Source organism: Henckelia pumila, chromosome 3 (assembly GCF_033568475.1).
Source record: "Henckelia pumila isolate YLH828 chromosome 3, ASM3356847v2, whole genome shotgun sequence".
Lineage (NCBI taxonomy): Eukaryota > Viridiplantae > Streptophyta > Magnoliopsida > Lamiales > Gesneriaceae > Henckelia > Henckelia pumila.
This window is the reverse complement of record NC_133122.1, coordinates 35,680,913-35,753,001: the sequence shown is the minus strand read 5'-3', so window position 1 is coordinate 35,753,001 and position 72,089 is coordinate 35,680,913. Positions and strand designations below refer to the sequence as shown.

At 33.0% G+C, this 72,089-nt stretch overlaps 5 protein-coding genes across 5 annotated transcripts in view; 2 read left to right on the top strand and 3 right to left on the bottom strand.

Moving 5' to 3' along the window:
- Positions 1-3,652, bottom strand: part of LOC140892747 (gibberellin 2-beta-dioxygenase 6-like) — a 7,480-nt gene extending 3,828 nt beyond the window's left edge. The window contains exon 1 of the mRNA XM_073301723.1: positions 3,042-3,652. Coding sequence (XP_073157824.1) covers positions 3,042-3,511 — 470 coding nt within the window. The 5' untranslated portion in view covers positions 3,512-3,652. The remainder of the gene's footprint in view (positions 1-3,041) is intronic.
- A 28,270-nt stretch (positions 3,653-31,922) lies between these two features.
- LOC140888458 (uncharacterized) lies at positions 31,923-33,291 on the bottom strand. Its single transcript, XM_073296143.1, has 2 exons — positions 33,178-33,291; positions 31,923-32,492 (listed from the first exon to the last, which is right to left on the bottom strand). Exons 1-2 carry the CDS (start codon positions 33,289-33,291, stop codon positions 31,923-31,925), a joined length of 684 nt encoding a protein of 227 aa, XP_073152244.1.
- A 6,999-nt stretch (positions 33,292-40,290) lies between these two features.
- On the top strand, positions 40,291-45,999 carry LOC140886635 (NADPH--cytochrome P450 reductase-like). Its single transcript, XM_073293327.1, has 18 exons — positions 40,291-40,923; positions 41,137-41,196; positions 41,294-41,370; positions 41,466-41,523; positions 41,907-41,990; positions 42,100-42,136; positions 42,361-42,430; positions 42,515-42,700; positions 42,813-42,905; positions 43,058-43,283; positions 43,362-43,445; positions 43,544-43,691; positions 43,905-44,005; positions 44,255-44,404; positions 44,505-44,582; positions 44,671-44,793; positions 44,919-45,032; positions 45,525-45,999. The coding sequence occupies exons 1-18, from the start codon at positions 40,585-40,587 to the stop codon at positions 45,603-45,605; spliced, it is 2,109 nt and encodes a 702-aa protein (XP_073149428.1). The 5' UTR covers positions 40,291-40,584; the 3' UTR covers positions 45,606-45,999.
- Positions 46,000-49,161: 3,162 nt separating this feature from the next.
- On the bottom strand, positions 49,162-52,807 carry LOC140891137 ((DL)-glycerol-3-phosphatase 2-like). Its single transcript, XM_073299459.1, has 6 exons — positions 52,660-52,807; positions 51,377-51,601; positions 50,669-50,729; positions 50,421-50,568; positions 49,735-49,814; positions 49,162-49,397 (listed from the first exon to the last, which is right to left on the bottom strand). The coding sequence occupies exons 1-6, from the start codon at positions 52,745-52,747 to the stop codon at positions 49,265-49,267; spliced, it is 735 nt and encodes a 244-aa protein (XP_073155560.1). The 5' UTR covers positions 52,748-52,807; the 3' UTR covers positions 49,162-49,264.
- Positions 52,808-61,586: 8,779 nt separating this feature from the next.
- On the top strand, positions 61,587-63,140 carry LOC140888457 (uncharacterized). Its single transcript, XM_073296142.1, has one exon. It carries the CDS (start codon positions 61,587-61,589, stop codon positions 63,138-63,140), a length of 1,554 nt encoding a protein of 517 aa, XP_073152243.1.
- The last annotated feature ends 8,949 nt before the right edge of the window (positions 63,141-72,089 follow it).

Here is a 72,089-nt window from a genome sequence, read left to right as displayed (position 1 = left end):
TCGAATGTTACTGTGATTGTGCAAGAATTTAAAAATAAATTGGATCAACATAGTTAAGTTTGGTATCATTGAGCATTGTGTCTCTTAGTCCCTTTTTTTAATTTAGAATGTGTATTCAATCCAGAGTTTTAATGACTTTCAGTAACTTTTTAAAATGATAGACTTTTATGGAGTTAATGGATTTTTATTGACTTTTATAGAATCTCACGGATTTACAAACAGATTTCCGTGGATTCTTTGTAGACTTTTGCATGATTTTTATATAGATTTGTAAACTTTTTCATACAATTACATGAATTTGTATCTTTAATATATCTTATTATTTTTATTTTTTTTCTTTGAAATAATAATTATTTGACATAAATAATAAATTTATTTGAAATATTTTTTTAATTTATTGATGAAATGGATTTCATTTATTTTAAATATATATATATATATATATATATATATATTAATGTTACAAAATTATAAACTAAAAACTTTGCGATTTTGTAAACTCATTTTTTTAAAAAAAACATATGGTAACTTATAAATTATTTTATCAATTATATCATAAAAATTTATTTGTCAATTTTTATTTTTTTATCATGTTTGTTATCCGCTAATCATATTATAATTTTTTGAATCATATATTATTATCATTAAATATTAAAATTATTGGTATAAATCATAAGTTAAAAAGCACAAAATATTTAGAAAATTTCAAATTTTTAAATAATATTTTTTATTTTGATTTTAGGAAAAAACGAATATATATATATATATATATTAATTCATTTTGAATATGAGAGAAAGTGAGATAGAGATGAGTGAGATAGTGAGGAGTGAGGAAATGTGAAAAAAAGATGTAAATTATAAAAGTTTAGAAATCCATCCAAATATTTGTGTTAGACCAAAGAATTTTTTTTACAAAATTTAGTTGTATCTTAAGTATTAATGTTTGTATGTCATGATTTTCATAGAGTTATTAAAAGTTTATTGACATTTTGAATAACACTAGACTTTTGTAGAGTTTTTAAAAGTCAAGGTTGAATACCACTAGACTTTTAAAACTCTAAAAAAGTCAATTTTGAATACCACTAGACTTTTATAGAGTATATAAAAGTCATGATTGAATACCACTATACTTCTAAAATCCATAAAAATCATTATTTTTTCAGATTGAATACAATCGTCATTAATTGAGTATGGAATACCGTTGGATTTAATTAAAAATTGTTCTATTTATTTAATTTAGATTCACTTGATAATTTTTCCCAACCGAAAGATCGGTGAGGCCGTTTAATAATATTCATGTTATATATTCTCTTCATGAAATTAATTCAAGTAGGTGTTTTGTGTGTTTTTTCGGTGAATATATATGGAAAAATTGTTTTTTTTAGTTCTGTATGTTTATCACTTTGCGATTTTGGCCTTTTATATTTTCAGATTTCAGTTTTAGTCCACTATCTTTATTTTTTGACAATTTTTTCTGATGTGGCGCTGATGTAGAGCTGACGTGTATAGTGCCACGTAATTATTTTCGAATAAAAAAAAACTAAAATTGCCAAAAATCGAAACATACAGGACTAAAACTGAAATGTGAAAACATAGAGGACCGAAATCGCAAAGTAATAAACATAAATGACCAAAATTGCAATTTTTCCAATATATATTGTACTTGTACGTCACTATTCTTATTGTGGAAACCTTAAAACGACTTACAATAAGCACATACAATATTCATTCAAACTTTTTCAAGACAAAATTGTTTATTCTATGATCCGTTCGATTTTATATGCTATAAAATAACAAATATGTGATTTGTATTCAAAATTAGGTTAAGTTGATGAATTTTGATTATAATTTTATTGTTTAGAATTAAACAATGCATTAAATATTAAATTCACGTCCTATTTATTTACGCATTAGTAATTAAGTAAAACGAATTTTAAATCACACCATATTGTTAGATTAATTTCATATTTGTCTTATCTAACATAAAATGATGTATATATTATTAAACAATGCATTAAATATTAAATTCACCTCCTATTTATTTACGCATTAGTAATGAAGTAAAACGAATTTTAAATCACATCATATTATTAGATTAATTTCATATTTGTCTTAATTTCATATTTTCCTTAACTAATAAAAATATATTTGAAATTTATTGATTTAAAGTTCCTCAATTCAAACACAACCTTCCGATTTTATATATAATTTCAACGCTACATGCATACTTGTTTTTAAATCGAAAAAAAATATTATTACAATTAAATCTCGAACACGATCACGATACCTGGACCAAACATGGTTTTGCGCTGTCTAACAAGGGACAAAAAATTACGCGCATAAAGGCCTTTGTGCTTATTCCAACAATCTTTTATGGCCTCTGACTCACTAAAATGCATAAAGCGAATCAAGACGATTTAACTAACTGTCATTCCACTACAGAAAATTGGCCCCTCTTGCTTTTGGAGCTGTACTTAATTGGACCGCAAATCATTATTATTTTTTTTTAAATTAATGTGTTCACCTAATTAATTATTAAATGTATTCTCAGTTAATTTAATGGGTTAGTTAGAAATTTATAATGTTTTATATTAAATTATCACATTAATATGAGAGCACATTGCAAACCTGCATCGGGACAAGAAAGTGACTCAAAAAACCCTTTTTTCAATACACATGCATATTTCAGTTCATTTTCATTGAAAGCACCAGCTAATGATTTATTGTCCACACAATAATTTTTATATTCCAATGCTAAAATCAAAACAAAAACAAAAAACATTTTAAAAATATAATGAATTAACGAGTAAAATTGAGATCAAGAACCTAAAAAATTTGACTTGTAGAGGTACTGAGGTAGCTAGCTAGACGAAAAACAATTTATAATTTTAGGCGTCGCTTGATGCTACTACTGTAGATCATACGATATTCATCGTCGTATATGATTACTTACGATTTAATTTCTTTCATCATCTCATCTCACGACGTTTTAACACGTGATGTTATGATGAAGTGCATAAATGCGAATAATTAAGACTTACCTGAAAGACTCGAGCAATGGATCCTCATACTTGAACCGAGTGATCTTCTCCATAGGAGCATTGAAACCCTCCAACCAGTGGAGGTTTTGAGCGCGAGGGCTCGCTTGCGTAGCGTTTCCGGCCAAGCTTATGGCGGGGCTGCCCCAGAAGTACTGTATCGGGCCTACGAATTCGGCTTGTTTGGACTCGAAACTGAGTGAGAAAAACTTAGTAGCACACTCGAGAATCTTGCTCAACAACTTGGACTCCACTCCATGGTTGACCAGCCGGAACATGCCCCATTCCCTGGAAGATTCGGCGATTCTTTCGGGCTTACTGATCAGCAAATCCACGAAAGGCAGTGATTCTGAGCTCGGTTCATGTTCAGAATCTGGTTCAGGCTGGGTTTTGGCGTGGTTCGCGCGATGGTCGACTTCGTGGCTCTCCACGACAAAAGGCGGGTAGGAGTCGAGGCTCCGCGGATTGGTCATATCGATCGTGTTGAGATTCTTTGATCTTGTGTGTTTGGAGGAGGTGCATGTTCCTATTTATTTATTGTGTCCCATATTTGAGGAGACTTTTGCTTACCCTTGCTAGTGTTGGTTTTATGAACCATGTTTTTTACATGGGAATATTAGTGCAAATTTGGCCCCCTTACTTCGCCGAATTTCAGTTTTGGTCCTTTAACAAATCAAATTTGAAAGTTAAAGTTATAATTATTTTACATCTGATCATTTTGTTGTATCAACGATGATACGATATATATCGAATTATTTCATCGACGTCTCCATATCTTGTCGATGATACGATATATATACCGGATTATTTTATGGACGACGTCGCCATATCTCTTCTTGCTAATGTGGTTAATGCATGCTTGGACAAGGAATGGACTAAAATGGAAAAAAGCAAAGTTCTTACGCCAATACTCAAATTCATAATTCAGAACTCAAGAGGACCAAAATCCACATTAGGTCGATTTATAGGACAATTATGTTGTTTTTGCTTCATAAATCGTAGACAGCGATGGAAACACTTAAGGATTGGTCGTGGTCATTGTCCTCGTTTTATATTCAATTTTTTTTAATGATTTTTTTTTTTGGTTTCATGTTTGAAAATATAATTTTGTTCTCATAAAATTTTTGAATTTTTTTATATTTGTGTATACGTGTCCACCGACAGAAATTTTCTATTTGTTTTCTCTTGTTAGTACATGTGTTTTAATTGTGCAACCACCATTCTATTTCAATTTTAAGTTGATCGATGGGTTGGAGCTACCATTTTATTTTTATTTATAATTTAAAATATAAGAATTATTGAATATTATGGATAAATTAAAATAAAATCGACAATAACAAAAAATACAGATCTATATGATTATATACGTGAGACAAATTATCTCAACTCATATATACAATTAAAAATAATATTTTAACATAAAAACGATATTTTTTATATCTCGAGTCTACTAAAAGATACATAACCTAAAATTAGCTTGTGATATCCTCTTACCAATAAAATTAAACTCCTTTTTAATTGGTATCTTGGAAAAGTTGTGTTGTTATGAACTTATGATGCGATCTCTCTTGGATTTTTTTCACGGCTCAAATTAAATGTTGTGGTTAAGGAATTCCTAGTCACATCAAAGAAATTTATGTAGTGAAGCAATTTGGTGTTTCCACTTTCTTTTGTTTCGGTTAGATGCGCCCGCAAGCAAAGTGCTTGCTCAAATACTCTATACACACACACACACATGCTAATTCATTTATAGTGTATAGAAAATCTCTTTTATGTGATGTCTGTTTTCCATGTAATTTAAATATATATATTTATGTTGCTTCAATAAAAAAAATATATGTATGTAAGAAATATTAGAGAACATTCTAAAAGCAAGAAATTTAATGATGGTTTGCATATAATTTTTGATAATGAACTAATTAAGATCATTATTAAGTGAAATAGTTTTGTTGGTATTTTTAGTAGAATAATTCCTACGAAACAGTTTCATGGATTTATATTCGTGAGTGAAAAGTGTTCATATTTAGAGTGAAAAATAATATAATTTAATATAAAAAATAATATTTTTTATGGATCGATGGAGTAGATAATTCATCTAACAAAATTGATCAATAAAATTAACGGTCGTCTCACAGGAAATTTTATGTTTCAAAATATATTATATTTGTTATGCTTCAGGCGTTCAACAAGATAATCGAGAAATACAATTCAAGAAGAATCGATCGATTGCCGATCAAAACGGATCAAAGAATTCAATAAGAACACAAACGATATATAGTGGTTCGGATTAAAATCCTACATCCACTTTCCAAGGCTCAATCACTATATTGAAAGGTGTATGAGAAATCGTTTGGGTTACAATCTTCAAACACTCGATCACATATGATCTAAACAAGCACACCCTCACATGCATAAACAAAGATACAGGACTCAGAAACTCTCCTAACTTACAAGCAATTTCACAGTCTCTCAAACAAGGAATGGATCGAAGTAACTTCTGCATGGACTTGCATCCCTTTTTATTGCTGCTTCTCAACTACTTATTGGTTAGTTAGGAGGTTGGTGGAGCTGTTATCTGATGCATGACCACCCTAACTGATAATGGTGTACTGCCAATCACCAACCAACCGAGTCTTGAACCATCATATGCAATCCAACTTAACAAATCTCCACCTTGGATTCATATGAGCCTTGGACCACACACCAGCGACTAAGGAACCACATCAAGTTTTCCAACACTAATTGTGTCCAGGCAGTGTTGGAATTTCACATTAGGCACGGACTTTGTAAGCATGTCAGCATGATTATCTTCAGTTGCAATTTTCTCTATCTGGACCTTTCCATGCTCCACCAGATCTCTGATAAAATGTAATCTGACATCTATATGTTTGGTCCTCTCATGATGTGCAGCATTCTTGGCCAAATGTAGGGCACTTTGGCTGTCCGTATAAATCTTGACTTCAACTATCTTCCCAAGTAATTCTGACAAAATTCCTTTGAGCCAAATCCCTTCCTTAGCTGCATCAGTAATAGCCACATACTCTGCCTCCGTGGTGGACAAAGCTACTATAGCTTGTAATGTAGCTTTCCAGCTGATTACACATCCATTGAAAGTGAAAGTATATCCACTTATTGATCTTCTTCTGTCGATATCACCTACATAATATGCATCGACATATCCAATCAAACCTTCCCGGTTATCCTTGGCTTTTCCATATACCAATCCAGTAGATAAACTTCCCTTCACATATCTCAATATCCACTTAACGGCATACCAATGTGCTTTTCCTGGTTTACTCATAAATCTACTCACCAAACTGGTAGCATATGCAAGATCTGGTCTAGTACAGACCATAGCATACATTAAACTCCCTGTGGCATTTGAGTAAGGTATATGATCCATATATGACTGTTCTTCAGGTTCCTTCGGACATTGATCATTTGACAACTTGAAATGAGCAGCTAGAGGAGTCATAACTCCTTTTGATTCCATCATATCAAATTTAGTTACAACCCTTTTAAGGTAATCAGTTTGTGAGAGATATAACATCCTTCTGTTTCTGTTCCTCACAATTTGCATCCCAAGTATCTTTTGCGCTGGACCTAGATCCTTTGAGTTTATCTATTTCACTCATATTCTTGCATGCTATGAGCATGTCATCGACATAGAGAAGGAGGTAGATTGTACAAGTATCTGAATTCATCTTATAGTAGACGCAGCTATCATACTCACTCCTCTTGAATGAATTGCATATCATGAAGCTGTCAAAATGCTTATACCATTGTCTTGATGATTGCTTCAATTGCAGCAGAAATACCTTATTCTCCTGACCCTTTATCTCAAAACCTTCGGGCTGCTTCATGAATATGATTTCATCTAAATTTCCATGTAAGAATGCTGTTCTTACATCCATTTGTTCTAGTTCCAGATCCATACTTGCTGCTAATGCCAGGAGAATTCTGATAGACGTGTGTTTGACAACAGGTGAGAAGACCTCATTGAAGTCTATACCTTCCTTTTGTGTAAAGTCTTTGGCTACTAGCCTTGCTTTAAATCTTGTGCCTTCAATGCCTGATATACCTTCTTTAATCTTGAATATCCATCTGCTACCTATCAACTTTCTGTCCTTAGGTAGCTCCACCAGCTTCCAAGTATCATTCTTGTGCAATGAGTTTATTTCTTCAAGCATAGCTTCTTTCCATTTTTCCCTATGCTCACAACTCACTACTTCCTTGTAAGAGTTTGGTTCATTGTTACACAAGGTTTCTGACACATTAAATGCATATGAAAACAAGTCTCCATATCCATATCTTTCTGGTGGTTTGATTTGTCTTATCACTCTATATTTTGCAAGATTGTATTCTCTCAATCCAGAATCATCATGTGAAGGATGAGTTACTTCATCCTCTGAATTCCCATATTGTTCAGAAGACTTTCCTTCATGGGGCTCCACCACAATGTGATCATTATTGTTATTTTGTTCATCTGAGCTTGTCTTGGCTTCAAAAAATGTTTCCTTCAGCATTTCATCTTCATTGAAGGTAATATCTCTACCGATAACAGCCTTTCATCGCCCATTGTCTGAGATCCACAATCGATAGCCTTTGGTACCTTCTGGATATCCAAGAAATATTGACTTCTTGGCTCTTGGTGCAAGCTTCCCTTCTGTCACATGAATATAAGTTGTGCATCCAAAAGTTCTAAGTGTGTTATAGTCTGCTGGTTTCCCTGACCATGCTTCAATGGGTGTTTTAAAGTTCAAAGCTGCTGATGGACATCTATTTACCAGATAACATGCTGTTGTAGCTGCTTCTCCCCAAAAACTTGCATTCAGTTTTGCATTTTGATAGCATACACCTCACCTTTTCTAACAATGTCCTATTCATTCTCTCAGCAAGACCATTTTGTTGAGGAGTGTGTCTCACAGTTAAGTGTCTTGTTATTCCTGCCTTTTTACAAAAATCAGTAAAATCTTGACTGAGATACTCCAAACCATTATCAGTCCTTAGGCTTTTTATCTTCTTGCATGTCTAATTTGAAAGAGTGGGTGCCCGGTTAGCCAACTTGTGGCTAAGGGCTTTTATGACTCTATGTAAAACAATCTTTTGTTTAATATAATTTACACTTTTATAATGGCATTGACTTTATCTTTCTTCATAATGTTATATTATTGTTGTTTTGATAAAGACCTTGAATATACTATAGTGTATGCAAGATGTGGTAGCACATGGGGATGGCTATCATGAAACACATCTTATAGTCACTGTATATTCTAAACTGTTCCTAGTCAATTGAGCCGTCCGCAAATAAGGATAAGGATCGCTCGAGATTGAGACTAGCATTTGCGATGCCGAGTACCACGTTTCATTGGTATGGAACATAGAGATGTTCAAAGCATGCAAATGGATATTCATATGATGAATGATCGAACTACCCTATCCGGAATTTCCAAGTGGTTATCATTTATCGAGTGGATAAAGTCCGCGGTTTTGGTTGTACATGATTAGTCCTTATTACTTGAAACATCATTGAGGCTCTATATGCTAGTACTGTACTTTGACTCGTTTACCGACTCTATTGAGGTCATCAGGTGTCGGGATTGGATACAGTTACGACACATATAGGAGTCGATGCTTTGTTGTCAAGGATTCACCACATACTTGCGAGTGTGGATATCCTATGCGATCTGAGGAGATATTAGTGTGACGAATCTCTGGCCAGAGTACATGATGTGTTTTAGGTTACTTGGTGTTCCTTGTAACACATGCGATGTCACTAATAGATCTCCAAGATGTTATGCATAGTTATCGAATCTCGAACGACTCTCGATGCACCAATGGTTGTTGATTAGATCGGGATATTTGGTTGAAGGGACCGTACTGTACGCTAACCAAAATCTACTGGTTCTTGCAGGCACTATCAGTAATACCTAGGGAATCATGGGGCGATGTTGCTAGGCGCTCTTACCATGATTCGATGGGTAAGTCGGAAATTGTTGTTCGAGTCACAAGGAGTTGTGAGCCCACGGCTAGCTGTATTCCTGAACCATTGAGGGTTACACAAGTAATGGATTACTAAAACCCCGTAGAGATAGTTAAATTTAAAGAGTTAAATTTAATGAAAGAGAAGTTGGACTTCTTAATTAAAAGGGAGTGGGATTTCCTAAAATGATATAGGGATGAACATTTTTGGAAATCACTGAATTCGGATTCAGAAAAATTATCTTGACTTTAAAAGATGCAGAAATGGTTTCTGTGCACATTGGTAAAATCAGTTTATCAATCAGAGTCACGATGAATTTTATATTAATTTCTATAACAACGGGCTTGGCTTGTTGGGCTTAAGTTATGGATTGTGGGCCCTAAGGGGTTAGAGTCCTAATACAATTATAACTTAATCTAGTCTAGAAATTATCTATAAATATGTAAGCAGTGTTCAAAATTTATAGAGATTCAGTCTTGCAAATTTCGAACACTACATATATTTTCTAAGGGATTTTCGAAAATTCCCTATCTCCTTTTGAGAAAATTCGGACTGTGATTTTTGTGAAAAATTACAATCCGAATTAACAGATCAAATCTGTTTATTCTCTACGTAAAACTTCTGATTGATTTCTAGTGCAGTCAATCATAGGGTTTCTGTTTTTCGTTCGTGGACCTAATTCCGGAGATAGATCGTGACAGTCATCGGTTCCCGGGATTTACAAGAAGAGCAGATTAAATTCTGTTGGAGTCCACAATCAAGCCTTTGCTTGACGAGGTAAAAATTTAACTGTGTTTTTATTTTTACTTGAACAAATTTAATCGTAAAAGTTTTGATACCCATATATGTAATCGTTCCATATAATAAAATAAAAATTTTAAACTTCCGCTGCACCGGGTATCAATTCTTGATTGATCTGAACACGTTTTCCAACAGTGGTATCAGAGACAGGTTGCTCAGATCAAACGATTAAATTAATCGATTGTACAAAATTTTTAAGCCTCGGTTTTTGAAACAAAACGAAAATTTTAAAATTGAATTTTAATGGGCAAATCGGGCAGCGAGCGTCGCTGCCCAAGGGCAGCGATTGGATCACTGCCCATGGGCAGCGACGGGCTGCCTTGCCCGGGCCCCTCTTTGGGAGCGGGTTGCCCGGGATTGTCCCGGGCAGCTCGGAAAAATTATTTTTAATTTTTAATTAATTTTTTTTTGAAATTCTAGTTTTTGATCCGATCGAAAATTGTTTTTGATTGGTTCACGAGGCATCGGATCGAATTGTTCGAGTCCGAAAATTTTAAAATTGATTTTTGGATAAATTTGAATTTTTGGAAAATTTATAAATTTTATCCGTTAAATTAAATTTTATAAAATTAATTATTTTGGTACAATTGATGATAAGATATGATCTTATGGTTGGATAAGATAAAATATGATTTTATCTTTTAAATTATGATGCCTTTGCATGTTTATCCAATTATTTAATTATTGAATTAATTATTGGATAAAGAATGATCGATTGCCATGACCAATGTTTTAGGTGTATGTTAGATAATTTACATTTGTCTTATTGTTGTTGAATTTTATTAATGAGCTTGGTTTATAGCCCAATATGATTTTCATATGTAATAAAAGTGGGCCTGGTTTATGGCCCGTTCCCACCCCTAAAAATATATCCCATATTTGTCATCGAAATTTATTAGACTTAGTGGGAGACAAAGATTTGAAGAAATGGTGGGCCCAGCAGACAATGAAGACCGAAGAAATGTAAATTGGAAGCTCAATGTAATAGGATTGCATTGCATACTTGCATATCACCTAGGATTGGACTTAGACTCGTGATTGGCAATCACGGGTCGATTAGTTAATGAGATCGATCATCCTTAAATAATATATGATATTATTGATGTATGCATGTTTAGACTAAATTTTATGAATCCCGCAAGCATACATAAATTGCATGATGAGACAAATTTTCAAAATTAAAAATCCCTCATTTTAAATATGATTTAAAATTGATATCAAGATTAATAAAAAGGGAATTTAAATATTGTTTAAATATTCCTACCTTCCATCAACGATCAATGTATGAGATGCTACCCGCGGATACGGTCCGGCTCATATTATTTGGGGGCCCGTTCGTCGGAAAGCTGTACATTGGATCGACACATGTTGTAAGTTGGGTGGAACTCCCATGGGATTGGCTCATATTATTGGGGATCCACATGGCGACCGTCCATCATAACTTAATATTGATGGGTTATCTTGACATGTCACAATAAACGGCGTCATATTATTGGGCCCTTATTGGACATGAGGTAAAAACATGGGGGTTACTTTGGAAGTAATTGAGCTCTACCTTTTGAAAATTATGGTTGACTGATATTATTCGGGATCATGATTTGTCAATTGGACTCCATGTTCTCACTAAGGAAAACAGTTTCCCGTTTTCACTATAGGGTAGTGAAATCGTTAAAATAGTGGGAGTGTAATTCATAAAATTAAAATTCGCCATATTTTATGTCTTAGTAAATTAATTAAACAATCACTGATTATTGTCTGTTTTCTTTTCAGTATACTATTACAATGACTTCTCGCAATCCATTATTTTCAATTCTCGAACAAAACAAATTGACTGGCGCAAACTATACGGAATGGTTCCGTAAGTTGAAAATTATTCTTACTTCGGAAAAAGCTTTCTACGTGTTAGAGAAGCCGCCTCCAAAGGAAGCCCCGGCTAATACAAGTCCGGAAGAGTTGGCCAAACTTGATTTATGGTGGGACCATGATATCAAGGCCAAATGCTACATGCAGGCTTCGATGTCTGATGAGCTTAAAGGAGATTCGAGGATGCCGTGAATGCTACTGACATTCACAAGAACCTCAAGGAACTCTTTGGAGCTCAGTCAAGGTCGGAGAGGTATGCCACCGTCAGAGAGCTCAAGACGAGCCGCATGCGAGATGGGACTTTGGTCCGTGAGCATGGGGTGCGCATGATTGGGCTCATTGAAAAATTGGTAACACTCAACTTGACTTTGGAGCATGAACTTAGCGCGGACTTGTTGCTTCTATCACTTCCTTCATCGTTTGATGGTTTTGTGATGAACTTCAATATGAACAAGATAGAGGCCACCCTTGAAGAGATGGTCAATATGCTTGTCACATATGAAGCCACACTAAAGAAGGATAAACCGGTACTCTTGGTTGGCTCTTCTTCTAACTCTAAGAAAGGACCAAGTGGAAAGGGTAAGAACCGTTCTGCCCCGCCCAAGAAGATTGTACCAAATAAGAAGGGAAAGGCCAAGGCTTCAATTGGGATAAAAGATGAAAACGGTTGCCATTACTGCAAGAAACCCGGTCATTGGAAACGTAACTGCAAGGAATACCTCGAACAGTTGCGAACTGCAAAGGGTATGTTTTACATTGAAATAAATGTTTCGCTTAATACTTCTTCTTGGGTATTGGATACCGGATGTGGATCTCACATTTGCAATGATTTGCAGGTGATGGGTGAGACCCAGCTAAGGCTCGGGAATGGTTCTAGAGTCGAAGCCAAAGCTATAGAAGACATTTATTTAGTTTTGCAGAACAATTTTAAGTTATTTTTGAGAGATGTTTTATATGTTCCGAATTTGGTCAAAAACATTATATCTATTTCTATGCTTGATAGAGATGGTTTTTTCTTGCAATTTTGTGAATGAGATTTGCAATATTTACAAGAATGAATGTTTGATTGAAAATGGACAACTTGAAAACGATCTATATAGCTTAAAATTAAAAGACATTCCAATTAATTATGTTGATAAACCGGTAACAATAATTAAAAGGAAAAACGATAGTCAAAACCCGGCAAACCTTTGGCATGCTAGGCTAGGTCATATTTTCCTCAAGGAGGATGAACAAGCTAGTGGGAGAGGGCATGTTTGATATGTCTGATATTAACTCTCTACCTACTTGTGAGTCCTGCCTAAAGGGAAAAATGACTAAATCTCCTTTCAAAGGGAAACCTGGGCGTAGTCAAAATCTGTTGGATTTGATCCATACAGATGTTTGCGGTCCATTTAGGATTGGTACTAAATGTGGCAACACCTACTTCATTACCTTTACTGATGATTATTCAAGGTATGGGTATTTATATTTAATGAAATATAAGTCTGAAGCATTTGAAAGGTTCAAAGAATTCAAGGCTGAAGTAGAAAACAAGCTAGGTAAAAGTATTAAAGCACTTCGATCGGATCGAGGTGGAGAATACTTAAGTACCGAGTTTTTGGACTATCTAAAAGAGAATGGAATTCTCTCTTAGTGGACTCATCCTATGACACCTCAGCTAAATGGTGTTTCGAAGCATCGCAATCGAACTTTGTTGGACATGGTTCGATCCATGATGAGCTTCACTGAGCTTCCACCTTCGTTTTGGGGCTACGCGCTTGAAACGGCGGTATTGTTGTTAAACAATGTCCACACTAAAGCAGTAGATAAAACACTATACGAGTTATGGAATGGCAAAGCTCCTAAGTATTCGTACTTGAGGATTTGGGAATGTCCTGCTTACGTGAAGCAGACAGTGGGAGATAAGTTGGATAGTCGATCCATCTTATGTTATTTTGTAGGGTATCCGAAAAATTCAATCGGATATTATTTCTATCATCCTGCTGAAACAAAAGTGTTTGTTTCAAGGAATGCCACCTTCTTGGAGAAGGAGTTTTATTGGATAAGAAAGGCAAGATGATGGAACTCGAAGAAATTCGAGAAGAACCCGAGATACAAAATAGCGATCCTACACCTCAAGAATCATCACAAGACACGCCTATTACTAGGAGATCCGAGAGGACTTCTAGGCCTCCTATTAGATATGGTCTTCTTCTTGAAGGGGATCAAAGTGAACCCGACATTGGATGTGATCCAAGAAACTTCAAGAAAGAAATTTCTGATGCGGATTCGAATTTATGGCTTGAAGCTATGCAATCGGAAATAGACTCGATGCATTCTAACTAAGTTTGGTCTTTAGTAGATCCTCCCGATGGAATTGTTTCAATTGGGTGCAAATGGATCTACAAGAGAAAGCTTGGGCCTGATGGAAAGGTATTGACCTACAAGGCACGATTGGTGGCAAAAGGGTATACTCAAAGACAAGGAGTTGACTATGATGAAACCTTTTCACCAGTCGCAATGTTCAAGTCCATAAGAATCCTTATTGCCATAGCAGCATGGTATGACTATGAGATATGGCAAATGGATGTAAAGACTGCATTTCTTAATGGAAACATTAAGGAAGAGATCTATATGATGCAGCCTGAGGGATACACATCCATGGGAAGCGAGCATAAGGTATGCAAGCTTCAGAGATCAATCTATGGTCTCAAACAAGCATCAAGAAGTTGGAACCAGAAATTTGATGAAACAATAAAGGATTTTGGTTTCATCAAGAACCCGGAGGAACCATGCGTGTACAAGAAAGTAGTTAAGAATACGATAACATTCTTAGTACTTTATGTTGATGACATCCTACTCATGGGGAATGATGTAGGGATGTTGCAGTCAACAAAGATATGGTTATCAGGTAGATTCTCGATGAAGGATTTAGGTGAGGCATCCTATATTCTAGGAATTCAGATCTATAGAGATAGATCTAAAATAATGATAGGACTCACTCAATCAACCTACATCGACACCATATTGAAAAGGTTTTCAATGGATGGGTCCAAGAGAGGACATCTACCTATGTGTTATGGAGTTTCTCTATTCAAGTCTATGTGTCCCAAGACTGACGAAGAGATAGAGAAGATGACACACGTGCCATATGCGTCAGCCATAGGTAGTATCATGTATGGGATGATATCTACCAGATCGGATGTGGCCTATGCTCTGAGCGTCACGAGCAGATACCAAGCCAATCCCGGTCAAATGCATTGGAAAGCCGTGAAGGATATTCTTAAGTACTTGCGAAGGACTAAGAATTTATTCATGGTTTATGGAGGAAGAGAATTGAAGTTGGAAGGCTATACCGACTCTAGCTTCCAATGTGACGTGGATGACTCGAAATCAACCTCTGGATTTGTATTCGTGCTCAATGGCGGTGCTGTCTCTTGGAAGAGTTTCAAGCAGGACACCACAACGGATTCCATCACTGAGGCAGAATACATTGCAGCATCAGCTGCTGCTAAAGAGGCGGTTTGGATAAGGAAATTCATCCAAGAGTTGGGTGTAATTCCTGAAGCTGTTGGTCCAGTCCCGGTGTACTGTGACAACACGGGTGCCGTTACTCAGGCAAAGGAACCAAGTTCTCATCAGAAGTCCAAACATGTACTGAGGAAATACCACATCATCCGGGAGATCGTGGAAAGAGGAGACATCAGTGTCGAGAGAGTGGCCTCTACAGACAATATCGCTGATCCGCTTACTAAGCCCTTTCCAGGACCATTGTTTGACAAACATCGCGAAGCAATGGGATTACGTAGTATGACTAGTTGGCTTTAGGGCAAGTGGGAGATTGAAAGAGTGGGTGCCTGGTTAGCCAACTTGTGGCTAAGGGCTTTTATGACTCTATGTAAAACAATCTTTTGTTTAATATAATTTACACTTTTATAATGGCATTGACTTTATCTTTCTTCATAATGTTATATTATTGTTGTTTTGATAAAGACCTTGAATATACTATAGTGTATGTAAGATGTGGTAGCACATGGGGATGGCTATCATGAAACACATCTTATAGTCACTGTATATTCTAAACTGTTCCTAGTCAATTGAGCCGTCCGCAAATAAGGATAAGGATCGCTCGAGATTGAGACTAGCATTTGCGATGCCGAGTACCACGTTTCATTGGTATGGAACATAGAGATGTTCAAAGCATGCAAATGGATATTCATATGATGAATGATCGAACTACCCTATCCGGAATTTCCAAGTGGTTATCATTTATCGAGTGGATAAAGTCCGCGGTTTTGGTTGTACATGATTAGTCCTTATTACTTGAAACATCATTGAGGCTCTATATGCTAGTACTGTACTTTGACTCGTTTACCGACTCTATTGGGGTCATCAGGTGTCGGGATTGGGTACAGTTACGACACATATAGGAGTCGATGCTTTATTGTCAAGGATTCACCACATACTTGCGAGTGTGGATATCCTATGCGATCTAAGGAGATATTAGTGTGACGAATCTCTGGCCAGAGTACATGATGTGTTTTAGGTTACTTGGTGTTCCTAGTAACACATGCGATGTCACTAATAAATCTCCAAGATGTTATGCATAGTTATCGAATCTCGAACGACTCTCGATGCACCAATGATTGTTGATTCGATCGGGATATTTGGTTGAAGGGACCGTACTGTACGCTAACCAAAATCTACTGGTTCTTGCAGGCACTATCAGTAATACCTAGGGAATCATGGGGCGATGTTGCTAGGCGCTCTTACCATGATTCAATGGATAAGTCGGAAATTATTGTTCCGAGTCACAAGGAGTTGTGAGCCCACGGATAGCTGTATTCCTGAACCTAGCTGTATTCCTGAACCATTGAGGGTTACACAAGTAATGGATTACTAAAACCCCGTAGAAATAGTTAAATTTAAAGAGTTAAATTTAATGAAAGAGAAGTTGGACTTCTTAATTAAAAGGGAGTGGGATTTCCTAAAATGACATAGGGATGGAAATTTTTGGAAATCACTGAATTTGGATTCAGAAAAATTATCTTGACTTTAAAAGATGCAGAAATGGTTTCTGTGCACATTGGTAAAATCAGTTTATCAATCGGAGTCACGATGAATTTTATATTAATTTCTATAACAACGGGTTTGGCTTGTTGGGCTTAAGTTATGGATTGTGGGCCCTAAGGGGTTAGAGTCCTAATACAATTATAACTTAATCTAGTCTAGAAATTATCTATAAATATGTAAGCAGTGTTCGAAATTCATAGAGATTCAGTCTTGCAAATTTCGAACACTACATATATTTTCTAAGGGATTTTCAAAAATTCCCTATCTCCTTTTGAGAAAATTCGGACTGTGATTTTTGTGAAAAATTACAATCCGAATTAACAGATCAAATCTGTTTATTCTCTACGTAAAACTTCTGATTGATTTCTAGTGCAGTCAATCAGAGGGTTTTTGTTTTTCGTTCGTGGACCTAATTCCGAAGATAGATCGTGACAGTCATCGGTTCCCGGGATTTACAAGAAGAGCAGATTAAATTCTGTTGGAGTCCACAATCAAGCCTTTGCTTGACGAGATAAAAATTTAACTGTGTTTTTATTTTTACTTGAACAAATTTAATCGTAAAAGTTTTGATACCCATATATGGAATCGTTCCATATAATAAAATAAAAATTTTAAACTTCCTCTGCACCGGGTATCAATTCTTGATTGATCTGAACACGTTTTCCAACATGATTTTCGACCAGAACTTTCCATTCTTTGAATTTTTGTAAAGCCTCATTCTCGTGCTTCATTGTGTATAGCCATAACCTTCTAGAGTAATCATCTATGAAGGTTATGAAATACCTAGAACCACCGTGTGTTTGAGTTCTTGCAGGCCCCCATATATCTGAATGTATGTAATCCAAAGTTCCTTTGGTTCTGTTCTTGGCCTTCTCAAACTTTACTCTGGTCTTTTTCCCCAAAACACAATGTTCACAGAAGCTTAACTTGCTTATCTGGTCCTTACCAAAAAGTCCTTGTTTGTATAAATCAACCATTCCCCTTTCACTGATATGCCCCAGCCTGATATGCCAAAGTAAAGTTCTATCAAGGCTAGCTTGTGCAGTCAGTGCTTTCTTTTCAATATATGTCTGCCCCTCCAGAACATATAATCCATTATTCCTCAATCCTTTCATCACAACCATTACACCTTTAGTGACAGTGAGAACCACATCTTTAGCCTTGAATTCATAGCCCGATTGTGAAAGAGTGGTTGCCCGGTTAGCCAACTTGTGGCTATGGGCTTTTATGACTCTATGTATAAACAATCTTTGTTTAATATAATTTACATTAATTAATGGCATTTTCTTTATCTTTCTACATATTGTTATATTGTGATATACTATTGTTGTTTTGATAAAGACCTTGAATATACTATAGTGTAAGTAAGATGAGATAGTGAATAAAGAGAGATCACTATTATGAAACACATCTTATAGTCACTGCATATTCTAAACAGTTCCTAGTCAATTGAACCATCCGCTAATAAGGATAAGGATCGCTCGAGATTGAGACTAGCATTTGTGATGCCAATTACCATGTTTCATTAGTAATGAACATGGAGATGTTCAAAGCATGCAAATGGATATTCATATGATGAATGATCGAACTACCCTATTCGGACTTTCCAAGTGGTTATTATTAATTGAGTGGATAAGTCCGCGGTTTTGGTTGTACACCATTAGTCCTTACTACTTGAAACATCATTGAGACTCTATATGCTAGTACTGTACTTTGACTCGTTTACCGACTCTAAGGGGTCATCAAGTGCCGGGATTGGATATAGTTACGACACATATAGGAGTCGATGCTTTGTTGTCAAGGATTCACCACATGCTTGCGAGTGTGGATATCCTATGCGATCTGAGGAGATATTAGTGTGACAAATCTCTTGCCAGAGTACATGATGTGCTTTAGGTTACTTGGTTTCCTAGTAGCACATGCGATGTCAGTATTTAATCTTCAAGATGCATTGCATAGTTATCGAATCTCGAATGACTCTCGATGTACCAATGGTTGTTGATTCGATAGGGATATATGGATGAAGGTACCGTACTGTACGCTAACCAAAACCTACTGGTTCTTGCAGGCACTATCAGTGATACCTAGGGAATCATGAGGCGATGTTGCTAGACGCTCTTACCATGATTCGATGGGTAAGTCGAAAATCGTTGTTCCGAGCCACAAGGAGTTGTGAGCCCGCGGCTAGCTGTATCCCTGAACCATTGAGGGTCACACAAGTAATGGATTACTAAACCCCGTTGAGATAGTTAAATTTAAAGAGTTAAATTTAATGAAAGAGAAGTTGGACTTCTTAATTAAAGGGAGTGGAATTTCCTAAAATGACATAGGGATGGACATTTTGGAAATCACTGAATTCGGATTCAGAAAAATTATCTTGACTTTAAAAGGTGCAGAAATGGTTTCTGTGCACATTGGTGAAATCGGTTTATCAATCGGAGTCATGATGAATTTTATATTAATTTCTATAATAACGGGCTTGGCTTGTTGGGCTTAAGTTATGGATTGTGGGCCCTAAGGAGTTAGTGTCCTAATACAATTTTAACTTAATCCAATCTAGAAATAATATATAAATACATGTGTAGGGTTCAAAAATATCAATTTTTCTAATCTTGGATTTTCGAAAACACATATATTATTTGAAGGGGAATTTTCGAATTCTCCTACTCCTTTTTGAGAAAATTCAGTCTGTGATTTTTCCAAAAAGTCACTTTCTGAATTGACAGATCAAATCTGTTTATTCTCTACGATAAATATCTGATTGATTTCTAGTGCAATCAATCAGAGGGTTTCTGTTTTCTATTCATGGACCTGATTTCGGAGATTGATCGAGCAAGTCATCGGTTTCCGGGATTTACAACAAAAGCCGATTAAATCTGTTGGAGTCCACTAATCAAGCCATTGCTTGAAGAGGTAAAAATATTTAATTGTGATTTTTTATTTTTACTTGCAAGATTTTAATCGTTTGGATTTGATACCCATGATATGGAATCATTCCATATCGAAAAATAAAATTTTTAAACTTTCGCTGCTCCGGGTATCACATCCGTGTGATCAGAGAACACGTGTTCCAACAGATTGATCTAGCATTCCAAGTGATATCAATTTCCTCTTTAATCCTGGAACAAATCTAACTTCAGATAAAGTCTTGACAGTGCCATTAACAAGCTTAAGCTTGATAGACCCTATGCCCTCAATCTGACACGCTATGTTGTTTCCCATGAGGATTTTTCCACCATCAATATCAGTAAAAGATGTGAACCATTCCTTAAATGGACTCATATGGTAAGAACATCCTGAATCAAGGATCCATTCCTTTTCATATTTATCAGTGGTTACCAGCAACACATCAGCGCTTTCATATCCATCTTCTGCCAAGGCTGCATCCCCTGATTATGATTCCTTTATACCTTGTTTCTTATTTCTTTCGGGACAATCTCTTCTGAAATGTCCTTATTTATGACAAAAGAAACATTTTCTTTTGAATTTAGTTCTGAACTTTGATCGGGACTTGTTTCTTGGCTTAAATTCTCTCTTATCAGATATTCCTCTAACAAAAAGCCCTTCACTCTGATCATCACTTTGGTTTCCAGATTTCCTGCTTAACTCCTTAGACATTAAGGCTGCATGGACTTCTTCCAGAGTGAGGATTTCTTTTACATAAATCAACGTATCTTTTAGATTGTCAAATACATAAGGAAGAGAACGTAATAACAGCAACGCTTGATCTTCATCTTCGACTTTAATTTCTACATTCTCAAGATCCAAGATTATCTTATTGAAATCATCGATATGATCTTCGATTGATTTACCAGTTGTCATATTGAATGTATATAGCTTTTGCTTGAGGAAAAGCCTATTCGCCAGAGATTTAGTCATATAGAGGTGCTCGAGTTTCAGCCAAATTGCAGCTGCAGATGTTTCCTTTGATATTTCGCGCAATACTTTGTCTCCAAGGCTCAAGATCAAAATGCTATGAGCTTTCGCAAGGATCTCCTTCTTGTCCATTCCTTTGATCTTTTCAGGCATGTGTTCATCTCCCAAGAGTGCATCCTCCATGCCATTTTGAACCAGCAATGCCCTCATCTTCAGTCTCCAAAGACCGAAATCATTTTTTCCCGTGAATTTCTCGATATCGAACCACGTGGTGCTCATCTTCAAACAAGGCTTTGATACCAATTTGTTATGCTTCAGGCGTTCAACAAGATAATCGAGAAATACAATTCCAGAAGAATCGATCGATTGTCGATCAAAACGGATCAAAGAATTCAATAAGAACACAAACGATATATAGTGGTTCGGATTAAAATCCTACATCCACTCTCCAAGGCTCAATCACTATATTGAAAGGTATATGAGAAATCGTTTGGATTACAATCTTCAAACACTCGATCACGTATTATCTAAACAAGAACACCCTCACATGCATAAACAAATATACAGGACTCAGAAACTGTGATACCCATGACCAAATCTACGATATAATAAATAAAAATATCTTTGTAATAAAAATATATTTGTAAATTTAGTTTATCTACTAGCGAAATAAAATTAAGATTTTTAATTTTAGTTTTATTCTAAATTTCAGTTATCGTCTTAACATATAGTTAGAATTTTTAAATGAATTTTACATTTAAAGAAACTTATTATTTTTATTGACTAGTATTATTTTCAAAATAATGATTTATCTTAATTCATGTTGAGGTGGAATTATTAATGTTTAAAATTTTAAGAGTGACATTATATCTAATTATTTTATATAATTATTGTTTGATTATTAATTAGGCTTAATGCCTCAATTGATTTTCTTTTAAAATTCTCAACCATGAAAACACACGTTCAAGTATATATCTTTATCCATTATAAAGTTCATAAAATCCATTTTTGTGTCCAAATTGTCAATATAGATAATTTATTTGTCATGTGTTAAAAATTATTGACTAGTCTTTAAATCAACCATTATACCATACTTACTATTTGTCATAAACCACCATGACTTATAAAATTCCTACCCACTAACCCATGTTTCCCCTCTCAATTTACTACCCACTGAACCAAATTCAATTCCTTACATTTAATGTGACCCTTTGAGTTGCTTGAAATTTTAGTATAAATATACTACACTAGTCACATTCTCATTTCAATCCATAATATTCATAAAAAGAAAGAGAGATAAATTATATGGAAGACATGCATATTTCTTCTAAGAGTTAAGTTCTTGTGGCATCAAAGAGTTGGGCTTGGCAAAGAGTAGATGAATTTTTTAGTAGAATTTTATATTAGTTATCGATTCAACAAGATTTTTCGTGTAAGTAGGCTTCTACCTTTCTTTTGTGTGATATAAGTTTCTACACTTATATTTATTTTTGCGTGTGAGTTAAGTTTTATAACATAAATACTTATACTTTTGAAAATTCGATCGGCATGATAATATTCGTTTCACTTTGATATATATTATCTGTTGGCTATTCGTGATATTATTTGAAGCATGTTAGAATTATTTGGAAATATTTGAGATGCACTGTTAAGAGTCGATTTAGAAATGGTTAAGGAATTTTCGACGATTTGATTTTATTTGATTTGATATAGCCCTGATGCGGTGGGTTATAATAACCGTTCCTTTGGCCTCGCCCCTTAGAGGAGTAACATATAGGGGACTGATCAGTAGAACCACGGAAAATGAGATAATTAACAGTACAATATTTGCTTCGTATTTGTTCGAATTCAGCATGCTTATTTTGTTTCGAGATTATGAAATATATATGAGTACATGTAAATATTTTGGTGTTTATCGTGCTCGATCGGCCCCCACTTGATGAGTGTTTCCCAAAACACTCACCCCCTTACTTTGCTCCAGATAAGAATGAAGATGAGTTAGATGACGAAGAACAGAATAAGTTCTGAGGTTGGTGAGGATGGATCAGTTCAAGTTGAAGAAATATTTTTACTTTAAATTTCAGTTTCGCTTCCGCATTGTTGCACTTGTATTTTTTTCTCTGTAAAAACAGTTATGGTTTATGAAATAGACTGGTTTTTGGCAAGACTTGTACTATGAGGCTTGTTGTTTCAATGTTAAATTGTTAAACAACGCCGATTTCGACCAACCCCGGTTTTGCGACGTGACAAAAGTGGTATCAGAGCCAAACCAGGTTCATGATCTTGATGGAAAATCAAGATGAAAAATAAGAATGAATCATTTGGGCTCTAGTAAGTAAGATTTAGAATGAGAACAAATCTCTTGGAGACAAGTAAGTAAGATTGAGAATAGGAAAGAACCACTTGGGAACTAATATTATTTTTAAGGTTAGTAGAAATGAGAATTATTACTTAAATTTATGTTCGAATCATTTTGGGACTATTATTTAGGTTACCTAGTCGATAGAAATATTTAAGTTAATTCTGATTTTGGATTTATAAAGAATTATTTGGGAGCTAATGTTTGTCACATTATAGATAAAAATTTTAAGTCATGATTGTCGAAGTTTAAGTTTGCTTGACAATATTTATATATATATATGGATGTGATTGGGTTATAGTTTGACTCGAAGGTTTTTATTAGTGTTAAATACTTGGAAAAAAAAATCTAGTTAATAAGAATAATTTTTTTTTTCATAAGGATAATACTTCCTTACAAATAATTAGAGAAAAAAAAATATTCTCTCTCGTATATTTTGATGAGTCATGTATTAGGTCTATTTGGATCATCAATCATCATTTCTATTTTTAAAATAAAAATGTCTTTACTTCCTCAAATTAAATCTATCAAGTTATTGAATTTTTATTACATGCATAATTTTGATTCCTAAACTTTTGTTAAGAAATTTTGTTGAGCTGATTTCAGAAAAATACTATTTATGTTCCTAGTTATTATGCTTTTAAAAATGTTTTTTTTATTAGATATAGAAAACATTTTTTTCCATTAAAACTAATTTTTTCTAGAATATAAATTTTTAATTCCCTTCTCGGCTCTCCGATAATATTTTTTTAGATCATTTGATTTTCTTTATGTTGAGATAATTTTCCACAATCAATCCCAAAAAAGACCTAAAGATATTTTATAATATTATATGATATTTTTTATATTAAAATTTTGCTTGTTTATAACAGTCAAAATACAAAATTCAAGTTTCGAGGACGAAATTTTTTTTTAAGGAGGGTAGAATGTGATACCTGTGATCAAATCTAAGATATAATAAATAAAAATATCTTTGTAATAAAAATATCTTTGTAAATTTAGTTTATCTACTAGCGAAATAAAATTAAATTTTTAATTTTAGTTTTATTCTAAATTTCAGTTATCGTCTTAACATATAGTTAGAATTTTTAAATGAATTTTACATTTAAAGAAACTTATTATTTTTATTGACTAGTATTATTTTCAAAATAATGATTTATCTTAATTGTCATGTTGAGGTGGAATTATTAATGTTTAAAATTTTAAGAGTGACATTATATCTAATTATTTTATATAATTATTGTTTGATTATTAATTAGGCTTAATGCCTCAGTTGATTTTCTTTTAAAATTCTCAACCATGAAAACACACGTTCAAGTATATATCTTTATCCATTATAAAGTTCATAAAATCCATTTTTGTGTCCAAATTGTCAATATAGATAATTTATTTGTCATGTGTTAAAAATTATTGACTAGTCTTTAAATCAACAGTTATACCATACTTACTATTTGTCATAAACCACCATGACTTATCAAATTCCTACCCACTAACCCATGTTTCCCCTCTCAATTTACTACCCACTAAACCAAATTCAATTCCTTACATTTAATGTGACCCTTTGAGTTGCTTGAAATTTTAGTATAAATATACTATACTAGTCAAATTCTCATTTCAATCCATAATATTCATAAAAAGAAAGATAGATAAATTATATGGAAGACATGCATATTTCTTCTAAGAGTTAAGTTCTTGTGAAAAATCAAAGAGTTGGGCTTGACAAAGAGTAGATGAAGCTTTTAGAAGAATTTTATATCAGTTATCGATTCAACAAGATTTTTCGTGTAAGTGGGCTTCTATCTTTCTTTTGTGTGATATAAGTTTCTACACTTATATTTATTTTTGCGTGTGAGTTAAGTTTTATAACATAAATACTTATACTTTTAAAAATTCGATCGGCATGATAATATTCGTTTCACTTTGATATATATATTATTTGTTGGCTATTCGTGATATTATTTGAAGCATGTTAGAATTATTTGGAAATATTTGAGATGCACTGTTAAGAGTCGATTTAGAAATGGTTAAGGAATTTTCGACGATTTGATTTGATTTGATTTGATATAGCCCTGATGCGGTGGGTTATAATAACCGTTCCTTTGGGCTCGCCCCTTAGAGGAGTAACATATAGGGGACTGATCAGTAGAACCACGAAAAATGAGATAATTAACCGTGCAATATTTGCTTCGTATTTGTTCGAATTCAGCATGCTTATTTTGTTTCGAGATTATGAAATATACATGAGTACATGTAAATATATTTTGGTGTTTATCGTGCTCGATCGGCCCCCACTTGCTGAGTGTTTCCCAAAACACTCACCCCCTTACTTTTCTCCAGATAAGAATGAAGATGAGTTAGATGACGAAGAACAGAATAAGTTCTGAGGTTGGTGAGGATGGATCAGTTCAAGTTGAAGAAATATTTTTACTTTAAATTTCAGTTTCGCTTCCTCATTGTTGCACCTGTGTTTTTTTCTCTGTAAAAACAGTTATGGTTTATGAAATAGACTGGTTTTTGGCAAGACTTGTACTATGAGGCTTGTTGTTTCAATGTTAAATTGTTAAACAACGCCGATGTCGACCAACCCCGGTTTTGGGGCGTGACAAAAGTGGTATCAGAGCCAAACCAGGTTCATGATCTTGATGGAAAATCAAGATGAAAAATAAGAATGAATCATTTGGGCTCTAGTAAGTAAGATTTAGAATGAGAACAAATCTCTTGGAGATAAGTAAGTAAGATTGAGAATAGGAAAGAACCAGTAAGATTTAGAATGAGAACAAATCTCTTGGAGACAAGTAAGTAAGATTGAGAATAGAAAAGAACCACTTGGGAACTAATATTATTTTTAAAGTTAGTAGTAATGAGAATTATTACTTAAATTTATGTTCGAATCATTTTGGGACTATTATTTAGGTTACGTAGTCGATAGAAATATTTAAGTTAATTCTGATTTTGGATTTATAAAGAATTATTTGGGAGCTAATGTTTGTCACATTATAGATAAAAATTTTAAGTCATGATTGTCGAAGTTTAAGTTTGCTAGACAATATTTATATATATATGGATGTGATTGGGTTATAGTTTGACTCGAAGGTTTTTATTAGTGTTAAATACTTGGGAAAAAAAATCTAGTTAATAAGAATAATTTTTTTTCCATAAGGATCATACTTCCCTACAAATAATTAGAAAAAAAAAAATATTCTCTCTCGTATATTTTGATGAGTCATGTATTAGGTCTATTTGGATCATCAATCATCATTTTTATTTTTAAAATAAAAATGTCTTTACTTCCTCAAATTAAATCTATCAAGTTATTGAATTTTTATTACATGCTTAATTTTGATTCCTAAACTTTTGTTAAGAAATTTTGTTGAGCTAATTTCCAAAAAATACTATTTATGTTCCTAGTTATTATGCTTTTAAAAATGTTTTTTTTTATTAGATATAGAAAATATTTTTTTTCCGTTAAAACTTTTCTCTAGAATATAAATTTTTAATTCCCTTCTCGTCTCTCCGATAATATTTTTTTAGATCATTTGATTTTCTTTATGTTGAGATAATTTTCCACAATCAATCCCAAGAAAGACCTAAAGATATTTTATAATATTATATGATATTTTTTATATTAAAATTTTGCTTGTTTATAACAGTCAAAATACAAAATTCAAGTTTCGAGGACGAAACTTTTTTTTAAGGAGGGTAGAATGTGATACCCGTGACCAAATCTACGATATAATAAATAAAAATATCTTTGTAATAAAAATATCTTTGTAAATTTAGTTTATCTACTAGCAAAATAAAATTAAGATTTTTAATTTTAGTTTTATTCTAAATTTCAGTTATCGTCTTAACATATAGTTAGAATTTTTAAATGAATTTTACATTTAAAGAAACTTATTATTTTTATTGACTAGTATTATTTTCAAAATAATGATTTATCTTAATTGTCATGTTGAGGTGGAATTATTAATGTTTAAAATTTTAAGAGTGACATTATATCTAATTATTTTATATAATTATTATTTGATTATTAATTAGGCTTAATGCCTCAATTGATTTTCTTTTAAAATTCTCAATCATGAAAACACACGTTCAAGTATATATTTTTATCCATTATAAAGTTCATAAAATCCATTTTTGTGTCCAAATTGTCAATATAGATAATTTATTTGTCATGTGTTAAAAATTGTTGACTAGTCTTTAAATCAATCATTATACCATACTTACTATTTGTCATAAACCACCATGACTTATCAAATTCCTACCCACTAACCCATGTTTCCCCTCTCAATTTACTACCCACTAAACCAAATTCAATTCTTTACATTTAATGTGACCCTTTGAGTTGCTTGAAATTTTAGTATAAATATACTACACTAGTCACATTCTCATTTCAATCCATAATATTCATAAAAAGAAAGAGAGATAAATTATATGTAAGACATGCATATTTCTTCTAAGAGTTAAGTTCTTGTGGCATCAAAGAGTTGGGCTTGGCAAAGAGTAGATGAAGCTTTTAGAAAAATTTTATATCAGTTATCGATTCAACAAGATTTTCCGTGTAAGTGAGCTTCTACCTTTCTTTTGTTGATATAAGTTTCTACACTTATATTTATTTTTGTGTGTGAGTTAAGTTTTATAACATAAATACTTATACTTTTAAAAATTCGATCGGCATGATAATATTCGTTTCACGTTGATATATATATATTATTTGTTGGCTATTCGTGATATTATTTGAAGTATGTTAGAATTATTTGGAAATATTTGAGATGCACTGTTAAGAGTCGATTTAGAAATGGTTAAGGAATTTCCGACGATTTGATTTTATTTGATTTGATATAGCCCTGATGCGGTGAGTTATAATAACTGTTCCTTTGGCCTTGCCCCTTAGAGGAGTAACATATAGGGGACTGATCAGTAGAACCACGGAAAATGAGATAATTAACAGTGCAATATTTGCTTCGTATTTGTTCGAATTCAGCATGCTTATTTTGTTTCGAGATTATGAAATATACATGAGTACATGTAAATATATTTTGGTGTTTATCGTGCTCGATCGGCCCCCACTTGCTGAGTGTTTCCCAAAACACTCACCCCCTTAATTTGCTCCAGATAAGAATGAAGATGAGTTAGATGACGAAGAACAGAATAAGTTCTGAGGTTGGTGAGGATGGATCAGTTCAAGTTGAAGAAATATTTTTACTTTAAATTTTAGTTTCGCTTCCGCATTGTTGCACTTGTGTTTTTTTCTCTGTAAAAACAGTTATGATTTATGAAATAGACTGGTTTTTGGCAAGACTTGTACTATGAGGCTTTTTGTTTCAATGTTAAATTGTTAAACAACGCCGATGTCGACCAACCCCGGTTTCGCGACGTGACAAAAGTTGTATCAGAGCCAAACCAGGTTCATGATCTTGATGGGAAATCAAGATGAAAAATAAGAATGAATCATTTGGGCTCTAGTAAGTAAGATTTAGAATGAGAACAAATCTCTTGGAGACAAGTAAGTAAGATTGAGAATAGGAAAGAACCACTTGGGAACTAATATTATTTTTAAGGTTAGTAGAAATGAGAATTATTACTTAAATTTATGTTCGAATCATTTTGGGACTATTATTTAGGTTACCTAGTCGATAGAAATATTTAAGTTAATTCTGATTTTGGATTTATAAAGAATTATTTGGGAGCTAATGTTTGTCACATTATAGATAAAAATTTTAAGTCATGATTGTCGAAGTTTAAGTTTGCTTGACAATATTTATATATATATGGATGTGATTGGGTTATAGTTTGACTCGAAGGTTTTTATTAGTGTTAAATACTTGGAAAAAAAAAATCTAGTTAATAAGAATAATTTTTTTTCCATAAGGATCATACTTCCCTACAAAAATTAGAGAAAAAAAAATATTCTCTCTCGTATATTTTGATGAGTCATGTATTAGGTCTATTTGGATCATCAATCATCATTTCTATTTTTAAAATAAAAATGTCTTTACTTCCTCAAATTAAATCTATCAAGTTATTGAATTTTTATTACATGCTTAATTTTGATTCCTAAACTTTTGTTAAGAAATTTTGTTGAGCTGATTTCCGAAAAATACTATTTATGTTCCTAGTTATTATGCTTTTAAAAATGTTTTTTTTATTAGATATAGAAAACATTTTTTTCCGTTAAAACTTTTCTCTAGAATATAAATTTTTAATTCCCTTCTCGGCTCTCCGATAATATTTTTTTAGATCATTTGATTTTCTTTATGTTGAGATAATTTTTCACAATCAATCCCAAGAAAGACCTAAAGATATTTTATAATATTATATGATATTTTTTATATTAAAATTTTTCTTGTTTATAACAGTCAAAATACAAAATTCAAGTTTCGAGGACGAAACTTTTTTTAAGAAGGGTAGAATGTGATACCCGTGACCAAATCTACGATATAATAAATAAAAATATCTTTGTAAATTTAGTTTATCTACTAGCGAAATAAAATTAATATTTTTAATTTTAGTTTTATTCTAAATTTCAGTTATCGTCTTAACATATAGTTAGAATTTTTAAATAAATTTTACATTTAAAGAAACTTATTATTTTTATTGACTAGTATTATTTTCAAAATAATGATTTATCTTAATTGTCATGTTGAGGTGGAATTATTAATGTTTAAATTTTAAGAGTGACATTATATCTAATTATTTTATATAATTATTGTTTGATTATTAATTAGGCTTAATGCCTCAATTGATTTTCTTTTAAAATTCTCAACCATGAAAACACACGTTCAAGTATATATCTTTATCCATTATAAAGTTCATAAAATCCAATTTTGTGTCCAAATTGTCAATATAGATAATTTATTTGTCATGTGTTAAAAATTATTGACTAGTCTTTAAATCAACCATTATACCATACTTACTATTTTTCATAAACCACCATGACTTATCAAATTCCTACCCACTAACCCATGTTTTCCCTCTCAATTTACTACCCACTAAACCAAATTCAATTCCTTACATTTAATGTGACCCTTTGAGTTGCTTGAAATTTTAGTATAAATATACTACACTAGTCACATTCTCATTTCAATCCATAATATTCATAAAAAGAAAGAGAGATAAATTATATGGAAGACATGCATATTTCTTCTAAGAGTTAAGTTCTTGTGAAATTAAAGAGTTGGGCTTGGCAAAGAGTTAACGAAGCTTTTAGAAGAATTTTATATCAGTTATCGATTCAACAAGATTTTCCATGTAAGTGGGCTTCTACCTTTCTTTTGTGTGATATAAGTTTCTACACTTATATTTATTTTTGCGTGTGAGTTAAGTTTTATAACATATACTTTTGAAAATTCGATCGGCATGATAATATTCGTTTCACTTTGATATATATATTATTTGTTGGCTATTCGTGATATTATTTGAAGCATGTTAGAATTATTTGGAAATATTTGAGATGCACTGTTAAGAGTCGATTTAGAAATGGTTAAGGAATTTTCGACGATTTGATTTGATTTGATTTGATATAGCCCTGATGCGGTGGGTTATAATAACCGTTCCTTTGGCCTCGCCCCTTAGAGGAGTAACATATAGGGGACTGATCAGTAGAACCACGAAAAATGAGATAATTAACAGTGCAATATTTGCTTCGTATTTGTTCGAATTCAGCATGCTTATTTTGTTTCGAGATTATGAAATATACATGAGTACATGTAAATATATTTTGGTGTTTATCGTGCTCGATCGGCCCCCACTTGCTGAGTGTTTTCCAAAACACTCACCCCCTTACTTTGCTCCAGATAAGAATGAAGATGAGTTAGATGACGAAGAACAGAATAAGTTCTGAGGTTGGTGAGGATGGATCAGTTCAAGTTGAAGAAATATTTTTACTTTAAATTTCAGTTTCGCTTCAGCATTGTAGCATTTGTGTTTTTTTCTGTAAAAACAGTTATGGTTTATGAAATAGACTGGTTTTTGGCAAGACTTGTACTATGAGGCTTGTTGTTTCAATGTTAAATTGTTAAACAACTTCGATGTCGACCAACCCCGGTTTCGGGGCATGACAGAAACTCTCCTAGCTTACAAGCAATTTCAGAGTCTCTAAAACAAAGAATGGATAGAAGTAACTTCTACATGGACTTGCATCCCTTTTTATTGCTGCTTCTCAACTGCTTTTTGGTTAGTTAGGAGGTTGGTGGAGCTGTTATCTGATGCATGACCACCCTAACTGATAATGGTGTACTCATGCCAATCACCAACCAACCGAGTCTTTAACCATCATATGCAATCCAACTTAACAATATTTTATACTGATTATTGATAGTTTAGATTAGTCGTAGTGTTGCCGTGGTACTATACTTTTATAAATTTTCTAAATGTGGTAAAGATAAAACAAAGAGTAATGTTGAGAACATTTTGTGAAACTAATATTCTGTTTGATCCAACTCACAAAGAAAATGTTACTTTTATGACAATTAAAATACTAATTATTTTCATTGTAATTACATGGGCCGGCCGGGTCAAGTCGACCCATCTTATATACGGATATAAATTCGTCAGACCGTTTCACAAGATACCAAATTTATGAAAAATTGAGGTAGTTATTTGAAGGGTCGGAAAACTTCAAATTGATCTGTAAATTTACATAATTTGATTGTTGTCCTCAAATTAGTTAGATTAGGGCTTAGGACTATAACTTTGCTTGTTTTGCAAATTTAATCCTTTCATGTGTTCATGTTGAGGAGACTTTACCCAATAAACAAAAAAAAAAGTTAAAAAAAAGTTTCATAATAAAGTTGCACAATTAGTAGAAGCTATAATCAAATTTTAATTATATAGTATAGATAGATAAATTCCAGCAATTTATATTGTGAATATATAGTATATTCATCACCCTAAACATACAGATATTAAAGTTAATTAATACACAAAATGCACGTATAGTTACACCTCAAAACCTTCTTGCAATACGAGCCAGCGAGGCAGTCATCTTCCCCGGGATGCATCGAACCACCCCGACCGTCGAATCCCTCCGGAGGCTGCCGGACAAATGCACGTCGAACCGGCCATCCGATGGAACCGACGAAGAAGAACTCGACGAAAAGCTCGAAGCCACGAATTCTCCATCAGTCAGATACCCAAACCTAGAGCTGTTCTCTTGTTGTGATCTACTTCTTCTCTTGCTTGGTATCAAAACCACCTTGATGATCTTCCTCACCGTCTTCTCCAGGCTCCAAACTTTCGACGTTTTCGGAGTCGACCCTTTACAGTCGACACGATCAATGCTAGAAAGATGGTGGCCCATGCTGTGCATGAGTGATGGAGGAGGGCTCAGTGGTGGCAACATTTGTTCTTGTTGTGGATTCTTGGGCGTTCCGGGGCGCATCTCCCACTCGAAAGGAACCGTAGCTTGACACGGAGACGGGTCGAGAACGTCGTGGGACGAATGTCCGGAAGAAGACTGTCTCGCAAGAATCCTACTGATGCAAAAATCATCGCCATCGAACACAGATGCTGGCTTCTTTATCATGATCAAGAATGTATATATTTCATCCCCTTAATGATTTTTTTTGGATGAATTTGGTGTGATTCTTTCGAGATTAGCTTCTTTTTGAAAGGGGTGGTTTAGGATTTGTGATTGTGTATACAAGTTTGAAAATAAATAAGGCAAAAGGTTTTTGTCCTGGTTCAAAGGCGATGGATGAGAATCGAGGGCACATGCATGATTGTGGGGACACTAATGATCATTAGGCGGAAGAATTATACTTTTTAATTACATGCAATTAGTGAATGATTTGTGTGACTCCCAATTTTATTTTATTTTATTTTATTTTGAAAATTGATATATATATAATTTTGATTAGGGGTGGATTTTCGGTATACCGTACAAAACATAACGGTATGAAAAAATTTCATGCCAGTTCTGATACTGAAATTTTAAAATTTTGGTATGGAAAAAATTCATGTTGATACCATACAGATATCGAAAAAAATTTCAATATACTGAAAAAATATTTGTATATCGAAAAAATTTCGGTACGGTATCCTGATAATTCGGTATTTTGGTACGGTATGTCAGCCTTAATTTTGATACCACGTACTCCAGTGTCCAGGATTTTCGTGAGTGACCACTAAATCCCGTCTGTGGGTTTTAGTATTATTTTATAAAAAAAATAAATTAAACATTAATTAAAATGATCGCTCGCGAAAATCCTGCACAATAAGGTGTGTGATATCAAAACTATATATATATATATATATATATATATATAAATATATATATATATATATATATATATATATATATATGTATGTAACATTATATTTAAAATTACAAAACTATCCTAATGAATATCTTTTCAATAGTATATATGAGATAATTTTGTAATTTCAAAAATAACATATAATTATCGGTGTAATCTTACATGTAGCACTCATTTTATTTGTATGGTGGCCAAAGAAATGTTAAAGGAGAAGGGTTAGTAAAGATTTTAATTTTTTTTTTCTCGAAATCTGTCTAAAATAATCTATATATCTTTTTATTTTAATTTTGAATGTAATTTCTTTATATTTCTTCCAATCTATAACTCTTTGTGTTAATAATATTTTTCCTTACAGCTTGTCAAATCCATCATTTTTTTTTCATTTACAATTTTATTTTTAATTCCTTTCTCCATGTGAAAATTTACCCGATAACTTTAATTAAACAAATATACATATATATAATACACATCTCATGAATTTTCTTCTTTTTGTCATGAACAAGCAAAGCGACCATCTTAACTTTAACGTTTACGTTAACTATTTTGATGACTGCAAAGATAGGAAAAAAAAATCATGCATGTGCAATCGCGTAGTTTCCAAGCCAAATAATTATTTTAATTCTTAATTTCATTGTGCTCTTCGGGTAATTAATACGCAAATATTTGATCCAATTATTGTAAAGGGGTTACATTTTTTTTTTTCGTGTTGCCCGACTAATTTATTACATCACATGAAAACATGACGCAACTTTTTGTATCCATTGAATTGATTTTTAGAGCACTATTCATATGCTAAAATCAAACTAACCATCAAATTATACTTGTTATTTACTTAACTAGTGACGTTTAGACACATGATTGAAAAGATTTTATTTTAGGGTGTAGCATGTCACATAACAATTGAAAATCATAAGTACGAATATACATGAAGTACTTGACATAATTCAGCATCATACTTTTTTAAGTTCAGCCGGCCATGTTAGAAATTAAATGGGTCGCGTCAAAGTTCTTGAAGTGGCAAATGTAAAGTTAGGCAATTATATTTGAAGACATCCCATTTGTTAGGTCCGGAAAGAATATATAGATAAATTTTTGAGTAACTATATAAATTTTTGAAAATGAAAGTGCATTCAGAATACCTTTTTAACTCTTATAATATGATTATACATAATATGTGTGTGTATGAAAAGTGTTTGTACATATATGTTAAAATATAACGGTACTTAAACACGAAAACTCAATTGAGATGGTCTCACAAGTCGTTTTTATGAGACGAATCTGTTATTTCGATCAACCATGAAAAATTATTATGTTTTATTATAAATATGGATAGTGATCATGATATCGTCCCACAAGAGACCTACACATACTTAAATATTGATATGATTTAATATTATCTTAGGTCGCAGTTGAATGTAATTAAGGATTTGATTTGAAAAATAAATTAGTAGGTGCATTCGAAATGGTTCTCATTTACCATTACCATTAACTAAATTAATAAAATTGCAGATTTGAAATTCATCATATATAAATTCATCTAATATGCTAAAAAAATTAAACTGATTGTAAAATTAGAATCCATAATTTTGAATACATCAATTTAAAAGGAACTTTACATTAATCTTGTGTTCTTCGGCATATAGGCTCGGTGAAAGGAGCGGAGCTCTCAGCTATCCGTTTCGGGATGGATTTTTGTTCACATTTGGGCCTCAAGATTATTAAGGAGTGTTTGCAATCACTAAAAAAAATTGATTGTTAGCTTTTGACTTAAAAAAAATTATTTTTGTGTATTTCTTAAACCTAGATTATGTGTTAACTTATGCTTAAATTAATTGAAATCCAAAAGTTAGTCATGTGGTGATTATAATTCTCCAAAAGTGATTTTAATAAGAAGGTCATTGTTAAAATCACTCTAATTACTTATTTATCAAACACTACCCAACTTTGATTTTTAGATTTCACATTTGTTTCCAAACACTACCAACTTTTGATTTTTCTTAACTTTTTTATAATCTATAAATTAATAACTTTTACAAAAGCACAATCTATTGCAAACACTCCCTTATAATAATGTCGAATTTTTTTACTGGTGATTCAAGAAGTAACCAAACCACAAGAAGAATGCGGGCCGGAGGGAGTGTTAGCAATGGAAATTCGAGAAATGATAGACGCAACAGATTTTATTTCTTTGACGCATATGAGGAGAAAGGCGAATGGGGCATCCCATAGACTTGCTAAAGAAGCGAGATTATCTCAATCTACATTAGTTTGGTACAGTAGTCGTATTCCTTCTTGGCTTTATGACATTATATTGAAGGATTTATTTGATTTCTAATTAATGGTGTTTGGTTCTAAATAAAAAATAAAAAATCTTTCCATTAAAATGGGGTTCAAAATATTGCTAGTTGCTCCCACGTCCAAAAAGTTTGGAGTGGTTTTTGTTTCATGGGCTGAGCCCACATAATATGCCGGAACCAAACAAAAACCTCGATGAAAATAGGTGTGTAGGCTGAAAATTCAAAGGCCCAGGATAACAATTTACAGGCCCAATTTTCATATCCTCTCCAACACTTCTAATTCCCATTTTTCCGAAGGTCCCTAATTTTTTTTTTTTTTTTAAAAAAATAAATCTATTATATAGTTTTGTAAGTCCAATATAAATTATTTGCCTTTTTTCCCCTTACATGTCTTAAAAGTTTACTTTCTTTGGATATTTTTGGAAAAAATCTCGGTTCAGTCCTAAATGTTTGGACACATTTCCGGTTCAGTTCTAAATGTTTGAACGTTCCCGGTTTGGTCCCAAATGTTTTTCAAAAATTTCCGATTCAATTCTAAATATTTTTATGTTCCCGGTTTGGTCCCAAATATTTTAAAAAGTTTCCAGTTCAGTCCTAAATGTTTTACGTTCCAGATTTCGTTCTAAATATTTTTCAAAAATTCTCGATTTGGTCCTTACACCTACAAACAAAGCGTGGTAAAAAAAAACTTACAAACAAAAGACAAAGTTAAATAAAATAAAAGCTAATAATATTATTAATATTAATAATAAATGAACAAGAATTTCTTTCAGATGAAAATATAATATAAATTATGCAAAATAAAATTATAGAATAAAAAAATAATTGAATCGTGCAATCTTATAGTTAAAAACATTATCAATCACAAACAAATAAACAAATGTTTTAGCAAGTAACTAGTATTACTTATTTCACAAAATATTTGAAATTTTCAACAATTTTTCAAGAGAAGAATACTTATGGTTAATAATTGAGAAAACATAATGAATTATTTAACCACCGATGAAGCAGTGATATGAAATTAAGTTTATTTAATAGTAAATTTTTCTCAAATACTAATTTTTTAAATTATAAAAAGAGTTTTAAAAAGATATATATCTGTTTCCAACCTCCAAATTTTTTATTTAATGTGCAAGCATCATGAATAAGAATATAACAAAATTAATAAAAATGTGAAATAACATCATTAAATTTTAATTCCTCAAGTTTCTTTTATTTTATTTAAGTTTTTATTTTGTAAAAAATTTAATATTTTCATTTTGAACATTGTGTAAAATTGATTTAAATTTGGATAAAAACTCTAATATATTTGTGTTTTATTTACAACTTGTTAATGTTAAATATATAATAAATAATATAAAACTCAATCATAAATGATATAACACTACGCGGTGTTAGTTTTAACACACAAGTAGATGGAAGGATCAAACCGAGAACTTTTGAAAAATATTTGGCACAAAATCGACAATGTAAAAATATTTAGGACTGAATCGAGAACTTTTGGGAAACATTTAGGACCAAACCGGGAACGTATAAACATTAAGGACTGAACCGGAAACTTTTAAGAAACATTTAGGGCCAAATCGGGAACGTCTAAATATTTAGGACTAAACCGAAAATATGTCCAAATATTTAGGACTGAACCGGGATTTTGCCCGATTTTTTTCCTAGTCCCAACATATATAAACAAGAAAATTTTTTTGTTTCTCTAAATTTATTATATAGTACTAGTGTAAACTGACCTAATATAAAAGCCTTGATATTAATAAAGATGGATTATTTCAAAATTAACATTCTTGAAGGGCTCGTTATCAAGAGAAGGAAACTCAATTGATGTACTAAAACTTAATCTTGTTGACCATCTCATCTGTAGTAGTAAGTGCTGGGCTCAGTTTCTCAAAGTTAAAGATGATTAAAAAATTTTCTCGATTAATCATGCCACAAGAAAAAAATTGAATTGATTGACTGTATTATCAATTGAGAAAGAATTTACAGAAAAACTTGATTATACATACTTGATTTGTAATTTTTAGCTCTAAAATTATAAAACGAGTTGTTTTTAGTGATAATTTTGAATACTCCTAATATGCTTATTCAATTATAATAGAAACTAGTATTTTGCTGCACGCATTGCGTGCTCGTACATTTCGTTTTTTTAACGAAAAAAATAAATAATAAATTATAAAATTAAATAATAATAAAAATATAACGTTTTCTTAAACAAATATTCACAAAAAATATATATCTTATAAAATGAGTGTTATTTTTGTAAATAAAATAATATCAAAGGGCACAAAGTGAGCTTTTAATGGTTAGAAAAGAGGAAACTATATAAAATGACTATTTTGCCAATAATTTTGGTTTTATTGAAAATTAAGTTAGGAGATAATGATAATTTCAAATCAAGTTTCACCGATTGATTGAAAGTTTGTTAATTAGAGAGTTTCTACTTTAATAATATAATATAGTAAGATATTTTGACTATTTAATTTGAAAAAATTATTGAGAATGCAATCTAGGGGCCATTTTTTAAAGTTCGCCTGTGGCTAAAATAAATTGTTAAGATGGATCTGAGCTGGTTTATATTAACATTATTTGTTCGGTATGTTCATAAAATGTCTTAATTAATTAGATTTTGCTTGTCTTTAAATCCCTCCCATTGATTGCATGTCGAACCGATTGTAGGAATTATTTGCGCTCGATGGGACTATTAAAAAATGTCCCGTTATTTTTCCTCATTGAATCTTTGACTTTAATGAAAATAAATACTGGCTGAATTTCTTTTTATTGTTCAAAAAATATGTTTTGTGAAATGATTTTGCAAATATAAAAATAATAAATTAGAAAAGAGTAAAACCCCAAAAAAACAAATAAAAAAAGTTTGTGAAAGCGAGTGGGCCGACTAATGAATGGTAGATGAAGGAGAGCAGCAATATTTGAACGTGAGCAGACGACAACATACGGCATTTTTTATATCACAATTCCTTGTTCACAAACCCCACACATAATTGTTTACCAATTACTAGGGATCACATATCAACGTCTTAATTAGTACACAAAAATAATGTGAAATCGTCAACCGATACGGTTTTGTGAGATGTATATTCGATCGAATCATAAAATATATTAATTTTTATGTTATAAATATTATTTTTTATTGCATATATGAATCATGTCAACATGTTTCAGATTTTTATGAATATGTATCTGTGAGACCGTATCACAAAAAAATTATTCATTTATCAACGGAACATGTAGAGATTATATCAAAATTAAAAATTTTAATATTACTTTTTTAATTGAGTTTTTTTTATGTTATGCGTGACATGATTGCTTTAAAAATTAAAAAAATATGAGTAAATGTAAATAAATATTTTGTTAGGATATGAGTGGTTGTAAATGAAGATAAAGACAAATTCAACAAATTAGGTTTTTCTTTTTATGTTGTGTCTGAATATCTGGATGTTTGAGATAATGTGATACGTAAGCATAAGACCAAATGATAATAAGTTCGATTTCTTTATGTTTGTCAATTACATTTTATATGTTACTGCATTAAGCTGGATAGTTTATCAAGTAGGGTACCCACCACCAATTTTTTGTTTATCAGAGTCAATATCGTGCACCAAATTTACACGAGCTATGAGTCTATCCAATTATTAGAAAACAAATTAATTGAAAATATCGATTGCAACAACATGAACTATAATCAAAACATAGTGCCAGTTTGCATACATAAGCTAAAAGATTTTAAAAAACGCTTATATAGTGCTTTTATTTTAAAAAGTAGAAGCAATTTCGGTGTTTGGATAAGTGTTAAAAAATATTTTATTTTAAATTTTTAATATTTATTTAGAAGCAAAAGCCAAAAAATGCTAGAAATTATAGCTTTTTTAAAATGATTTTTGCAACCAAATACAACAATTTTTTTTAAAAAAATTTTAAAAATGATTTTTCCCCCTAGTTTCTCAAACCAAACGGGCGCATAATATTTTAAATAACATAAAAACACTTATAAAACAATCACACAAGTCAATTTTGCGAAACAAATATCTTAACTGATCTCATCCATTAAATTCAAAATATATTTTTTATATCAAAAATATTATTTTTACTCCAAATATTAACTAGATCCACTTATCTCACTAGTTTTTTTTTTTTTTTTTTTGGATATTCTTATCTCACTAGATCTATGAAGGCGTTTCCCATCAAAAATATTCTTGAAATATTATATAATTTAAAATAGTTTAGTTACACACTACATTAATTACATAACCATTCGATCCTATATTATAATTTAAACATTTTTGTGTATATAAAACTGGGAATTTTTTTTATTTTTTTTTTGTTAACTATAAATTTTCCTATTTTGGTTTTTGCTCTACAAAATTTTCTAATTTCGGTTTTTGCCTACTAACTTTGATTTTTTCCCTCTCACAACTCTATCTCGCTGAGTGTTCACATGACACCATAATATTGACATAATATCGAAAATGTTGATGTCACACAGAAATTGCTGGGTTGTTCGATGACACTCCGATAATCAAATTAAAATAATCGAAAACAAAAATTCATTACATCATCTCCTAAGACGAGATATAAAATTAGTAGACAAAAAAAAAAAAAAAAGGTTATTTTCCGCGTAAAAATTCGAGTTAATTATAATAAATATGCCTACGGGTCGGATCTTTAATTCGCTCCAACATGTATGTATAATATACACACATGTTTTCCAGCTGAATACAGGAAACGTGGGCTGGTGTGTGTGAGTGTGTGTGTGTTAGGTGGGTGGAGGAGTCTGGTTTGGTGGGCGTGGCTTCTTCCCTCTCCATATAAACTCCATTAAAGCCTCCATTTTTCATTTCTTCAAAGTCAGAGTCTCTCCACATCGCTCTTTCAACTCCCAACCAATCTCATCAATACTTCGGAGAAGAGGGAGAGACTCTGCGAATCGGGGGCCACTTGTTCCAGCCGTTTGTTTAGTGTTTTGCGGACGAGGATCGATAAATCTTTTGCTTGTTCGGGAATCTTGCGTGATCCTAGTTGAGAAGCCATGGAACCCACTTCGGAGAAGCTCTCGCCGTTTGATTTCATGGCTGCGTTGTTGAAAGTGGTCAAGATCGATGGCTCAAATGGGTCGTCGGATGCGGCGCCGGCGATATTGATGGAGAACAGGGACCTCATGATGCTGCTCACTACGTCGTTTGCGGTGATAATTGGGTGTGTTGTCGTGCTGGTGTGGCGGAGGGCGTCTGGATCGAGGAAGAAGGCGGAGCCTCCGAGGTTGGTGATTCCCAAGGCGCCGGGGGGGCCGGAGGAAGTGGATGATGGGAAGAAGAAAGTTACCATATTTTTTGGGACGCAGACTGGTACCGCTGAAGGCTTCGCTAAGGTAAAACCAAAGAATAATTTCGAACAAATCGGAGGAGCGAAACAAATCTGATTTCTACTTTGGGATATTCTCCTTGGAAAGGGGGATCATGTTTGAATTCATAGTCAAGGATTATAATATGGAAATATTTATGATTATGAGTTTGTCGTCTAGTTTTAGTTTTCGAACTTCTTTGTCATATTTATAAATTTCTTTGATTTTCTTTCTGTAAAGGCTCTGGCTGAGGAAGCTAAAGCACGATATCAACAGGCCAAGTTTAAAGTTGTTGACTTGGTGAGTTTTGTTTCCCTATTTTCAATTTTTATATTTCTATGTTCTTTTTTTCTCCCCTGGAATCAAGATTTAACCCGGTTAATTTTAATCTGGGTAGGATGATTATGCTGCGGATGATGACGAGTATGAAGAGAAGCTGCAGAAGGAAACCTTTGCATTCTTCTTCCTAGCCACGTGGGTTCATGAATTTTTAACCAAAAAGCAGATACTTGCGTAAAAAGACGCTTCTTTAATGATTTACTGAGTCGGTGAGGTTTGGTTGGATACAGGTATGGAGATGGTGAGCCAACAGACAATGCGGCTAGGTTCTACAAATGGTTTACAGAGGTAAAACCCTTTGAAGTATCGCTAACTATTTTGGATTAAGCATTTGCCAGTTCATAAAGGCTATAGCCACTGGTACTGAAGCAATCAGAACTTATAAATCATAAAGCAGTCTTAGAGTCACGTGTAGCCTGCTCTTTGGATGGGCAACTGTTGTTTTTAGATAACATCTTGCAAATCACATGATCTTAATTTTCAAGTCAACTGAAAGATCGGGCAATTGTCATTTTACCAAGAACTTTGATAGCATAACTCAATTCTTTCAGCAGGCAAATACCATGATTGAGTCGGCCTGCCGGCGGAGGCAGTTGTTAGTCCTAACAATTTTCTAAGATGTCAAAATACAGGGTGTACTTGGGGGTTAATTTCTAAGTTTTGTGACACAGGGAAAAGAAAAATCCGATTGGCTTAAGAATCTTCATTATGGTGTATTTGGGCTCGGGAACCGGCAATATGAACATTTCAACAAGGTATCTGCTTGTTTGATACATGTATATGAGTAGAGGCTTACCTTGCTAAGATTGTTCTCTTGAAAATTTTGACTGAAGTTTCGTTCTTTTGTCTTTGTTTGACAAATAGATTGGAAATGTTGTGGACGACTTGATTGCTGAGCAAGGTATTTTTTCTTCTCTAGATTTAGGAGAAGTGCAATTTCTGAAGTAAACAAAATTCAATTAAAGTTTTGTTTACTTCAGAATTGTTTATTTGTCTGCCAACTTATGTATGCCTTTCCTTAGTTTTTTGAGATGTAGAGACAAATTTTATCAGAGTATATTTATTCTATTCTTTTATGGTCTTCCCTTGTGTTTCCATTTCTTACTGGACGTGTGCATTTTTCAGGTGGAAAGAGGCTTGTCCCAGTGGGTCTTGGAGACGATGATCAATGCATTGAAGATGACTTCACTGCATGGTACTGGGATAATGATTAACAAGTACAATGGTTTTTTTTTTCTCCATTAGCTTAAAATAACCGGAACTCTTGATTGTAATGCAGGCGTGAGTTAGTGTGGCCTGAGTTGGATAGATTACTTCTTGACGAGGATTCGGCCTCTGGCACTACTCCTTATACTGCTGCAGTTTTGGAATATCGAGTTGTATTCTATGACCAGGCAGATGGGTCGGTTATGGAGAATGGCTCAGCGAATGGCAATACCGCATATGATGCTCAGCATCCTTGCATGTAACGAGATGCTACCATTTTCCTTTTTATTTCCTCTTTGGACCTCTGCTCGTTTAAATTTAAAGTGGCAATTTATTTTCTTTTACTTGACATTTTTATGTTTGTTCTGAAGAGTAAATGTTGCTGTAAGAAGAGAACTTCACTCTCCTGCATCTGATCGCTCGTGCACGCACTTGGAATTTGACATATCTGGAACTGGACTAACGTGAGTTCCTGGTTTTACACATTAATATATTATACCCATTGCATTCTGTAAATTCTGCATGTCCTTTCTGAATGATGAGCCGTCTTGTCCCTGACAACATTGGGAGAAGAATGAATCTTATTATTAGTCTAAATGCTTCTTCTATTCTGCAGATATGAAACTGGAGATCATGTTGGCGTTTATTGTGATAATTTGATTGAAACAGTGGAGGAAGCAGAAAGGTTATTGAATCTTCCCTCGCAATCATACTTCTCTATTCACGCTGTTAAAGAGGATGGCACTCCACTCTGTGGTGGCTCCTTGCTACCTCCTTTCCCTCCTTGCACTTTAAGGACTGCACTTACTAAATATGCGGATCTTTTGAGTGCTCCCAAAAAGGTATGTAATGTTGCATTGTCATCAAATTTTCCTTTCTTGCAGAGAATAATTGTCTCTCAAATGTGTCTTCTTTCCCAGTCTGCTTTGCTCGCATTGGCGGCTTATGCTTCTGATCCAAATGAAGCTGATCGACTCAATCATCTTACTTCTCCGGCTGGAAAGGTTTGAATAGGTTCATTATGTATTTGGATTACTATCTTTTGTGTATGATACCAAAGCCGAAAACTAGCTTTTTCTCATGGATTTGGATGCGTCATCAGGAGGAATATGCTCAATATGTCATTGCAAGCCAGAGAAGTCTACTTGAGGTCATGGCTGATTTCCCCTCTGCCAGACCTCCTCTTGGTGTTTTCTTTGCCGCAGTTGCTCCACGTCTGCAGGCCAGATTTTATTCCATCTCATCTTCCCGAAGTGAGTGTTCGTCATCCTATCCCATCTCTATCATGATAAAGTTTCGAGATTTTTGCTGCAATATCTGTACAACACATGATCTTTGTTAATTTGGAGTTGGTCTGCTTAACTCTGATAAAATAGTTGTTTCGTCATAATCAATTGTCAAATTTTCCCATATTTTGTTAGGGTGCCCAATCTTTCAGATTCTCATTGCCTCTAATTGTTCTTCCAGAATTTCACCATCTAGGATCCATGTGACATGTGCTTTGGTTTACGAGAAAACACCAACAGGACGGATTCACAAGGGTGTTTGTTCCACGTGGATGAAGGTATTTTTCCATTATCGTTCAATTGAGTTTCCATGTCTTAGCCATAATTGATTGGTTGAGACGGTAAGTATGTACGGTTTTGTTGTGCTGTTGTAAATGGCATGATTATGTGTGGCACACTGCATCTGCATATGATACTGTAATCCACTGCACTCGTTGCTTCGAATTGTCCTCTAGTGCTCAGCACACCTTCTTGTCACTTGATTGCTCTTTTTGAAGCCTTGATTCTCAATTGCTACCCGTTTTCAGAATTCCGTATCCTTGGAAGACAGTCGCGAGTGCAGTCAGGCACCAATTTTTGTCCGAACTTCAAACTTCAGGCTCCCTGCAGATCCTAAACTACCAATAATAATGATTGGTCCTGGTACTGGTTTGGCTCCATTTCGCGGTTTTCTTCAGGTTTGTGCAAAATGTTTTTGAATCTTGAATATTGTTTTGTGACTTGAATACAATTTGGATCATTGCAATTTTCTATTAATCTTTACAACTTATATTATAGGAAAGATTAGCTCTAAAGGAATCCGGATTCGAACTCGGTCCTGCGACCCTATTTTTCGGGTGCAGGAACCGTGAAATGGTTAGTGATCGTCTTAGCATTCGGTCCATGACATTGTTTTAAGGCATCATGTAGGTAAATATTCATAGTAGCTGCTTGCAATTTGCAGGATTTTATCTACAAGGACGAGTTAAACAACTTCGTTGAAGCTGGTGTGATTTCAGATCTTATTATTGCATTTTCGCGCGAGGGACCCACTAAAGAATATGTGCAGCATAAGATGGTGCAAAAGGTAAGTGTGCAACTTTTTTGCACCACTCATGTAGATTTTTCAAGTGGCAAAAGCCAATTTCTGATTCGACGACTGTACGAAATATTCATGAGAGAGTTATAATTCACGTGATATTTGAATTGCAGGCTTCTGATGTGTGGAATGCAATTTCCGAGGGCGGCTATGTTTACGTATGTGGCGATGCCAAAGGCATGGCTCGCGACGTTCACCGAACCCTCCACACCATAGCGCAAGAACAGGTCCGCGGCTCTGATTTTTCTCTTGTGCGGTCCTTTTTTTTTTTTCCTTGGCGGAGCTTGTCCACTCCTTTTTCATTGTATTTCGAACGACAATTTCTGATGAAAACTACTTGAGGGAGCGAGGTCCTCCTTAGTTTCTTGTGAGAAGTCTCAACTTTTTAGACTATAAAAAATGACACATTCTTTACATGTGCCTAATAACCACCTCACACTCACTTCAATCTGCTACAACCTTCTAGAACACCACTCTTTGAACTTAATATGCTTTTGCTCGAAATTAAAGTAGCTACAGCTACCCGGCCACGCCCCGCCTCTTACTTCTGGATTCTGTGTGGTAGTGTTACTATCAGCTATAACTATTGATAAATGATAGACAAATGATTCCTATAAAATCATTTCCAGTACATAGTCTCTTTTAGAATGTGCCATTGCCATTGCCATTGCCATTGCCACATCGTTGCGCGCCTAACTAATAATGAGTCTTTTTATCAGGGATCTCTGGACAGCTCGAAAGCGGAGAGCTTGGTGAAGAATCTGCAGATGACCGGACGGTACTTGCGAGATGTATGGTGATGATCATAATAAGTCCGCGGGTCATTCATTCATCGAGAGATCTCGAAAAAGATTGCAAGTATTTTAAGGATGCAATGTGCAGAAACTACCTGCTTCCTATTGTCAACCTTAACAACGTAAACTTGAGCATTAATATGTATATTAGGCAGTTCTTTGTGATTTTTTCTGGAATTCAGAGGAATTCATTTTTTTTTTTTACAAAAAAATTTGAGTCGTGTAATTTATATCTAATAACCATAATAAAAATAAATATATTGGGACAACGGTAGTAGGTGTAGTGTTAAATTTTTTTTTCTTTTGTTTTTTGGTTACTTGTATAATTATTGTGTCCATTTTGGCTCCATTTGTTGGCACTTTTTATGCATACTTAAAATGATGATTAAATTATTCTTTATTTCGTGACTGTGTTAATGATGATATGATTAAATTATTATTATTATTATTATTATTATTATTATTATTATTATTATTATTATTATTATTATTATTATTTATTTATTTATTCGTGACATTATATATACTTTTTGGTCTATTTTATTATGATTTCGGCACTTGCTTAGTTATTAGTTTCGGTTTGTTATTTTTTCTTTTCGTAATATATATATATTCCATATATAATTCCAATCTCTCTCATAAAAAGTTTTGGTCTATTTCTAAAAGATTACATTTGTCTCTTTGCTCATTATTTTTAAAGGAAAGTGCATTTATTTAGTTTTTGAGAGTTATGTCTATTAAATAAAAAATGAGTGTCTGTTTAACGAAAAAAATTATAACGAGATTGATGTAGGTAAAATTAATTAAATGAAAATGAAAGTAGTATAAATATTTTTTTATCCTGTCATCTGTTTTCTTTTTAATCATATAAAGTTAATTAATGTGCTTTAAAGACAAAATAAGTAAAATTATTAGATTCATAGCATTTTGATGATTTAATTAATCGATATAATTTAAGACATATTTTTTGACAACCATAATTTAAGACATATTTAATCCAGAAATAATAAATTTTGAAAATACCAATAATTTTATACAAGTGCAATACTAGTTGCCTAAAATAAGAAGAAACAAGTACAACAAATTACCAAATCCCACCAAATACCTTCAATTTTGACGGGATTTTTTTTAATGCAATTTTAACAATAATATCCCACCAAATCCCTCGGTCTTTTTCTTTTAAATACTAATCCGTTCAAATGGGAACTCCTCCGAAAGTCAAGAATAGTAATTATGTCATCAAAATTATAATTTTCTTGTAAATGCGAACTGAGGAGCCACAGTTGACAACTTCTTTATATATATCACTAGATGATTATACACATGTTTGCGTGTGTAGATTAACTATCATACATCGTATATGATAAGAAAATGAGTAATTAATAGGTCAACTGAAAACTGAAAGTTCTATTTTACTCTTAACTTTTGCTTGTACTTCAATCAATATAAACGTAAATGTAGTTTGGTATAATCAAGTGAGACCAAATTCATATTAAAGAGTTTGTGTATTCAACCGAGATAGTGTTTAGGAGAGCTTTTGGGAAGTACTTTTAAATTTTTTCTTAATAAAATTTTAAAATTTTATAAAAAAAAAAACTGAGAAATGTTTCTAAAAGATCTTTCAAACCAAATTCGCTACCAAATGAAGCTCAAGTTCCTATTGAATAGTGTGTGAAATTGATATACATATGTATGTATTATAATAATAATTTTCCATTGTGGGAATATATATAATAAGTGGTTCTAACTAAATTAACGAATTCACACATGCAAGTAAGCCTATAGATTATAAGTTCAACATTTGTGAAAGAGGAAATAAATTATGATTTGAAAACATGAGTTGGAAAGGTCCCTTTTGGTTCCTATAAACAAATCGTTCAAAGGATCGTAGCATGGAGTTTTTTTTATAGTCTAAAGTTGAAATTATTTAAGGAATATGACTATCCACATTATTTTACCAACACACTTTTGGAATTGTAAAGCAATCACTGATTATTAGACATACCAACAATGATGTTAACTTTTTTTTAAAAAAATATTAAACTTAATTTTTATAATTACATCCATATTTCAATATTTACACTGATTAATACAGGATACCTTAGATATATAAACACCCGACACTTGCGACAAAAAACCAATAAAAATCATGATTTTTTTTAGCTAAGACAAGATGTTTGTAATTCCTCTTCTGATCTTTTATAAAATTCGGTGTGTCGTATTTTCAAAAAAAAAAAAAACTATAATCTGAATTCTGAATGAAACTACGTTGCGAACAAGGCAATATTATTATTATTAATATTTGATATTTTTAGTAGTTTGAGGGAATGGGAAGTCAAAGTTTGACAACTATAACCTAATGGGTCCAAGCGTTGACTTTCAAATGCCCCAAACGCGCATACTTGCAAGTTGCAACGAAAGAGGCACCAAAGATGGCAACTCACCTATGACATCAATGACTTGTTATATGTTGGTGATAATTTTGTTGAATATTTGTACAAGATGATCACGGGATATTCTGAAATCAAAACAAAAATTAGTTTACGAAATCCAACAAATAATTACGTGATCGTTTTATATCAAAATATACGAGGACAGATAGTAATATTATCGGTGTAATAGATGAGTGATCATCGTAAATTTTTAAAATAATGGTTCTATTTAAGTAGTGTTTGCAACCTTTAAAAATAAGTGATTAGATTTTTTTAACAAATTTTTTATTTTAGAAGGGTGCAAAAATTTAAAAAAAAAAACAAGGGATTTGTTTTTTTTTTTTTTTAGGAAACATAATATCATATCAAACCAAGTCCTGACACATTACATCAGAAATATAAGGCGACCTTACCACGGGATTCTTCTTACCTTAATGATTGATAATTTTCTCTAACATATTGATGAAGAATATTTGAATATCCGAAATAGGCACCTTCGAATTTAAATTCTTTTACTTGTTGTATATTAGAGAATTTTAAAAAATATTTGTTAATTTTATTATTTTTTTATTTTTTAAAAACTTTATGTTGTAGCTTTCGTTTAGTTATTTTCTGAGCGTCTACAAAGATATCTTGTACACAAAGATATTGAAATTTTGTATTTGAATTCCACATTTGCTGGTCAAAATAATTAACGTGCATGACTTTTAATCTATTTTGTATTTGAATTCCACATTTGCTGGTCAAAATAATTAACGTGCATGACTTTTAATCTATTTTTCACTTGAAATGAGATCATCATAAATAAATATATAAACTAACTAATTGCAGATGTTTGTTGTAATTTATATATTATCATCTATGAAATTCGACAGATTCAGCAAAAATTATATTGTTTGTCATATTCAATAAAATGGTTCATTCATCATTGTATAGTGCAAGAAGATAGTTAAAGGGGAGACATAGCAAAAAAAAAAATTTAATCTTTAATTTCAAATCCTAATCATTCTCAAAAACATAAAATGAAATTTTAATCTCACACACAAAATCTAATCTCTGTTTTGTAACAAAATTTTAAATACTGATATAAATATCAATCTTCTTCGTCCCATAATGTTTTGTTTATGTTAAATTTAACGACGGATGAATTTGCAAATAATGCATAAAGCAATTTCAAGAAGTTGCAGAAAAAATGCAAAGATAGAATGGCAACCACACTGATCAATGTTGTGGTCAGCTAGCTACACTGTCGAATGGCGGCAGTCCCCAATCGCTGGGATTAAGATCCAACAGGGAGCTTAGAACTTGATCAGCAGTTTCAAGAAATGATCGATCCAACCTTGGATCCGGAACCATCACCACTGACCTGATTCCAGAATCGCCATCGGACAAACAGTTAAAATCACGTGCATTTAGTTAGAAGTAGCAAGATGTCAAGAAACATGCAAAAAAGAACCAGATGACTTTTTCTCTAAGGTTTCATTATTTTATTTCATGGCAAGGCATATTCCATGAGTTCTTTACTTGCATGAAGGGACCTAGCAAAAGATATCAAAGTTTTGTTACTTTCAATCCTTCCGTTGTGAAAGCCAAGTCTGTACCACCCGTCATTCCATTAATTCCAGTTCATCAAATTATCTCAATAAAACGACGACTTCAATACTACAATATGCTATAAAGACACACAGCAAACATAGGCTTACATGCCAGCATTCTTGGCTGCTAGGACGCCGGATGGTGCATCTTCGAAAACAAGAATATTGGTTGGATCAATCGGTCCTCCCTAAAAACAAGCAACTTCAATTTATCCCACTAATATAGGTAATATTAAATTTTTCAGCAGAATAATAGATCAACATTGGTTAGCAATCAATTAATACAAGATAATCGCAATATCCAAATAGTGATTTAGGGGTAGGGGTAGGGGTAGGGATAGGGGTAGGGTCAGGGGAGGGTTGTTCAACTTCTTAGCCCATGTAGCAAGGGGACAGGAGATGAAATAAAATTAAATTCTTCCTCTGCACTGCCAAACTAATAGAAAATTGATCAAACCACAAAGTACACAGCCTCATATCTAAGGCATATGATATTTTTGAATGTCTGCAATTCAAATCAATCTCTCTCATCCAGAAGTACAATTAAGAACTCGAGAAAAAACAGAAGCTCAAGAAAATTATCTATTTTTCAGAATCCATCCATACGACTTGATAGATACAAAAGATTGACGATCAGATTGCTGCCAGGAACCAGAAGCAATAAAGTACATAGAGTTCCAGTGGAGGATTGGTAAGGTGCATTAATGATCAGCATGTTCCTAACAAAAATACGCATCTGTAGCCTGTACTAGTGGAAAACAACTACTTATACTTCATTGAAAAAGAGGCGATACCTCGAATCTTTTAGCTGCTGCAAGGAACACATCTGGTGATGGTTTCCCCTGTTTAACTTCTGGATCATCACCAAGAACAATATGATGCATTAGTGAAAAAAGTTCACCATGTTTTTGTGTTTTCAATTGGAAATGCCTCCTGTGCGAACTGTGTAAGGCACATTCCATTCATTAACTCGCAGCAGATCTAGCTAAAATTAGTAACACTACAAAATCTCCTGACTTCAGACTATAAAACTAAGGCCTACCCAGTTGCAACACAAATTGGTATTCCTTTTGCATGGAGGTGCAAAATCAAACGACTGGCTCCTGTATTACAACGATAAGCAACAAAAAAGTAACAGTCAGAGGGAACAAAGAGAATGCTGTCCAAATAAGCTGGTGAAGGAAGAGTGTTGAAGTCCCCGTTTATGATTAGAAAAGTAAGAGATTAAAAGAGACAAACCACAGTTAGTTTAGTCTGCAGCGACTAGGAACAGGCCATGACAATCAAGTGCTCAAAGTTAATGGAGGAAAACTACTACTGGTGACAATTTAAGTTTGTTTTATTCATTCCAATATCAGTTTCCTCAGATAAACATCTAATCTAAAGACAAATGCAGTAATTAAAAACTAACGGCAAGTGCACTTTCCAGTATAACTATCATAGAAAACCCAAAATTGTCATTTAATAATATGATTCGATTTCAGCAAGCAGCCACACCTAGTTATGGTCTACAGATACTTTGTAATGGTTCCTTCTCACTTTTTGAAGCAGAAAGATTTGTTAACTGATAATTGCTATTTCACATACAGATACTTATATCTAAAAGAAAACACAGTTATCCATGCCAGTGCACCGGTGCTTTCACATCTGATATAGGATACTGAAGTACAGAGTCGCATCATAGATGTTAGAATATAAACAGAATATCCAACATCACAAACCAAATATCAGAAAAAGAAAATACAAAAACCTGGCAGGAGTTCACTTGACGGGAACATATGTTGCAGCATATCCTCTCTTTCGACAAGAAAATCTTCGGCAGAGAGTGAATCACTAATTCCAGTCTCTTCAACAAAAACTCGAGCCGCCTCTATTGCCTTCTTACCCATCATTTTAGCCTTGAGTGACCAATCAAACGTCTTGTTGTATCTAGACATGATAATTTCCTGAACTTCAGTGTAGAACTTCTCTGTATCTGAATAAATACACAATTAGGTAAATGAAAGCCCTACAAACAACAGGTTTACTATTTAGAATAGGTTAAAGAAATAGGATAATGGATGAAAATGAAAGACATCAACAGCAGTAAAAAGTGGGGGGGAAAAAAAGAGAGTAGCTTTTACAGGATGAGAAACCACCAATACATGCAATGATCTACGGAAAAGAAAAACATATCAGGCTCATCATATCAATTACTATAAGGAAAATCTTTAAACCTTGAATCGTTCTTTCACCTCTCACTCTATTTATCATTTTACATGCATGCTATTGAACGCACTTTCCAAAAGAAAAACAAGATTCCCGAAACAAAAAGAAATACCCCCCCGTTTACAAGTCAAAAGGACAAAATAAATATACACTTGAAAGTCCCTGTTTCATTCAGGGCACGGCATCCAGAGGCGGGGATTCGACCTCTAAAATCCACTTATAAATCGCAAAGTCTTTCTGACTTGAGTTGACACAAATTCACCACTACTTCCACAGTTGACAACAGAAAATATGGTCATCCTTTATTGCCAAATTAAGTTGCCAAGTTGTAAAATGTTGCTCACATTTTCCATTATCCTTTCACCCTTTGGCTAAAGTTTGATATTACTAGACTAGCTTCGTAAAATTCATTCAACATGAAACAAATTCTCGAACACTTGGATTGTCAAATTCAGCATTCACCAAAACACATGAACTCATCCTACCAAATTCCTGGTTTGCCAGCCTCCATAATATATTGTAGAAACACAGAAATCTTTGACTTGCAAAAAAATAAATAAAGAAAGAATATATCACAACACTGAAAGTTTCAGCAATGACTAATCAACTAAATTCAATGGCCCACAGTAAAAAAAAAAAAAAAAAAAAAAAGCCTTAAAACACAAGGAACAGAAACAATCAGTAAACCAAACAAAGTCAGATACAAAAACCCATTAACGATATTCCAAATTAAAAACACTTTATGACATAATACATTATAAAAAAACAAAATTTAGCATAAAACCAACATTTTCCGGGATTAATCGATCTTGAAGTCATAATTACCGAGTAAAAGGCCGTCCATATCGAAGATGACGTGAGTGATCAAAGGCTTGGTTGAAGGAGTATCGTCTGCTCCACCGGGATTCGCCATTTGAGGGAGTCTCGTAGATCTTGGAGCTGCAAACGGCGGCTGGTCTTTACAGCTTCAGTGCTGCCACGATAGAGGACATAATCAAATATAAATATAATAAACAATTCTAAAATCGTAATTTATTTATTTATTTTTTGAAATCCAAGTTTTTGTTACAATCAGTTCTTGAACTCAAAGTTTCGTTCCATATTTGGAATTTTGGTTAAAATGAGTTATTTGCCAGTTTATTAACTATTTTTAACTTTTATGTAATATAAAAATTCTCATTAGATAATTTTACGAGTCATTTTTTTGAGATTAATGTTAAATTTTAATAATATAATATAGATAGCATAAATATGTAACGATATATACTTGAGTAAAATAATTATTATTAATAATTTTTGTCAACTTTTATTTGAACAAATAAAGGTAACACTAAATTATTTGATATTTTTTTATTAATTTTATTAGAAAAACATTAATTTTTAACATAAAAATTAATTTTAATATTTATGATAATACGCTCAAACTATTTTTTGTAAAAATATGTCAGTCTAAAATATTTATGAGTAGTCTCATGTGATAAAAGACTAATTTAACAAAATTGATTTGTGAGACGATTTTATGAGTTTTTGCGAATATTTATTTGAATTGTTTTTCATAATATGATATCATTTTTGTAAATACAACAATTTAAAAAAATAATAATACCAGACATATCATCATTTTAAAAATATTTAAATATGTTTATCCCAACGTGAAACGTTTTACTAACTTATTTTTAAAAATAAAATCATACACTTATGAGTAGAGCCGTCAATTTGGGTTAGGTCTGTCGGGTTGGCCCGGCCCGCCACACAATTTAAGTTGGTTGGGTTGAAATTTTTTCAACCCAACAAAAGGTGGGCCTAGATGGGCTAACCCGCCTAGGCCCACGACCTGCGCGGGTTGGCACCCATGCCTGTGGGCCAGAATAATTAATAATTTATTTTTATTTTTATTGTTATATATGTATTTTTAATAAAAGTTGTGATTTTTTTGTATTAATTAATTTATATAAAATTTACACACATGAAATTAATAATTAAAATTTTTATTAATATGTTTCTATTAATATTTATTTATGAAATTATATTTATAATTAATTATAATATTATTTATTTATTTTTATTTGTCGTGATCCAACCCACGGGCCGACCCGCCTAACCCGCAACCCACCTTGGGTTGGGTTGGCATATTTACGAAAATGCCATCCTTCAAAATTATTTTTTAGACCTTGAAAATGATGAATTTATTTTTTAGTCCCTATTTTAAATTATTTTCAGTTTTTATATTAAATATTACTTGGTAAATTGGTCTAATTTTTATTATTTTGAGTGATCTCCCATTTTATTTTTAAAATTAATTTCAGTGTTTAATTTTTTTAGTTTAATTAAATTTTATTTGTTTTTTTTATAATTTTTCAATAAATTAATTGTAATTTTATTATTTTTAAATAACATTAAATGGAAATTATGAACAAAGTAATTAGAAACACACAAAACAATTTAGCACAAACATTTTATTCAAAACACGATTTACTACAAACATTTTGTCGACTTAATATAACTTGAAAACCATGCGATTATTTTGACACGAGAATAAATCACCAACAAAAAAAAAACAAATAACAATAAAAATAAACACACTCGTCGTAATCAAGAAAATAAACTAGTAGTCCGATAGGTTGGGTTCGGGTGGTGAAGTTCCTCCAAAAAATTGTCCGAAAGGTGCAAAATTCCCAGCGGAACTATCCCCCTTTGCTAGTCTTTTCTTATAAATGTTTTGTTGCTGTTTGATCAAGTATGGACGCACTGGCTCATCAACAGACATGGGGTTCAACAATAGTATTTTATTATCTTCCTTCTCGGCCATTATATCATTTCTTTGTCTCTCAATATCAATGAGCTCTTTTCGATGGATCTCAGCATTATCCATCACAGCCACCATTTTCTCACTACATTTGGCCATTATGGAAAGGTCATTCGAGTGTTCTTCATTAGCTTTTCTTTTTCCTTTGACCTTTTTTTATGCCAATTGGACGCTTAAAACCCCCTGATGTTCCCCTTTTTAAATTTTTATTTTGTCTGTATGATTAATGTTTGTGTTGTGTGCAATGCAACTGTTTTCATGTGTTTGCAATTTAATAACCAAATAAATGCATATTTTTTTAAAAAAATAACGAGTCTTGTAAATTTAATTTTTTAATATGTTTAACATTATAATACATAATTATTAATATATTACACGATTTTAATTTTAACCATATCCAATTAATATAGTTGAAAAACATATTATGTAATTTTATTATTATATAAATATATATGATTTAAAAAAATAAAATAGAAAATGGAGTATTTGGTAATATTTAGAGGATATATGTTGGAGAAATTTTTTGAAAATAGAGATTAGGAATCTCTATTTAGAGGATAGAGGATGAAATATAGAGGATATGTGTTGGAGATGACCTAAGTTGTTTTGAAAGTTTAGTGAGAGACATTCGATTAAATTGTTTCACACTACTAAAGAAAAAATAAAAATAAAAAAATATAGATTTGAATATCTTATTTAAATAATTTATTTTTTTCAAATTAAATTACTGTACTTTATTATCACAAAAGCTCTTGTGATATTGTACACATATTATGTTTGTAATATCCGACCTACTCAAGAATATCTATATCAGGAGCATTCAATCTATCTTTAAATAATTATTGACAAAATGTTTTTGTAAACCGGTCTTACGTGTTAATTTGTATAAAAATAAATTGAAATTTTGCACAATTTTTGATTCGACGACTACACGAGATATTCATGAGAAAGTTATAATTCACGGGTTGACTAGACGATACTTGCGAGATGTATGGTGATTATCAATAAGTCCGCGGGTCATTCATTCGTCGAGAGATCTCGAAAAAGATTGCAAGTATTTTAAGGATGCAATGTGCAGAAACTACCTGCTTCCTATTGCCAACCTTAACAAACTAAACTTGAGCATTAATATGTATATTAGGCAGTTCTTTGTGATTTTTTCTGGAATTCAGAGGAATTGATTTTGTTTTATTTTTTTTACAAAAAAATATGATTCGTGCAATTTATATCTAATAACCATAGTAAAAATAAATATATTGGGACAATGGTAGGTATAGTACTGTGACTTCTCCTTTTCTTTCTATTGTTTTTTGGTTACTTGTATAATTATTGTGTTCATTTTGGCTCTCCATTTGATGGCATTTTTTGGCTCCGTTTGGTTTGAAGTATAAAATAAACGAAAGCTAGATAAATGAAGAGATTAAAAGTGTAGTGACCCGCACCGTGATCACCTACTAATCAGAAGCTTAAGCATGCATTTAACTTAATTAAATAAATCAGAAATTAAACAGCGAAAAACTTAAACAACAATAAAATATTGTTTACAACCATATTTAATAAAATCCATTGTATTAACCCAAATACAACTGAAACAAAAGCCTAGACAATAATCTTGCTGGTCCTCCATCGCCAAAGCTCTCCTGGAACCACCCGTCTCATCCAGCCGCAGACCTACCCCATGGAATAGGGTGTCCAGATACAACAAAGTATGGGACGTAAGCATGATAAGCTCAGTACGAGAGTATGAGTATACGGTGTTATGTGTGCATGTATGAAAGTGAACTGGGTACCAAGACTCTCAGGTCAAGAAACAAGCTCAAAGACCGGGCCCAGGGTATATAGCACGCTGCGCCGTCGCATCAGGAGGTGGCTCATATACCCAGTGGATAATGGTGACCTGATACTAGTACATGTGTCCAACCATCACGGTGACCTGACACAAGACTTACGTATCCAACCATCCATAAACTTGTAGGGTGAGCGCCCTACTACAAGATACATCTAAGGTAAAAGCTCAACATGCTCATGTATGCATCATACAGTCATGACATGCTGTATATAAAGGCATATAAAACATGCAAACACATAATACATGCATACTCAATCTAGATATCTCGAATAATACTTCCGTACCTCATAAACTAGGCATGCTAGATCAGCACTATGTTCAAGCCTATAATCCGCACTACAATGCAAAGTACTCATGCATTATAATCTTATTCTAAAAGCCTTGACTACGCTATAGCATACTCCCTATTTACTATAAGGAGCCAGAGCTATACCTGCGTCCGTCGTTAGCCCGTTGATGACGACTGCCCCAGAACTTGGGCACCGCTCCGCCGCAACCCCGGAGCACCTGGCCAACCTCCGGACCAAGCCTAGGAAGGCTGGAAACACCCCAAAACCCTAGAATGCACTAAAGGCCGAGAGAGAATACTTGAAATTGTGTGAAAAATCTGAAATTCGGAGGGCCTATTTATAGGCTTCGGACGATCCGAACTGGGTTTGGACGGTCCGAACTGCCACTTGTCTGAGCCTTTAAGACACCTGGCTCTGCTGAGTTCGGACGATCCGAACTCGGGTTCGGAGGGCCCGATGTGGTTCGGAGGGTCCGAAATGGTCCGTGTGCTCCGAACTGTTTGGGTCCTTCTGAAGTCATTTTTGGACCCCCGGGACCTACCCCACCATTTTCGGACGTTTCGGATCTGATTTTTCACTTATTTTCATCAAATAAGGACTCCTTAAACATGTTTTGACACTTTTAAAATTATATGTCATTTTCTAACATGTTTAAAGTCACATAATCTTGTAAAATGGAACCGGGCTACTACAAAAAGCTGAAATATAAGGATAAATAGTACAGTGTGACAAACTTTTTGGTGTTTGGTATGATTTTAATACGATTGATTAATTTTATATGTTGAGTACAAATGACCAAATTACCCATGATAATAATAATAATATAAAATAATTTAATTATAATAATAATGTAAAAAATTAATAATAAAATAATAGATTTGTATAATAATCTATTATTTAAAATAAAATGTAAAATAATAATAAGATGGTGATATTAATAATAATACCGATATTAAAATTAATATTTTATTTATTAATATTAATTTTAATTTGTTTTTTTTACTCTGCAATTTTGTTCTTACACTCGTGATGTTTTTATGTGATAGTAATTGAATTAAAATAATAATAACAATTTTTTTATTATTATTAATTTTTTTATTTACCATTACTTATTATTATTATTACTATTGTTTTTAGACATTAATTAAGATAAATTATTTCTTATTATATAATTAAAATTCTTATAATATTATTATTAAATTTTTTCATATTATTCCATTTAATATATCTTATTACTTCATTTTTATATTGGTTATTAATTCTTTTAAATTTTTTGGGTCTATTTTATTATGATTTCGGCACTTGCTTAGTTAGTTATTAGTTTCGGTTTGTTATTTTTTCTCGTCGTAATATATATTCCATATATAATTCCAATCTCTCTTATAAAAGTTTTTGGCCTATTTCTAAAAGATTTCATTTTTCTCTTTGCTCCTTATTTTTAAAGGAAAGTGCATTTATTTAGTGTTTGAGAGTTGTATATTTTAAATAAAAAAAAAAATATAAGGGTCTGTTTAACGAATAAAATTTAACAAGGTTGATGTTAAGAATGTAAATAAACCGAGCCGAACAGTATCATGTTCGAACTTGGGCTCGGGCTCGGGCTCGGCTCGTTTGACAAAAATAAGGGCTCAAGCTCGATTCGAGCTTTTATCATGCGGCTCGTTTAGTATTATATAAAAGCTTGGGCTCGGCTCGAGCTCGGACTCGGCTCGTTTATCATATTAAACGAGCTTGACTCGAGTTTGGCTCGTTTTCAAGTTCGTTAGTGAGCTCGTTTTTGGGCTCGTTAAGCAAAGCTCGTTAGCGAGCTCGTTAAAGAAGCTCAGACTTGTTAAGTGAGATCGTTAAACATGCTCATTAGTGAGCTCGCTTTCAGGCTCGTTAAGTAGGCTCGTTTTTTGGTTCGTCAAACATTTAACATAGCTCGAGTTTGATTTTTTTCGATTATAATTTTTCGATCAAATTGACTATAACTTGATTTATAAGCTTATCATAATCTAAAACTTCAACCTCCAATACAGCCTAATTCGAAAAATCCACCAATTTCATTTATCAAAGTTTTCGATCTTTATGAATTCACTACATCATTAGTAACTGCTCAAATTATGATATATCTTGAAATCTCCGAATTTATTATAGATCAAATTCTAGATGCAAATTTCAACCACAATCATTCGACTGCTTTCAATCTGTACAAGTTCAATGTGCACTATCCTCTGCTGTATAGCTATACACAATTGTATTCATCATTCAAAAATTTCATCACGCGATAAAATAATTAATAAACTCAAAATTCAAACTTCGTTATTCCTTATATCTTTAAAATAAAAATCTGAAGCTCTACTAAAAATGCTAAACCCAAGTTTCGAGCACTTACCCTTGAAGAAAATCAACATTGTCAATGCTTATTTCACAAGTATATAAAAATTTATGGGAAAACTGCAAATTTGGTTCTGTATGATTCTAACATGCAAGATACAATTGTTAATCCATCATCAGCTTTTTATGAATTGAACGAAAAAATAATTTATGAGCATGACTCATCACATCAACCATCCGTCTCTGGGTAAAAGAGAAAGAAATCAATTTTTAGGCCTAACTCGAACAAAGACAGATCTAAGATTGTTACTAATCAATCTGTTATATTATTGTGAACAACTAAACATGTAAATTATACCTATAGAAAATAAAAAAACCGAATATACAAATTAGACATAATATGTAAACGCAAACACTATATGTTAAATAAGATCATGTTAGTGGAATACCAAAACATCAATAAATGTCATGGAAGAAGAAGAAGAGATGAGCTTTCAATGTTAAATCCTCTATACCAAACCCATTTTATAAAACACTCTTCCATGTTCAATATCTTTGTATATGAGTTAAAGAGAGCCAACTCACACATATACGAGAGCAGGGGTGGCCCTGGCCATGGGCAGCCAGGGCATGTGCCCAGGGCCCCCCACCTTTGTATGGTGCCCCAATTTTTTTTTAAAATTATTATATATATATATATATATATATTTATATATATCAATATTACATATAATACATTAATACTTTCCCACAAAGGACAAGGAAAATAAGGGTTTTAATTTTTTATTTTGAGAGATCTGACAGGCGACAACACTTTGTTTCTTCGGTAAGTTTGTGGCTTTTGTGGCTTTGTAAGTGTCTATTTAGCGATCTGACTATCTATTATTCTTGTTTCAGAACTCACGAAATACACGAAAAAATTTGGCAAAAAGATCCAAATTCCAAGGTCAATTACACGCTCTTGTTCAATTTTTTTATTTTCAAATTTTGATATATTGTTTAATTTTATTTTGATTTAATGCTTTTTGTTTATATTATTTTTTCTTTAATGTTAGATACTTAGATGTTTATTTGTTGTTAATTTCGTATAGATTCTGAAAATTCGTGGATTAGGGATTTGAATTCCAAAAACTTATTTTGAAAATTGGGGATTTTGTTGAATTTGAATTTAAATAGTTAAATTAACTGGTCATAAATTATATTAGTACCTGAATTGTGTGTTTTGTTAGTTTATCATGAATTATTTTTGGATTATTTCATAACTATGAGATATGAAGGATAATTTCATCAATATTACAATTACACGATACAACAATGTAATGAAACTGCCCGCACAACCGACGAGACTTGAGCATGGACTCGAGACTTGCTTATCTCGAGCGATGAAACTACTTAAATCTACCTAAATAAATTAGGAAACCTACCCGCCATCAGCGGGAATCGAACCTGAGACCAATTGGTCTCAGGGCCTCACCCTTAACCATTGGGCCAAGGGCTCATTGGCTTGTTGTGTTTGTACTTTGTATAACATCACTTGAAGAAATATGATGTCTAGAAAATATCCCTCTGGAAGTGCTAAAAGAAAAAAAAATATAGAAAAGAAGATGACTCAATCAAAGAAAGGTTCTATGGATATGTTTGTTTTGAAAGAAACGAATATAGTGGAAGAAAATTTGATTGACAATTTTGATAATCAAAACACAGAAAAAAACTGTTCTGAAGAACAAATAGAAGAGGTGTATGTTGCAAACACTGTGGATATTGATGAAGACAAAAATAATAATGAGAAAAATAAAAGCATAGATCATTCTCTGAATATATTTGATCCAAGAGTTTGGGATAGTCTTAATACAAAAATGAGAGATTTACTCGTTGAAAAAGGTCCAGTTAGAGAGATTAATTTTGAATACCCTCATGATTAACTTGGTAGACATTTTCCGCAGAGCATTATAATAGAATTCTTCCAAAGAATACAAGACATGAAAGAAAATGGCTAGTTTATCCAAAGGAGTTGGATAAAGTATTTTGTTTCTACTGTAAGCTTTTCAAAACTGATCTGCAATCACGAAGTCAATTAGCTGAAGAGGGATCTAGAGACTGGAAGCATCTAAGTGAGAAGCTTAAAGAACATGAAAAATTTCGTGAACATCTTGCTAATTTGAGATCTATGGTGGAGTTACAAGTAAGATTGAGGAAGAATGAAACAATTGACAAAGAATTGCAGGAACAACTTAAAAATGAAACACACCGTTGGAGAAGAGTTTTGACAAGAATTGTAGCAGTGGTAAAATTTTTAGCTAAAAATATTTTGTCCTTCCGTGGAAAGAATTAAAATATGGAGGATAATTCAAAAGGTAATTTCTTGGGCTTGATTGAGATGATTTCCGAGTTTGATCCTATAATGCAAGAACATCTTCGGCTAATTAAAGAAAAATAAATTCATCATCACTACTTCAGTCATAAAATTCAAAATGAGTTGATAAAAAATATGTTAGTGAAAGTGAAAAATGTTGTCATTGAAAAGACAAAGAAAGCCAAGTATTATTCAGTGATACTTGATTGTACTCCTGATGCAACTCACAAGGAACAAATGACTTTAATATTACGGTGTGTTGATGTGTCATGTATTCCGGTAAAAATTGAGGAGTATTTTATAGAATTTCTGAATGTTGAAAACACGAGTGGATTGAGCCTTTTCAATAAATTTTGTGCTGCATTGGACTCTCTTGGACTTGATATTGATAATATTAGAGGACAAGGTTATGATAATGGCTCCAACATGAGAGGAAAACATCAAGGTGTTCAAAAAAGATTGCTTGATATAAATCCGAGAGCGTTTTACATGCCATGTGGTAGTCATTGTCTTAATTCGGTGATTTGTGATACGGAAAACTCTTGTGTTAAGGAAAAATCTTTTTTTGGAGCATGTCAATGCATGTATACAATGTTCTCCAATTCTACAAAACGTTGGAGTATTCTACTTGAGTATTTGGATAATTTGACACTAAAGTCATTGTGCACAACAAGGTGGGAAAGCCATATTGAAAGTGTCAAGACCATTAAGTCACAAGTTGGGCAAATCAGAGAAGCTTTACTTAAGGTAGCAGATGTAACCGATGATGCAAGATTGTCGAGGGATGCTAGATTGCTGGCAACACATGAACTTAGCAGCTTTGAATTTTTATTAAGCTTGGTAATTTGGTATGATATTCTCTACAATATAAACTCGGTTAGTAAATCCTTGCAATCTGAAACGATGCGTATAGATGTTGCAGTGAAACAATTGAAAGGACTTGTTTCTTTTTTTGAGAATTACAGGAAAGAAGGATTTTCATCTGCTATAAATTCTGCTAAAGAAATTGCTTGTAATATAGGAGTTGATTCTGTATTTCATGAGCGCAGACAAACTTCTAGGAAGAGACAATTTGATGAGATTGTTAACACTGAAAGAGAATCACAAAAAACTGTAGAACGCTTTAGGACATATTATTTTCTTGTTGTGGTAGATGTTGCTCTTTCGGAGTTGAGGAGTAGGTTTGAGCAATTGAATTTTTTCGAAAAGATGTTTGGATTTTTGTTGGATGGAGAACAGCTAATGACATTGGATGAAGATGATTTGAGAAAATATTGTGTGAATCTTGAATCTGCTTTGAAAAAGGATGATCTGTCTGATATCGATGCTCATGATCTGTTTTTTGAACTACAAATGTTGCAAGAGATGCTACCTTTGGAAGCTTATGACACAAATAAATTTTGGACATCAATTAAAATTTTAGAGTTTTCATTGAAAATGGATATTTTTCCTATGATCGTGGTCGCATATCAAATTTTATTGACTATTTTTATGACTGTAGCATCAACTGAGAGAAGTTTTTCAAAGTTAAAATTATTGAAATCTTATTTGAGAACCACAATGAGTCAAGAGAGACTGAATGGTTTGGCGATCCTCTGCATCGAAAAAGACATATTGGAAGATATATCATATGACGACATAATTGATGATTTTGCTTCAAAAAATGCAAGAAGAGCTCATTTTAAATAATATTTATTGTTGATTAAATTATTTTGAGCAATTATGTAAACCTTCTTTCATTGTGTACTTTCTTAATTTATGTATTTTTGGTTTATTTTGATTATGTTATTCGGATTTTTTTTCATATACATATATATATGTATTTTGGTTTATTTTGATTCTATTATTCGGATTATTTTATATATATATATATATATATATTAGTTTTGATGTTAATATGAAAGGGCCCGAATTGTAAGCTTTGCTCAGGGTCTCGTTTTTCATAGAACCGCCCCTGTATGAGAGACGTGTTTTGAAAGATTAGTTGAGTGACATTCTTAGCACAAAGATATTTAAAGATTGTGTTTGTAGTCTTGGCATAAGAGACGTTAAACATTATGTGGATTGTGAGGTTGATGCATACAATCGAGAGTTCTAGGAGTTCTTGTTTAGGCATTGGATAAGTCCTAAATTGGATTGGGTTTATACAAATGAGTTGTATAAATCAAAGTCTTCTAGTGGATCCTTTCGAGGTGGAAGAAGGGGTGGCGTAGGAGATTGAACTCTGAGCATCCATAAACAAATTCGTGTCTATTTGTTTATCGCATTTACTTTCTTATTGCCACTCTTTTTAGTATGCATCGTTGAAGCATTTTATGTGTTTTTCATAGACTAGAATATTGCATACAAAGTGTTTGATAAAATGCTTCAATCAAACTATTTTTATTATTTCAATTTGCATTCTTTCAAATGATTTCTAACATGTTTATTTGGTTTCTACGAAGAATTATTTCGAGTGTATTTTTTTTGGTTTGAAAACCAAACTCGATATAATTAATCGGTGCTCGGTTTATTTTTGAACATTTCAAGAACGAGCTATTGTAGCCCTAAAATATTTTTAAGTGTGTATTCACCCCCCATCTACACACGTATTTCGATCTTAACAATTGACATCAGAGAGGTTGTTATTGAAAGAGAATTTGAAACTGATTTTGATCTTTAAATTTTCGTTTTTAAGATTTTCTAACACATATATGCATAGTTGGTAATTTTTGATAGCTTGTAGCGACTTTGGGAAAAAATGGCATAACTCCTACAAACCACTTTTTGCGTTGCAAACTAGACTCGTAGAGGATTGCAGCGGTATAAAATTTGCAGCCTGGTCATGTGCGAAAAAATGCAGTTTATTCGTTGAAATCAGACCATGCGTGCTGCGGCAGAAACTGTACATGGACAAAAAGTTGGTGTTTTTGTCAAAAAGTTCAAGGATATTGCACTCTTCAATAGAAGAGACAAAAAAACTCAAATCTCAGTCACACATCATCAAGAAAATTTGGTACACTCGTTTTAATATTAGCTTTTAGAGAGCACTTGATGTTGATTGCATCTTGATATTCTACTTGTGCTAGCATGTCTTGAATGAAGAATGTCTAGTAATTTCCATTACAATTATGGTTGTGTTTGGTGACGCTTAAATGCTTTATGAATATTTCAGTTGGCATGTCAATCTTGATTTTGTGATGCTTGATAGTTTGAGATAATTTGGTTTAATTTTGATGAAGCTTTGCTAATTATTAACTTGTTTATTTGTTGTGCATTGCAAATATTTTTTTTAAAAAAAATATCGTTTAGTTATCCCTTTATTTTTATCGATTTCAAAGTTTCAAAAATATAGGGGGAGAGCTATTTATATTTTTAAGGGGGAGAAATTTTTTTTTGCTTAAAATACACCTTTTTGATTCACACAAAAAGGGGAGAAATATGTTGCTTAAAAATATGATTTTTGAATTAATTGAGTTTTAATTTTCATATTTTTATCCAAGTTTTGTGATCATAAAAAAGAGAGAGATTTTTGGGTTGTGAAACACAAGCAATCTTGATTTTGATGATAACAAAACTTGTTATTGTGTTTCTAACATATTTCATCAAGTGTTGGAGTTGTAGATCAAAGATGGAAGTTTTTGAGCTGGAAATCAAGTTACTCAAGCTGGCGCAGTTCAGTAAATCAATCATATCTCATAGCTCGGTGATCCAAATGACTTGAGGCCAAAACGGTTGGAAATATTACTCAAATATATACAAGTCATATTTCAGGCCAGATAAGTTAGTTCGGATGTTATCAAGGCAAAAAGTGGGTCGCAGCATCGAGCAGGATGCAAATCAGATCAAAGCTACAACAACCAGATCAAACAGACCAGCTCTGGTGTTTTGGTCATAACTTACAGCTCGCTTATCCAAACGGAACGATTCAGTATGAGTTACGAAGCTAAGACAATGATTTACAAATCATCTTCAACCAGATTAATCTGAATCGGAGTGTAATAAGCTGATAAAGCACGATGAAGGCTCGGGTTCTGCACTGAAATTTTGCAGAACAAAATTTCTGACACAACTTATATTTTGAGTATATCTTTCACATACAAACTTGAAATTGAGCGATTCTTGATTCTGTGGAAAGCCAAGAGAAAGGGCTACAACTTTTATGTTTATGACTTTGCCCAGAAATCTGTAAATCAAGAGCTATAATCAAATGAACAGATCAGATCAAACATGACCAAACCAGATCAAGTGAACAAGACCATATCAAACTTACTTTATACCAGGTCAATTGAACCAGAACATATCAAAGTTCAACCAGATCAAAGTCAGACCAGACCAGATCAAAGTTGGACCAGACCAGATCAAAGTCGGACCAGACCAGATCAAAGTTTGACCGGCCAGATGAGTTTGACCAAATCAAATCGGTCAAACCAGTCCGATGAACAATAAAATCAGCTCAAACTCTAGCAACTTAAAAATGACCGTTGCAACTTCAGAAAGTGTCCAAAAACATCCCAAATGGTCATATTCTTTAATCTAACGTTCATATCATTCTTGAAGATACAAATACAATACTTTGAAGGCAAAACAAGAGAAGAGAATGGGGCACAAAAAGCATGGGCAGATTTAGAAGCAAAACAAGCTAGAAAGATAGCAAGCCCAAAGTGTGAGGAAGAAGAAGAAGAGATGAGCTTTCAACGTTAAATCCTCTACACCAAACGCACTTTATAGAACACTCTTCCATGTTCAATATCTTTGTATATGAGTTGAAGAGACCTCACTCACACACATACGAGAGACGTGCTTTAAAAAATTAGTTGAGTGATATTCTTAGCACAAAGACATTAAAGATTGTGTTTGTAGTCTTGGCATAAGAGACATTAAACATTATGCGGATTGTGAGGTTGATGCCTAAAATTGAGAGTTCTAGGAGTTCTTGTTTAGGCATTGAATAAGTTCTAAATCAAATTGGGTTTGTACAAATAGGTTGTATAAATCAAAGTCTTCTAGTGGATCCTTCCGAGGTGGAAGAAGGGGTGACGTAGGAGATTGCATGAATTCCTAACATCCATAAATAAATTCGTGTCTATTTGTTTATCGCATTTACTTTCTTATTGTCATTGTTTTTAGTATGCATTGTTGAAGCATTTTATGTGTTCTTCATAGACTAGAATATTGCATACAAAGTGTTTGATAAAATACTTCAACCAAAATATTTTTATTATTTCAATTTGCATTCTTTCAAATGATTTCTAACATTTTTATTTGGTTTCTACGAAGGATTATTTCGAGTGTATTCCGCTTGGTTTGAAAACCAAACTCGATATAATTCATCGGTGCTCGATTTATTTTTGAAAATTTCAAGAACGAGCTATTGTAGTTCTAAAATATTTTTAAGTGTGTATTCACCCCGCCCTCCATCTACACATGTATTTTGTTCCTAACAAGTTATATGAATTGTAATGGTTGTTAATCAAAATTCAAAACGCATTACACATGTAACTCTCGAAGAAAATACATTGTACAAACTATGTAGATGTGATAAAATTTGAATCTGAAATTAGGGTCTAAAAATTTATAAAAAGAAAAATAATTATTGTTTTTTTTGGGTTTATTGTGAACAACTAAACATGTAAATAATAGCCTATAAAAAAAAAAATCGAATATACAAATTAGACATAATATATAAACACAAACACTATATGTTAAATAAGATCATGTTAGTGGAATACCAAAGCATCAATACATGGCATGCAAAAATATTAAATTTTGCACAAATCGCATTAAATTTTTTAATATACATATATACAACTTATTTTTTAGCCCAGTGTGGGCTTTAGCTAGCGGTTCGCCCGTGTCCATGAGTTATTGTCATATCTCTCCTCCATCGATATACAATAGATGATTTATTTGTTTTTAGACTTAGAGTTTTATCTAGTAATAAAAAACGAAGAAATGTTTTTGTAATTTATTTAACAGAGAAAAATACAAGGCAATGTTGTGCGTGTGTTGGGTGTGTGTAGAGTGGTATTCCTCGTGCGTGTGTGCGTATGTGTGTTTCTTCTTCAGCTCCTGCTGACCTGATTTTGCATGGGTCCTACTCGAGATAGGCCTGTTTTATGGCCTCACTTGCTTCCTCTGGTTTGCCTGGTGTTGGATTTCAGAGAGCTTTGGTGTACTCTATTAGAGTTCCTGCGGATTTTGATTTTGAAATGGTGGCTTCTTTCTGCTTTGCTGTCCACCTGATATTCATGGATGTCTTCATTGAGATTGCCTTGAAGACGTTATTCCTCCTGTTAGCTTAGTCAGTTTGCCTGTTTTATTTATTTGACCGCTGTGGTCTTGCTTTGTTTTATTCTTTTTGAGATTTGACTGTAATGATATTTTGAACTTTTTCCTGTGCGAGGGAGCCCTTTGCCCTTTCTTCATAGGCTTCATTTCGTTATTTATATACAGGTAGGGGCCTGCTTAACCCTCCGCTTTCGGCGATGTTTGTGCTTTTAAAAAAAATAAAAGGCAAAAATTATATATTTTTATCTAGTAATGGAAAACAAAACAATAATACGATTTCCTCCGTCAGCATCGATATACAATTGACGATTTATCTATTTTTAGACTTAAGGTTTTATCTAGTATTGGAAAACGAAAAAATATTTTTGTAATTTATTTAATAGATAAAAATACAAGGCAAGAATTATATTTTTTAAATCTTCCATCCACAATAATATTTATTTAAATTTAATAATACAATTTACAATTGGAATATATTTATCATATAATTAACATGAAGATATAATAATTATATATAATTTACATGATAATTTAATTAAAAATAGTATGGAATTTACCTGAAAAAAAATCTTCCACCCACAGCCCTTGCCTCCTACCCAAACCCAACCCGTCCCAAGGATGGCAATATTCCCCGTGGGTTCGGGTCCCTGCGGGAAAAACCCGAAACGGGGGCGGGTTCGGGGGAGAGTTTTGGGTTCGGGGGAAAATCCCCGCAGGGGAGTGGGGAGGGGATGGGGATGCCATCCCCATCCCCGAACCCGCCCCAATAGCCCCGAAAATATATTAAATAAGTAAATAATAATAATAAGCTGAAATTATAATGTTATATGTATGTCACTGGATTTATATAAAGAAAATGAGTTGGAAAAACGAAAATTTTAAGTCGGAATCTGCAATAGGGGACGCGGGTTCGGGAACGGGGATTCCCCGGTTAAGCAGGACCGGGGATGGGGACGAGGGTATAATTCGGGGGCGGGGATGGGGACGTCAAACCCGTCCCCGCCACGCCCCGCCCCATTGCCATCCCTAGTCCCCGACAACCTAGAAAACTTGGACTTCCCAAACAATCGAGAAAATACGATCGGCGGCGGACATGATGCCTTTACGATACAAATTGGTTCCGATTAGGTTCGAATTCCTTATTGTCATACTCATATCCCTTCACCATCGATATATAATTAACGATTTATCTGTTTTTTAGGCGTAGGGTTTTATCTGGTAATGGAACACGAGCGAGGTAATTGATCGATGCTTATTTCATTCTTTTAGGGAAGGAAACTGTTTTTTATATTGCTATTTTTGTATATTTATAGAGTTGATGCGGTGGATCGGTTTCTGTCTCATGCTCTTGGTGAGGAACTCTTGTACAATCCATTTTAATGCCATGCACAATTATTTAATTGCATGAAATCTAGCTTTTTCAAGAAGCAATCAATCCAATTTAAGGTTGTTTTTTCAGATGAGTAAAAAAAAAAAAAAAAAAAAAAGTTGATTACGAGTCTGTTTTCATTCGCTTCTCCCTCTCTTTTTTTTTTTTTAAAAAATTTTTTGGCTCTAACCCTCTTCTTAAATTGTCTTTTCTCTCCCATGTCAGATGCAATACATGTTATCCCGATTTTCCTCCTAGGCTCGTTCGTTTACGACTACATGAAGTAGGTGTTTCAGCAATATCATCCCATTCTTGAAAGAGAATTACTTGATGAAATTCTACATACGGATCTTTTTTCTTATATTTTTTTAAATTTTTTATATAGGGACAAAGTTGGCACAGTCATGAGCCCTAGGAGGTTTGTGACATTTGCTATTGTATCTGTTTAACTTTTGATATGTTTTTACATTTTTTGTTAGTTCTGGTATTTATTATTATTTTTAACTTCTCAACCATAGTTATTTAAGGCACAATGTGCACTAGAGCTTAAGGGCACCCTAAAGCCTAAGGCGCGCGTGTAATTATTTTAGAAATATAAAGTGAATTTTTACACTGAACTATCACACACAAGCAAAATATATTTGACAAAATAATAGAGTTGCTTGAACTGGAATTGCAACAGAAAGAAGAAGAAATACAAGTGTTGTGCATGATTTTGTGAGAAAACAAAGAGAATTGTGCTGTGGTTGTTATGTTTTGGGAGGAACAAAAGTTTGTTAAGCACCAATCAATGCGTGTTTTTTAAAAGTATTGATTAATTGATATCAATTGGTTGGGGCCTTGTGTTTATTGGGGTTTAAATACTGCCTGTCAGTTTATTGAAAGCCTTAATTAAGGGCTGCCGATTTCATAAAACGCAATATTCTGAGGCGTGCCATACCTTTTGCGATGTTTGATATGTTTTTACATTTTTTGTTAGTTCTGGTATTTATTATTATTTTTAACTTCTCAACCATAGTTATTTAAGGCACAATGTGCACTAGAGCTTAAGGGCACCCTAAAGCCTAAGGCGCGCGTGTAATTATTTTAAAAATATAAAGTGAATTTTTACACTGAACTATCACACACAAGCAAAATATATTTGACAAAATAATAGAGTTGCTTGAACTGGAATTGCAACAGAAAGAAGAAGAAATACAAGTGTTGTGCATGATTTTGTGAGAAAACAAAGAGAATTGTGCTGTGGTTGTTATGTTTTGGGAGGAACAAAAGTTTGTTAAGCACCAATCAATGCGTGTTTTTCAAAAGTATTGATTAATTGATATCAATTGGTTGGGGCCTTGTGTTTATTGGGGTTTAAATACTGCCTGTCAGTTTATTGAAAGCCCTAATTAAGGGCTGCCGATTTCATAAAACGCGATATTCTGAGGCGTGCCATACCTTTTACGATGTTTGTGCCTGGGTATGGTAACTCAGGCGCAGGGTGTATGTGATAGGATGCTGATTCCTTGGCCACAAAGTTAGATAGTATAGCTCGGTATTGAACGATCGAACAACAAAGAAGCTGAAAAATATTTGAGATAATATACACTGAACTATATGAATGAGTTTTCCCTGAGATAGATTCTCTATACAAGCAATAAAATTTCTTCCCTAGTCACTCTGTGTGTATGCAAGGTGCGTGCTTTTCACACTACGTGTGCTCAATTACTATAAAGCATCTTCTCTTGGGGCTTTAATCTTTTGGGATCCTTCAAAGGTAGATTTAATTTTTAATACTTAGCATGATGTGTGATAAATAAGCTTTAAGGACATGTAGAGCTAAGGTAATAGTGGATACTTGATGTTTGACTCACATTCCCATACTTTTGGCTCGTCGTTTTTCCTTTTTTGTAGTGTGGTGATAACCAGTGTTGTAAATGGCGAGAGGCGGTGGCGGTGCGGTCCGTGACCGCCTACCGCCTTGGCCGTCTAGACGGTTAAATTTTTTTAAGCATTTTTTATGGGTAATCATATATAGTCATGCAATGTAATAAAAAATAGTATGTAAAAGCAGGTGAAATATGCAAAAACTAACCTAAAATGCTTGCTTGTGGCGGCTGGCGACGGGCGTCGGTGGCGGGCAGCTTGAGGTGTGTGGTGGAGGGTGGGGAGCAAAAATGAAAACAAAAAGATAGTGGCTAGTGTTTTTGAAATAAGTCAATAACTAGGGTTTTAAAATGGGTAAACTTTGACTAGATTTTTAAAATTTATTGAATTTTGACTAGAATTTTAAAATTAGTTGACTCTTGACCTTTGACTGAATAAAAAAATGTGTTGACCGCCTTGGCCGCCTCACCCGCCCGAGCGCCCGCCACCGCCGCCTCGCCGCCCGGACAGCTTGGGCCGTCTGAAAAGGCCGCCTCATGCCAAGGCGTGGTGGTCAAGGGCCGCCTACTGCCTAGGCACCGCCTCGACCGCCATTTAGAACACTGGTGATAACATTATGATTTCCATCATTGTTTTGCTTACAATCTTTTTTATGTTTTTAGTTCTGGCTTACTCGATCTTATTAATTAAAAAAGGAAAAAAAAAATACTTCTCAAAATTATTGTTCCCAGGGAGAACGAGAACCTGCAACATTGGATAAGGTGTGTCTACAAAAACCTTGATTTTCAGATATATATATTTTTAATGAGTTGCCTCTTTTATTTATTTTTAATGGTAAAACTCGTGTCTTGTTGAGATTCTTCATATTTAATTTGTGTTGTTTGTCTCGTCGTTTTTCCTTCTTTTTAGTTTGGTGATAACATTATGATTTCCATCATTGTTTTCCTTACAATCTTTTTTATGTTCTGGCGTCCTCGATCTTATTAATTAAAAAAGAAAAAAAAAACCAATTGAATGTTCTCAAAATAATTGTTCTCAGGGAGGAGAACGAGAATCCGCAACATTGGATAAGGTATGTCTTCAAAACCTTGATTTTCAGATATATATATAGTTTTTAATGAGTAGCCTCG

Bases quoted from the DNA above. Each gene is read 5' to 3' on its own strand.
- LOC140891137 (XM_073299459.1), bottom strand. From the start codon at position 52,747: ATGGCGAATCCCGGTGGAGCAGACGATACTCCTTCAACCAAGCCTTTG. The intron at 51,602-52,659 runs GTAATTATGACT...GTATTTATTCAG, and splicing joins TATGGACGGCCTTTTACTCG to ATACAGAGAAGTTCTACACT. The intron at 50,569-50,668 runs GTAGGCCTTAGT...TGCCTTACACAG, and splicing joins CCAATTTGTGTTGCAACTGG to TTCGCACAGGAGGCATTTCC.
- LOC140888458 (XM_073296143.1), bottom strand. From the start codon at position 33,291: ATGTTACATACATATATATATATATATATATATATATATATATATATT. The intron at 32,493-33,177 runs GCGAGCGATCAT...ATCATGATAAAG, and splicing joins CCTTATTGTGCAGGATTTTC to AAGCCAGCATCTGTGTTCGA.
- LOC140888457 (XM_073296142.1), top strand. From the start codon at position 61,587: ATGTTAGTGAAAGTGAAAAATGTTGTCATTGAAAAGACAAAGAAAGCC.
- LOC140886635 (XM_073293327.1), top strand. From the start codon at position 40,585: ATGGAACCCACTTCGGAGAAGCTCTCGCCGTTTGATTTCATGGCTGCG. The intron at 41,197-41,293 runs GTGAGTTTTGTT...TAATCTGGGTAG, and splicing joins AGTTTAAAGTTGTTGACTTG to GATGATTATGCTGCGGATGA. The intron at 42,137-42,360 runs GTATTTTTTCTT...TGCATTTTTCAG, and splicing joins CGACTTGATTGCTGAGCAAG to GTGGAAAGAGGCTTGTCCCA.